The sequence below is a fragment of the Cryptomeria japonica genome, chromosome 1 (assembly GCF_030272615.1).
Source record: "Cryptomeria japonica chromosome 1, Sugi_1.0, whole genome shotgun sequence".
Lineage (NCBI taxonomy): Eukaryota > Viridiplantae > Streptophyta > Pinopsida > Cupressales > Cupressaceae > Cryptomeria > Cryptomeria japonica.
The window spans coordinates 80,844,559-80,916,647 of record NC_081405.1 but is presented as its reverse complement, the minus strand read 5'-3'; the positions used below and the strand labels follow the sequence as shown (position 1 = coordinate 80,916,647).

The following is a 72,089-nucleotide window of genomic DNA, read 5'->3' as shown; positions in this document are numbered from 1 at the left end:
GCAAAATGTCTACCGAGTGAAGTTTAGTATTTACTGAGTTGCAACCGAGTAATAACAAAATACATTAAATGATTACATGCATTATTTAATAAAGGAAGTTGATGAGCTGGCTATGATTAAATGATTGGTATGCCGTGAATGAAGTTTGTTAAAGAATCTATGGCATAGGAAAATCGGCAGGAAGATCTATAGCTTAGATTGAACCGCAATACCCTAGCACAAGTTCCAAGAAATGTATGCAAGTTCCAAGGCAGGGTAAAACATTTTCAGATCTAAGGATACATTGAACCTGGTCAAAGTTTGAAGATCTGATGGCTATGATTGATCATGGGAAATGTGATCAAGGAGATTTAGCGGTTGGCGAATTGTTTATAAATAGGGAACTGTTGATAAACAACGTATGCGGGCAAGTGTATGCATAGGGATGCTACATAGTGATTACCGAGCATAGAAGCTTGAAGACCTATTTTGAATAACAGAGTATAGAGGCCAGCAGATGGACAAGATTAGTTCTATGTATATATTGTATTGAGCAAATAAGAATCTGCTTTAGCATTTTAGATGTGAAGTTACAGATAGATTTTTATTACTGTTATTTTGTGAAGTGACAGAAAATCTCTTAACCAAGTGGACTTAACAGTCTTATTTGTAAAACCCTCTAGCAAGGTGACATTCTAATTGAGTGTTTGAAATCCTTTAACAAGGTCACTTCTAACAAGGTGAAGATCCTAACAGATCTGAGGGAAATCCCTTAACCGGGTCACATCTAGCAATGTGTTTGTAATCTTTAACAGGATTTGCTTTTAACTGAGCATACTCTAGAAGAGTATATTTCTTAGTGGGTCTGAAATCCCACAGTGGTTTTTCCCTATTTGGGTTTCCACGTTAAATTTGGTGTTATGAGTGTTATGATGTTTATATGCTTTTGAGTTTGCATGTTTAGCAATTTTGGTTATATTACTAAAGTATATGTTACTGAGGCTGAATCTGATGTTTTTATGGAAGATTAAGTTTGTATGATTCACCCCCCCCCCCACTCTCATCTTATTAGCTTGGCATCTGTACTTATCTTTAAGTATCAGAACTATCAATTGGTATCAGAGCTTTGGACTCCGAAAGGAAAAGTTTAAAGGTACTTGAGGAAAAGATCCAAAGATGTATAAGAGGGATGGACCAAAGCTGAACAAGTCAAGTTTCTCTACATGGTAGAAAAGGATGAAGCTGCACCTATCAGGAGTTGGAGTATATGTTGTATATTATCTGGAGAATGATTTCATCACACCGAGCACCTATCCATTGACAATGGAAGAGATAAAGACAAAGCAAGAACATATCCAAGCAATGATTGAAATAACATCTGCATTGACCGATTCAAAGTTTAATGATCTAGAAGGCTGCAATGATGCAAAGGCAATGTGGGACAAGCTCATATCTGTGTATGGAGGAGATGAACATGTTCAAAGAGCAAAAGTGGATAGTCTAAGAGGACAACTTGAATCTATGAGGATGAATGAAGGTGAGAACATAACCCAGTACAGTACAAGACTAAAGGAGATTGTCAATCAAATCAAAGGACCAGGTGGAACTATTGAAGAAAAGGATATAACAAGTAAGTTGTTAAGAACCCTTCTGTCGGCCTATGCAATCCGAGTCTTTGCAATCAATGAATTGAGGTCTGTACCTAATATGCCAGTTTATTTATATGCTACTATTGGTAAGCTACATGCATTTGAGTTAAGTAACTTTGATAATAGTGGGTCATCGGTAAATAAAGTTGAATTTGCATTTAGTTCTTTTCATATTGGTGAATCTGATGATTACAATGATAGAATGAGTAAGTACACTAAAGGGGATCACAGTGGAGCAAGTGAAAGATTTCACAATAACATGGAGAAAGTACACAAACTGTATGAGGAAATCAGAAAGCAAGAAGAGTTTGAAGCACTATTAGCCAGAAGGTTACCGAGAGGCAAAGGTAAGTATAAAGGAAAACTACCTTTGAAATGTTTCAATTGTGATAAGATAGGACATATGGCTTCTAACTGTCCTGACAAAGATTCTACTAAAAAGAGAGATTACCGAGATGATAGACAGAAAGATAATCATTACAGAGGACACCGAGACTTTAGAAGAAGAGATAGAAAGTCATGCTTAATAGCCGATGAGGAATCCAATGATGATAAATCAGATGAAACTGATACAGAGGAAGTAGTTTATGTGGCCATCAAAGATGGATCAAATGAAGAAAGGTATGAAGAAAAAGCCCTTATATCTCACATAAATACTAATGATTCTTGGATCATAGATAGTGGATGCTCACATCACATGACAGGTGATAAACATAAGTTTGTTATGTTAGAAGACTATGATGGAGGCTATGTAAGATTTGGTAATAATGCACCATGTTCGGTAAGAGGTAAAGGATCCATAGCACTTCTTGACAATGCAAGATGCAATGATGTTTATTGGGTTGAAGGTTTAAAATACAATTTGTTGAGTGCAACACAGCTAAACAATACAAGATACCGAATAGAATTTCAGAAAGGAATTGTCAAAGTTCATGACAAGCATGGAAAGTTAGCTACTACCGGGACACAAACAAAAGGTAACACATTTCACCTTGACTCAACTCGGAATAAATGTCTGTATGCAAAGATAGATGATACCTAGTTATGGCATAAAAGGTTTTGTCATGTAAATTTTGATAATCTGATCAAAATAAGCAAGAAGCACCGAGTAAAAAGGTCTACCGAGCCTTGAAAAACCTGAGAATGCTATGTGTTGAGGATGCCAGATGGGTAAAGTGACAAGATCAAGCTTTACAAGTAAGTCCTACACTTCTAAGGGAATTTTAGATCTTGTGCACACTGATCTTTGTGGTCCTATGAAAGTTCAAAGTTATTATGGTGATAAATATTTCATATTATTTGTGGATGATTACTCAAGGATGATGTCAGTAATGTTTTTAAAAGAAAAATCAAAAGCTTTTCAAATATTTAAATGGTACAAGGCAAGAGTTGAAAATGAAATAGGAAGACAACTGAAATGTCTTAGATCAGATAGAGGAGGAGAGTTCACATCTGATGAGTTCAACTTATTCTGCAATGATCATGGTATAAAAAGATAAGTCTCTGCACCGAGAACTCCACAACAAAATGGAATTGTTGAGAGAAGAAATAGATCTATTGTGGATTGTGCCAGAAGCCCGATGATTGAAAAGAAAGTGCCACAAACATTTTGGAGAGAAGCAATAAGCACTGCAGTTTACATCCTGAACCGAGTACAACTGAAGAAAGGTACTTTGAAGACACCTTATGAAATTTGGTATGACAAGAAACCTAATGTAAGTTATTTTAAAATCTTTGGAAGTAGATGTTATGTACACAAGGATGATAGAAATGGCAAGTTTGATCAGAAAAGTGAAGAAGGAACATTTCTTGGTTATTCTTCTAGAAGTAAAGCATTTAAATGTCTGATCAAATCATCTAACAAAATAGTAGAAAGTGCAAATGTGAAAATTGATGAATTTGCAGAAAGAAATGATGAAGGAAATTCCAAGGAACCAGAAGATTATGATGAATTTGTCTATGTTCAATCGACAAGTCCTACCGAGAAAACTGCAGAAGGAAATGAAGAGAATATCCAGTTACCGAGTGATGAAGAAGAACATACAGAGCCTACCGAGCCTGTATTAGCCAAATATGTCAGAAGACATCATGCACCAAGTCAAATTATAGGAGATAAGGATGATCCAGTGATGACAAGGAACAAACTGAGACATAACACATGTCTGATATCTGAATTTGAATCGAGAATAGTGAAAGAGGCATTTAACAGTGAAGATTGGATAAATGCTATGACAGAAGAGATTGATCAAATCAAGAAGAATGACACATGGACACTGGTCCCAAGACCGAAGGACAAAAATGTAATTGGTACAAAATGGATTTTCAGAAACAAGCTGAATGAAAAAGGAGAGGTCATTAGAAATAAAGCAAGACTAATTTGCAAAGGTTATGCCCAAGAAGAAGGAATTGATTATGGTGAGACTTTTGCACCTGTAGCAAGACTTGAAGGAGTAAGAACATTGTTGGCATATGCTGCTTACAAGAATTTCAAGGTATATCAAATGGATGTCAAATCTACATTTCTGAATGGTATATTAGAAGAAGAAGTTTTTATTGAACAACCTGAAGGATTTGCTGAAGACAATAATAAAGATTAGGTATGTAAATTGAACAAAGCTTTATATGGTCTGAAACAAGCACCTAGAGCATGGTATGAAATATTGCACTCTTATTTAATCAAGATTGGTTTTATAAGAACAAGTGAAAACATCAATATTTACATGAAGAATGATGAAAATGGAATACTGATCTCAGCCATATTTGTTGATGATATTATATTTTGTGGAAATGACTCTCTATGTAAGAACTTTGGAAATGAAATGAGCAAAGAATTTGAGATGTCATTAATCGGTGAGATAAAGTATTTTATAGGTTTACAGATACTGCAAATGAAAGATGAGATTTGCATTACTCAATCCAAGTACATAAAGGAAATCTTAAAGAAATTTGGAATGGAGGATTCAAAACCAGTAAGTACTCCTATGACTACCAACTGTAAATTATCAAAGAATGATGAATCTGCATCTGTTGATGAGACACTTTACCGATCCATGATTGGAAAGTTGCAATATGTTGTTCACAGCAGGCCAGACATAGCACACGCAGTAGGTATAGTTGCAAGATTCTCTGCAGATCCTAAGGAAACACACATGACAGCAATCAAGAGAATTTTCAGATACTTAAAAGGCACTGAAGATTATGGCTTAGTATATCAGAAAAGAAATGACTTTGATTTAAAAGTTTATACTGATGCTGATTGGGTAGGCAACATTGATGACAGAAAAAGCACAAGTGGAGGAGCTTTCTTTTTAGAAGAAAGACTAGTGAGTTGGCTTAGCAAGAAACAAGGATGTGTTTCACAGTCAACAACAGAAGCTGAATACATTGCTACAACATTGAACTGTACCAACATAGCATGGATCAAACAACTGTTGGAAGGTATAAATGAGAAAGTTACCGAGCCAATAACTATATTCTGTGACAATACTAGTGCCATTAACATTTCAAATAATCTTGTTATGCACATCTCTATCAAATATCATTATCTTAGAGAAGAAGCTCAAGAGAAGAAAGTGGTGTTGGAGTATGTTAGCACAAAGGAACAAATAGCAGATATCTTCACCAAGCCACTGCCAAGGGACACTTTTGAGTATCTCAGAAGTAAGTTAGGGGTCCTACCCCTATCTTCTACTCACTGACCGAGTTCGGTGAAAGCATCAATTCGATGACTCTACAAAATATCTTTCTAGGAGTTGATGCTGATTTACACACTTTAGGATGTTTTCTAAAGGTGTGCAGGAAACAATACAGGAAATAATACAGGGAACAAGAATTGAAGACATAAATGCTCTGACCAAGACTAAGTTGACACATAACAATAGGAAATCACTTCATACAGGAAGAAATTATGTTTTAGTTCTTTACTTTTTGGCATTGTTGTCAAAGGGGGAGAAGACTGAAGAAGAGGAGAAGACTAATGTACGGGGGAGAATTCTAATGACAGGGGAAGAGCATTTCAGCATTTCAGAATCTCATAGCAATTCGAATCAATTAGGTCAAATCAATTGGTTTTGTCATCAATGCCAAAGGGGGAGATTGTTGGCATTTGGCATTATAACAGACAAGGGGAGATTGTTGGCATTTCAATAAGGATATTGAGAAGGTTGTTGATGATTATGGATAAAACTGATTAAGGATGTTTACTGTCTTAATATTATCATTTTGTCATTGATGTCAAGAAATTGATTTTCTAATTCAGTATGATGTTGCCATATCTTGAGAAGTATGATTTGATGAGTATAAAGATGTCGGTAAAAGACACAGATAGAATATGATGGATAAGGGGAGAAATAAGTTATTCAATGGGCAACTATTACCAAGTTAGACAATGATGAGATCATGATGATTAGATTGTTTTGATATCCTACATATGTTATTGATTGAAAGGTTAATACTATACTATGTTACCGAGCAAAGAACCTAGTCGGTAAACCCTAAGGTTATCGCTATCGGTTAATGAAGGCAGAATGTCTACCGAGTGAAGTTTAGTATTTACTGAGTTGCAACCGAGTAATAACATAATACATTAAATGATTACATGCATTATTTAATGAAGGAAGCTAATGAGCTGGCTATGATTAAATGATTGGTATGCCGTGAATGAAGTTTGTTAAAGAATCTATGGCAAAGGAAAATTGGCAGGAAGATCTATAGCTTAGATTGAACCGCGATACCCTAGCACAAGTTCCAAGAAATGTATGCAAGTTCCAAGGCGGGGTAAAACGTTTTCAGATCTAAGGATACATTGAACCTAGTCAAAGTTTGAAGATCTGATGGCTATGATTGATCATGGGAAATGTGATCAAGGAGATTAAGCGGTTGGCGAATTGTTTATAAATAGGGAACTGTTGATAAACAATGTATGCGAGCAAGTGTATGCACAAAGATGCTACATAGTGATTACCGAGCACAGAAGCTTGAAGACCTGTTTTGAATAACAGAGTATAGAGCCCAGCAGATGGACAAGATTAGTTCTATGTATATATTGTATTGAGCAAATAAGAATCTGCTTTAGCATTTTAGATGTGAAGTTGCAGATAGATTTTTATTACTATTATTTTGTGAAGTGACAGAAAATCTCTTAACCGAGTGGACTTAACAGTCTTATTTGTAAAACCCTCTAGCAAGGTGACATTCTGATTGAGTGTTTGAAATCCTTTAACAATGTCACTTCTAACAAGGTGAAGATCCTAACAGATCTGAGAGAAATCCCTTAACCGGGTCACATCTAGCAATGTGTTTGTAATCTTTAACAGGATTTGCTTTTAACTGAGCATACTCTAGAAGAGTATATTTCTTAGTGGGTCCGAAATCCCACAGTGGTTTTTCCCTATTTGGGTTTCCACGTTAAATCTGGTGTTATGAGTGTTATGATGTTTATATGCTTTTGAGTTTGCATGTTTAGCAATTTTAGTTATATTACTTAAGTATATGTTACCGAGGTTGAACTGATGTTTTTTATGGAAGATTAAGTTTGTACGTTTCACCCCCCCCCCCCCCCCCCCCTCTCATCTTATTAGCTTGGCATCTGTACTTATCTTTAAGTATCAAAACTATCAACAATAATGATCAATCAACATGTATATGGGAGGAAGGGATTGCTCTGACAAACTTGAATGCTCACTCCTCCATCACAGTTCTATGGTTTTATGAGGAGTGGATTCCTATAGGGATTACGCATTTAGGGAACCACACCTTTGACCAGGAGCCATCCGACATGAGATTGGATAATCAATATGAATATATACAAGATTGACCAATTTGCATCTAAAACTTGGGCAATTAACCACCACATGTCTCATTTCCTAACATCTTTTGCATAAAAAAATAATCTCTCATACTCTAAGAGTTGCTTCCACAATCGGTCAATATCCCACAAGAATGCAGGCAAAGCTAGCATGTATAAAAGCAAAAGTTGTAGAATCTCTTGAAAGGAATCTCTTGAATGGTGTAATTTTTTGCAACATGAAATTAAGGTGAAGAATCTACCTCCTGTGTGGGATTGCAATGCACAAATGCCTTCGACGTGGGTTTGATCTTGTTGGGGGTTGAAGTCGACATGGACGCCTGCGCAGGATTGCAATGCACAAATGACTTTCCCTCTTTTGTTTTTTTAAGTAATGCCCATTGTCGTCGAAATTCAGATGAACGCGAGCACCTTTTTGAAAAAAAATAAAATTCATTGCTAATGCCTTCTTCATCGAAACCAAATGTCAAATTACCATCGGAATTTCAACGAATTTGGACATTTTTTCAAAAAAAAATCAAATTTGGTCACAATATACCTTCTCTGTCGGAAACCTCTGTCGGAAATCTAGACCAAATATATTAGTGTGGTTTGAAGTTTCAAAAAGTAAAAATAGAATTATACTGATTTGCACCCCCTCTCAGTATAAGTGTATGTGTTTCTTCAATTAGTATCAGAGCAGGTTCCTTCAAAAATAGCCTAACTAGTTGAAGGAAGATCTCAAGAAGACACATGACATTCCAAGAAGGTTTCTCTACAAATAGATTTCCATTTTTCAATAGAACTAACTATGTCTTTGGAAGCATAAATATGTACACTTGTTCAATGACTCTAGGATTTTGCATATGACAATCAGTTGTGGACGGCTATGTAGCACCATCTCCTACATCAATGGATCAAGTTAGGAAGAGGGCAAGTAAAAACAATGCTAAAGTAATGAATTATGCAATTCTAAGTGGTCTATTCAAATTAGAATTTGTCAAAGTTATGCATTGCACAATGGAAAAATAAATGTGGGAAATAGCTTTGAAAGACTTATGAAGGTGATGACAAAGTGAAGAAGGCTAAGATCTAAACCCACGAGAGACAATTTGAGAGTTTGAAATTGAAGGATGAATAAAATATTACTGCCTACTTCACATGGATGAAATTGCCAACATTATTCACAGTCTTGGAGAAAAGACAAGGGATGAAATAGTTGTACAAAGGGTATTAAGATCTTTCTGCATGAGATTTGATGTGAAGGTTTCTGCCATTGAAGAAATGAAGGATCTAGACACATTGAAGATGGATGATTTGCATGGGATCCTCATGTTATACAAAATGAGGACTAAGAAGGATAAGACAACAAAGTGAGAAGTTTCTATCAAAGCATCCACAAAGATGAAGAACAAAGAAACCAAATCTAGTGAAAGTTCAAGCAATGAAGAAGAATCCCATTTCATGAGGAAGCTCAAGAAAGGATCTGGCAAACACAAAGGTAAGTATACTAGTAAATTCTTTAATTGTTGTAATATAGGTCATTTTGATGCTAAGTGTCCATAAGAAGAAAGTTCAAGATTAGTGAAGAGCAAGATAACTATAGAAAAAGAAAAGGAAGAAAACATCAATACACCAAGAAAAAGTATACAAGAGAGAAGCATAAAAAGAATAACTTCCAAAAGCATAAGAAGAGCCTCTACATCTAAGAAGATAATAGCTTATCCAAAGAAAGTGATGGAAGCTTCTTCGGTAGTAGTAGATAAGAGATTATATTCATGCCAATTGAAGTAAGAGATGATGCTTCAAAATGTGAAGACAAAGAAAAATGTTAAGAGTTAGAAGGAGAAGAGGATACCATAGTAGATATAGAGGAAGAACTCATTTGTGCCTTGAACAAAATAAGGGAGCTTAAGAGAAAAAATTCAAAACTAAAGCTACAGATTCAAGAGCATGTTGAATCTAAGGAAAAAATATATCAAAATCTTGAAGAATCTAAAATAATGATTGTGTGTGGGAAAAGCGGGTCTATGAAAATCAAAATGTGAAAAAGTGGTCTCAAAGAGGCTTGCTTACACACCCACGAGACTTCTTGGTGCAAGTTATGGACTCATGAAGAATGACTCAACTTCCCAAGGTTGGTTCCATGGTTCTCTATCTCACAAGGTCCCTCAAGCCAATGCCTTTGCTCTCAGAACACTGAGCAAAGTGGTTTAGGGATGACAAATGCAAGAACGAGGGATGCTTTAGATTAAATTTGCCATGAAATGCATCCTAGCTATAAAAACTTCTATAAATGAAGTAAACTAGATTATAAGATGACAAGATTAGTAGAAATACTATCCTAATATGATATACTAGTTGATGTTCTAAGCTATTGATAATAGAAATACTCTAAAATGCTATTCTAGATTAAGTCTTAATATAAAAAGAGGCTAGATGTATTGATGAAATATGAGCATAAATGAGATACTAAAAGCTTGCATGGATCCTTAAAATGGAGGAGGGAGAGCTCTATTTATAGTGAAAATAGGGCAATGGATGGCCAGGATTGAAAGAGTTAATCAAAGGTCAAGATTGAAAGTTTATCAATCCATGTTTGCAATTTGCACCAATGAAATGGTGACAATTGTCAACATAAGACTGGTTGAGAGGGGAAGGTGGAAATATTAAATGCCTGAGAAGACCTCATGGTTACCCTAGGTGGTAAGGGTTAAGGTTAGGTTAGGATTATCCAATGGATAAAGCTTTTACCCAAAAGATAAACTCTTGTGCAAGGTTTAAAGGGATAACCATGGTCAAAGAAATGAATGCTTGATGAGACCCTTGGGTTAGATGAGGGTTAAGTTAGTCAAAAAGTCTCTAACCATGCAAGAGGGTTGAGTTAACCATCAATGGTTTGGAAGACTTTTAAGGTTTAAGTTGTTGAAGACTTGAAGCCTTTAATGGTTTTCAAAGACTTTGAAGGTTTGAGAAGTGACTTCCCTTTGATTAGGGATGTGACAATATTTAGGAAACGGGTTAGGTTAATTTAGAAGTGATTAGAAGAGTCTAGAAGGGGGTTAGGAAGAGGGTTAGGATGCAAGTGGGAGATGTAGGATTTTGCAAGTGGATGAGGAATAAAAGGATTTAATTAAAATAAAATATTTTATTTCAATTTGGTTGCAATTTGGGAAATTGAATAAATTAGATTTATTCAATTTGGGGTAAACTATTAATTAAATTTAAATTTGATTAAAAGTAGAGAGAAGGGGTTTAATTGAATAAATGATTTATTCAATTAAAAGACATAAGTGAATTTAACTAAGTAAATTGAATAATTTACTTAATAAAATAGAAGAATGTAGGTAATTAAATTAAATTAGATTTAACTAAATAGAGGAATGAACATAAAATATTCATTTTAGGAATATGGTCATTTTTATACGTCTACATTTTGCTCCTCTTTGAAGTGACATGTGTGCACATGTTAATTCAAAGAAAATGATGTGTCGTCGAAATTTGATTATGATCAGTGTGATGTCGTTTTTAAGATTTTCATGTCATGCCCTAGATTTGATAAATGATGTTTGATAATGCCCCCTCGGGAGATGAATCAAAATTTGGAAAATTTGATTTAATTTGATAATTTTGTTTCCATTTTAAAAGTTTGTCAATGTGGAATGTGAAAAGTTGATTAGTCTCTCGATAAATAATGTTTGTTAGGGTTAGATGGAGACCGCGAGCAAGATACATGCCCCATCTCCAAACCCTAATTTCAATTCACCCTATAAAAGGGGAAAAGTGCATTGTTTTGTCTCATTTGTGCTTGTTGACCTTAGAGAGAGAGACTTTTGGAGAGAAAGACAAAATGCCGGTTCCCTTCTCTTCTCATCGATTCGAGCGCGTACGAAGGTATCGGAGGCCTGCCGCATATGGACCACCGGTAAGTCAACCTTTTTGACCCCTTTTTGATTTTTGATTTTGTCATTTTTTATCACGTTTTTAATTTTGTCATGCGGATTTTACGTTTTAGTGTGTCGAGGTCGTTTCGTAGCAAATACGATAAATTTTGTAGCGCATAGGGTTTGTTAAGTTAGGTAGCATCCGAAAGATATAGGGTAGCACATAGGTCAACAAGATTAGCGCATAGTAGTAGTTTAGCGCATTAGGTGCATATAATAGTGCATTGAATAAAACGGGTAGTGCATCAGATAGACCTAGCGCATAGGGGGATGAGGAGGTCGCATGGGTAGAGCCAGATAGCGTGTAGGTGTACCCTAGCGCATAGGGTTAGATAGGTAGCGCAAAAGCGGGATAGGGTAGCGCATAGGGTTGGTCTAGTGCATAGGGTTAGATAGGTAGTGCATTTGGAAGAAAAGGGGAGCATGCAGGGTTTGTCTAGCGCATAGGGTAGGTTCAGTAGCGCATGAAGAGCACATGTTAGCGCATGAGGATATTTTAGCGCATAGACAAATTTGTTTAGCACATAGGGAAATTTTTTGTGGTAAAGTGTGGTTGTTTTTTGGATGAATAAAATTGGTAGGTTGAGGTTAGTTCTACCAAGATAGGTGCAAATTGTCTGCCCATGTGTCTATTGTCATAAGTTGTCCAATATGAATTCCGATATAACTTGATTGGATTTGTGATGTTTCAAGTTATTATAGATTTGATGTGGATTTAGAAATTTTGTGGAACTTGATTTAGATTTGTTCAAAGTTTTCAAGTTTTTGGATATGAATGTGTTGGATATGAATTGTGTTACAAGCTGATATGGAACTTGAGTTGTGTTACAAGTTGATATGATTTGAAAACTTGAGTTGTATTTGTAGCGTCCTAAAATTGCGACACTTGCAATTTCGACTGCATTTCGGTCTTCACGATGGCGACGCAACACGCAACCTGAATGGAGACCCCGAAACTTGCTCACGACACCAAAAACTGCATTTTTCAAGTACCCTGGCCTGAACCTCCTTGCACCCTGATGTCCCGGGAGGTGGGACCAGAGCGCCCAGCGCCCTGGTCCCTGGGTCCTATTTTGGGCCCGGTCTCCTAAGGGGTCTCGGGTCTTTTTGTTTGCAATTTGGAAATTAACTTTCCTGGTCGGCCTAAGGTCGGGAAAATCAATCTATCAGCCCTAATTGACAAGTATATAAACTACATTTTTCTCTCTCATGGAGATAACAGATACATGATGAAAAAGGCGTGGAAACTATACTCAAGCATTCAAGCATTCAAGCATTCCTTCTAAGTCTCCATTCAAGGCTAAGTGTTGCATTCAAGACAAGGATTCAACCATTGAAGAGGAGATCACATACTACTACAACATACAACATACAACATCTAAACCTTCGCACATAAGGATACAAACATCCTTAGAACAAGGTATTAGTACTTGTTTTACAGTCATTTACATTTACAGCTCTTGCTCATTTCTTGGTTAATTCCAAAACCGGGGTTTAACCTAAAGGCAAACCCCTAATCTCTAACCCCCCAATCGTCTTCGCTTTTCTGTGTGTAGGTTGCAGGTACGCGGCTGAGATTGAAGATCTGGAATCCTTGTGCAGAGACGAACAGATCCCCCTTCGTTTTGCGGATTTTTCGGAGGACCGTGGCGCCGGGCGCCATCGTCCCGACAACTTTTGCTCAAATTTGCAGGACAGCGCCGTATCGACATTTTACTGCTAATTCCAGGTCCGCAGCTTCATACTGTATCCCTATCTTAGTTTATAAAGCGAATCTTTGTCACTTTCTATGCATTCCTAGCTCAATTCTTCTATGCACATTCTTTACAAAAGAGGGTAGCCTTGCTGTCTTAACCCTTGAAACTCATTTAGCATCCAATCTTGCATTGCGTGGGATTGGATCTTGTGGGTTTCAACCCCTCTTTTGAATGTAAAGTCTCCCCCCTAAGTGAAAACCATCGAATCCTAGCGAACCTCCCTTCTCTCTCCTTGGAGTTGGAAGAGGGGAGAGCGACTAGGGTTCGATCGCGATTTTTCCGCTTTACATTTTGGTGAACCCGACGTGAACATCCTTTCTGATTTTTCATGCTTAGATCTGAAAAAAAAATTGATTACATTTCCATGTTTGATCTTTTGCAAAATTTTAGAGGTGATTGCATAAAAACCCTAAAATTTCTTTTTAGTAATTAAACTTGTGAAATATTTAATTGTTAATGCTTGTTTCAGATTTATCCTTCTATTACAAATTATCAATTCATATCTATGCTTTAATTTTGAAAATTAAGTGGTTAAGTGTCAAAACCCTAATTTTTGAAACCCTCTTGATCCAACCTTTGTCTGACAATTTCACTGATCAAAACATCTCCAAATCAGCTGTAACTTTGGATTCGGCAATAAAATCACAATATCTTTCATCCCTGAAAATTTGGAAAAAAGTTGCGAGGACCGTGGTGCCGAGCGCCATCGTCCCCGACATTTTTTCCGAAATTTCGGGAGCGAGATCTTACTGTATTTTTCTGCTAAAATCCAGAATTTTGGCTGATTTTATCAATTTTAACACCTTCAAAATTACAGTCAAAGTTGGTCTTGTGATTGCTTGGATTAAGGCTTTTAAACATTCAAAAATCATTGAAACTGAAATTTTGTGTCAAAATTGTGTTCTTACTGTCCTAAATCTGAAAAGTGCATTAACATTCATTAAAAATTTCAGTGCTTTATTCAAATTCTTGCATTTTGTGACTTTTGAAATTAAGTGCTTAATTACAACAACTTTGATTTTTGCTTTCAAAATTGAATTTTGCATGAAATTGAGTCAATTTTTAAATTTCAAAATTTGCATTGCTCTTGACATTCCCTCTAAAATCATAAAATTCAAAATTTCAGTTTCCCTCTCTTTTTCAAAATTCAAATTTTGCATTTTTCGACAATCTGGGTAGGGTTCAATTTTGAGATTGCAACTTTAATTTGGCCTATCTACAGATCGTAAAATCACTCAATTTTTTCAGATTGGCTTTAAAATCATCATACCTTTCATCCCTGCAAATTTTGAAAAAAGTTGCAAGGACCGTGTTGCACTCCGAGCGCCACGGTCCCGGACATTTTTTCCGAAATTTCGGGAGACTGTCGTGATTGCATTTAACAGCTTAAATCCAGAAGATTGGCTGATTTTACTGAAAATTGCTACCTCTAAAATCAAAATTTTCTCTCCTTCTCTAGTGCATGAGTTTTACAACAATAAGCCCTACTTACACTATTCCCGTTAGACGAAGCCGTAGAATTAAGTCTTTCCGAGGTTTAACTACTGAGGAGATGGAACCTAATTTGAATAGCCTTTTTTAATGAGGACATGGGTAATTCCTCTAATCCTCCTAATGATGAAGAAGCTCTCCATGAGGTTTCTGTAGAACAAATTTCGAAATTGGATAACCAATTTGATGATTTTCACCAATGGATGTCTCATGAGTACCCTGATAGTCAAGCTCTTCCTTTAATTGAGGGTCTAAAACGTATGCTTCAAAGTGATAAGAATGGAATTGATATTTTGCGTGGTATTTCACACATTGTGGATTCGAACGTGATGCCTATGAAGAGTTGTGCCGAAACTTTAGGTTATACACAACCTCCTACACAAGTCAATCATTCTATTCCTTTGATGACTTCTATTGCTAGCATACCTACCTTTACATCAAACATAATGGCTACTTCTACACAAGACATTCCTCCTGTGATCACTAGTCATGGGGGCAATCCTTCCTTTTCAATTAACCCTCTTCCTTCATTCAATCCGACTTCTTCATTCACTCCTTCAATGAGTGTTCCTATTACATCTCCGCAAATGAACATGACGCAAGGGGGCAATTCATTTAATCATTCCATTCCTCCTTGTAGTGTTCCTCCTGTCCAATCATCTCCTATGACTAATTATCATAGGGTCCCACCACCTTACTCTTTACCTTCTTTCAATAACATAACACCTCCATCTCAATCTAACACATCTAATATGAACTCTTCGACTGAAGCGACCATTAACAATCTTGCACAAATTGTCTCTTCTTTACAGCAACAAATTGCCTCTATGAATCAATCTAAGTTTAGTGTGCCCACATTTGATGTTGCGAGCCCACTTTATCTTGACATTGTCCAAGCTATCCCTCCTAAACATGTTGAAATCCCGCATTTGGAGCTTTATAATGGTAAAGGAGATCCTCTAACACATGTTAAGACTTTTCAAACAATATGTACTGATTTTGCTTATGACCCAAGGTTGCTTGCAAAATTATTCACGAGAACATTAAGAGACAAAGCCCTACAATGGTATTGCTCGTTGCCTTCCTATTCTATTACTTCTTTCGAACAACTTGCAAATGCTTTCATTCAACAATTTCAAAACAATATAAGTCCTAAAGTTACTTTGATTGATTTAATGCATTGTAAACAAGGTGTTAAAGAAAAAGTGATTGATTTCATTGGTAGATATAAGCATTTGTATGCTCAAATTTCTTTTCCAGTGCCTGACAATGATATTCAAAGAATCTTTATTTCTAATTTACAAAAAGATATTCGAGACAAACTTCTGTTTTCTGAGTTTACTTCTTTCCAACAGTTGTGTGCCACTCTTCACAATTATCAACTGACTGTGAGTCAAATGGAACAATCACATCCTATGGCTCTGAGTGATAAGGGTGATAGCAGTCAACAACCATTTGGGAAGTTTAAACCGAACAGAGACTCCATCAAATTCAATGAAAACATCATCAACAACAATGTGAATGCAGCATCAGGTGTGCCTCCTATTTCTAAATTTTTCAAGAAAGAAAGAAAGTATACTCCTTTGAATGAATCATTGCATAGTATTATGAATAAATTATTGGAACAAAATGTGCTTACTCTTCCTCCTATAAGACAAATTGATCCTGCAAAGATTACTTCACCTTATTTTGATAACAAAGCCTTTTGTCAATTTCATCGTCAGCCTGGGCATGATACTGAAAAATGTTTTTCTTTAAAGGGTAAAATTCAAGATTTGATTGATAATAATACTATCTTTGTTTCTGGAGTGAATGATAAAGGCAATACATCTGTAGCTCCTCCTAATCAAAATCTTCAGATTTTCATTGATCCATTACCTTCTCATACCTCTAATGCGATTGAGACTAATGATTCCTCTCTTTCATCTGATGGTCTTGTGTCTATGACTCCAAATGTGATTAACTTTGTAGAGCAGCAAGAAAACCCTAAAGAACCTTCCATCACATTTGATTCCAGTGAAACCATTAGGGCACCTGATGGTCCTTTATATATAGTTGCAAAAGTCAAGAATACACCTTGCCGTGGAGTGCTTATTGATCCTTCGTGCATGGTTAATGTTATTACTGAAGAATTTCTTTTTACTTTGCAATTGAATCAAGTGATTTATGACAAAACAGATGTGATTGTGAAACTATTTGATGCATTTTCTTCTCCTGCAATTGGTTCTATTACATTGCCTATTGAGGTCTATAACAAATCCCTTGATGTGAACTTTGCTATTATTCCATCTTCCGAACAATTTTGTGTGAAGCTTGGCTATCCTTGGCTATCTTCCATGAAAGCTATTGCTTCTCCTATTCATAAGTGTTTGAAATTTCCCCATAATGGTGAAATTGTTACTGTCAATCATAGCCTCTTTAAACCAGCTGGAAGAACCTCTAGTGTTCCTCTTGATTACTTTTGGCCTAAACAATTCCAATCCCTTCCTCTGTGAAGTGATCATCTTTTCAAATCTTATCAAAAGTGGAAAACAGATATGATCCTATCTTTAAGTGAACCTAGAACACCTAAACTTGACATTCCTATCATTCTTGAGAAGGAAGTTCTTCCTTTGAAAGATAAAACTAATGTCTTTCCTCAAGAAGATTCCCAACCCATCCCTATGGATGTGACTATGTCTATATCTAATAAACTTCCTACAAGTAGACCTATACCTCCTCGTCATGATGGACTTGGTCTCCTTCCTAAACCAAAAATTCCTCCTTTATATGGAGCAGTTCCTCCTCCTTCCTTTTATAGAGAGAAGAGACTTTCTTCTTCTCCTATTATTCAGCCTAAGAGACCACAACCTAAACACCCAAGTGATAAGGATGAGAACATTCCTCCTCCTCAATCTTCTTCACTTCCTACTAAGACTAGACGAAATCGTTCTGCACGTGAACGCCGATGAAAGCGTCGTCTTAGAGCTCAAGCAGCTGCTTCTCAAACTTTGCCATCTCCAAAAACACCTTCAACGAGCATTATTCCATTTTCTCCTCAGCCGGACATTGAGCCTAAATCTTCTAAACATAAGATGCATGATGGTCTTGATCCTGTGCGAGTTAAAGATCCTATTTTTATAAATCTTGATGATGATATAGATGAAAATGTTATTCATGATGAAAATATTACTTCTCTTGCTTCTGATAGTGAATATGAACTTGTTGATATTGATAACCATTTATCTACTGAATTTTCTAAAGCACTTATCCTAGCTCCTAGACAAGAACAATGTGGCTCGGAACATGAACATAGCCCTTGTTTGGATCTTGTGATAGCTCCATCTGTTGTGTTGAATGTTCCTCCTCTAGCGTGTTCCCTGCCTTCCCGAAACATTGATCAGCAAGATCGGGGGGTAGATGATGTGCTAGACTAGTTACATTAGCATAGCAGATTCTCTCCCCCTCTCTTTTGTTACTTCTTCTATATGTTATTCTCATTCTTCTATTTGTTGTCCTTAGTGTTGTCTACTTGAGGACGATGCAAAGCATTGAGATCTCTCGATCTCTCTCATGTTGACTCAAAAGACACATGTTTTCCCTTCTTCTAGGTGACCTTCCTTGATTGGGGAATGAAGAACAATTATGCATACATACATATGATATATACATGACTTATCATACAGCATACTGACCCCAAGGAAAGCGAAGTCACCTCGTGCTTTGTGTTTTGTGTCTATTATCCTTGGGCTTATCTCACACTTGGGGGCTAAATCCTTGCGATAACGTGCTCCTTTTCTTTCTCATTCTTATGTATCACTACGTTAAAACAATCACCCTCGGTGAGGCGTATGCGATCGCTTTAACGTAGGGGGGCATACATCCCGTTCATATCTTTTCAAGATACTTGAGAATTTCTTGGCAAATTTAGCTTTGCCTTGAAAATTCTTGATATCTTTCTTGCATGACTCATAGTGAGGGAACCTTACTACTGACAGTCATGGTTCTGCCTCATGATCTTCCCTTTTACTTTGTCAATCGAAGTCGTAAGATCCTTAGTCCATTGGGGGCTTGGTGTGTCTTGCCTTCTTGACGTGGTGAAAGTTTTTCAATGTTGTTTCCTTGTACTTTACCGGAAGTGTGAGCATACATACTCCCGCTAAAGTGGGGGCTAAATGTAGCGTCCTAAAATTGCGACACTTGCAATTTCGACTGCATTTCGGTCTTCACGATGGCGACGCAACACGCAACCTGAATGGAGACCCCGAAACTTGCTCACGACACCAAAAACTGCATTTTTCAAGTACCCTGGCCTGAACCTCCTTGCACCCTGATGTCCCGGGAGGTGGGACCAGAGCGCCCAGCGCCCTGGTCCCTGGGTCCTATTTTGGGCCCGGTCTCCTAAGGGGTCTCGGGTCTTTTTGTTTGCAATTTGGAAATTAACTTTCCTGGTCGGCCTAAGGTCGGGAAAATAAGTCTATCAGCCCTAATTGACAAGTATATAAACTACATTTTTCTCTCTCATGGAGATAACAGATACATGATGAAAAAGGCGTGGAAACTATACTCAAGCATTCAAGCATTCAAGCATTCCTTCTAAGTCTCCATTCAAGGCTAAGTGTTGCATTCAAGACAAGGATTCAACCATTGAAGAGGAGATCACATACTACTACAACATACAACATACAACATCTAAACCTTCGCACATAAGGATACAAACATCCTTAGAACAAGGTATTAGTACTTGTTTTACAGTCATTTACATTTACAGCTCTTTCTCATTTCTTGGTTAATTCCAAAACTGGGGTTTGACCTAAAGGCAAACCCCTAATCTCTAACCCCCCAATCGTCTTCGCTTTTCTGTGTGTAGGTTGCAGGTACGCGGCTGAGATTGAAGATCTGGAATCCTTGTGCAGAGACGAACAGATCCCCCTTCGTTTCGCGGATTTTTCGGAGGACCGTGGCGTCGGGCGCCATCGTCCCGACAACTTTTGCTCAAATTTGCAGGACAGCGCCGTATCGACATTTTACTCTAATTCCAGGTCCGCGGCTTCATACTGTATCCCTATCTCAGTTTATAAAGCGAATCTTTGTCACTTTCTATGCATTCCTAGCTCAATTCTTCTATGCACATTCTTTACAAAAGAGGGTAGCCTTGCTGTCTTAACCCTTGAAACTCATTTAGCATCCAATCTTGCATTGCGTGGGATTGGATCTTGTGGGTTTCAACCCCTCTTTTGAATGTAAAGTCTCCCCCCTAAGTGAAAACCATCGAATCCTAGCGAACCTCCCTTCTCTCTCCTTGGAGTTGGAAGAGGGGAGAGCGACTAGGGTTCGATCGCGATTTTTCCACTTTACAGTATTACAAGTTGATATGATTTGAAACTTGAGTTGTATTACAAGTTGATATGATTTGATGGATTGATATGATGTGGAACTTGATTTAGATTTGTTCAAAGTTTTCAAGTTTTGGATATGAATGTGATTTTGATATCTATGTTTTGATGAGGAAACTGATATTGGACTTGTTTTGCTTTTTGACAGGAGCGTCTTGGAGTGGTGCAGTTGCGTGAGCGATTTCCTAGACCGTGGGCATTGATACCACGATTGACACAGGCTGACAGAGACATTATTGATATGTGTGGCCTGACCTCCTTATTAGATATGCCTCGGTTTATTGTGAACTGAGGGTTATTGACAGCGCTGGCTAAGAGGTGGCACAGTGACACGAACACCTTTCATTTGGCTACAGGCGAGATTACAGTGACGCCAGAGGATTGCTAGTGGATTCTTCGGATTCCTATGGTAGGTTCATTTCTACCTTATGAGCAGTCGGAGGAGGGTGAGATAGAGGCATTGTATCGGATTTTTAAGGATGAAACAGTGTGTGGATACGAGATCCCTTAGCAAGAGTTTTTGGATTTGAATTACGCTTCTCTTCCATCAGTACTAGCAGGTTTCATAGGTGGGTTCTTATGTCCCGACCGGAGGTCGAAGGGACTATCTGTAGGATGGGGATTGGTTCTGGAGGAGATGGTGACACAAGGTCGCCGATTTGCATGGGGGTCGGCTATGTTGGCCCACTTATACAGGGATTTGCATGAGGTGGTATATTTGGGGTATGGTAGTCTATCAGCAAGAGTGACACTATTACAAGTATGGTGTTGGGAGCATATTCCCACAGCCAGGCCACTGGTGGAAAGAGATAGGCCTGTCGAGTGCTTGTATGCCTACGGATACCGAGGGATAGTTGTCCAGCGTAAGCTGGGAAAGCTAGAGCATTGGAGGAGAGTTCTAGATGATATTGATACGGTCGTCTGGCGACCCTATACAAGTTGTGAGGTATGGGCAGAGGATGGGATGGAGATGCCTTATGTCTTCATGACCCGATATCTGATAGGGTGGACGCCCTTTATTATTGAGAGATTTCTAGCCACTTGAGTTTTGTGACAGTATGGACGACAGCAGGGGATACCACATGGGACCTGCTTATATGCTTGACGGAGGTAGGATATATCAGATTGGGGACCCACTCTTGATAGTGTGGCGGCGGTAGAGGAGTTCATTCAGCTAACTGGCCAGATATGGGACTACGCCCCTGAGATATTAGATACGAGCATGACGGAGGAGTTTGCCAGATTGTTTGCAGCTCGTGCAGTGGCCAGGATATCAGATCCAGCGGAGAAACGTCCCGCTTTTGATGATGATGAGGAGGAGGGAGGTGGTGATGGTGGTTTTGATGATGGGGGAGATGATGGAGGAGAGGGTCGAGTTTGACAAGGGAGAGGAGATCAGGGGAGGATAGGAGACAGAGGTAGAGGTGGAGGGGATAGAGGGATTCGAGTGGAGAGAGTGGTATGACAGGTTGCGATGGATAGAGGGAGAGGAGGCTTGGTGATTATGGAGGGAGGTGAGGAGAGAGTAGGAGAGGTGATCACACAGCTGACCACGGAGTGGGATACAGTTTTGGAGCGGTTAGGTTGAGCTGAGGAGCTTGCAGGGAGTTTGCAGAGAGCTACAGCAGGTGGCCCGATGGGAGACACTTTGAGAGAGCTGGCTTTGAGAGCCAAGGAGGCGGAGTACTATAGGAGGCACTATGAGGACACGGTGCCCAAGAAGTGCCAAGTTCAGAGTTTCACACAGTCGAGATCCAGTCGATCCCGAGAGCCTGGGTCGAGGACAGAGAGCAGAGTCATGACAGGGTCGTCTAGACATGATCCACTTGGAGATCCAGGTGCTGGGACATCTGTTGTGATATCATCACCTTCGGGAGATAGTCACACCTAGAGACGTTGTCTCTATTGTATTTTGATCATTTTGTTGTGTTGGGCACATACATGACATATTTTGTACATTTGATCATTTTGATATATATATATATGACACCATTTTATTTGATCCTCATGTGATGTGTTATGGATGATGCTTTTTATATGATGATGCAATGTTTATGCGATTTTATATGTGATGAATATGATGTGATAATGCAGGATGTATGAGATGTATCTTGAAAATGAGACGTAGGATATGATATGATGTGAGATGTATCTTGAAAATGAGATGCATGATATGATATGATGTGAGATGTATCTTGAAAATGAGATGCATGATATGATATGATGTGAGATGTATCTTGAAAATGAGATGCATGATATGCAACTAATTTATAATATGATATGCAACTAATTGTAAAATGATATGCAACTAATTTATAATATGATATGCAACTAATTGTAAAATGATATGCAACTAATTGCAAAATGATATGCAACTAATTGTTTTGAGCATCCTTATTCTGCATTGGTCATCCCTGTATAGCCACATGTTGTTTTGCTTTCTTTGTAGTGTCATCATTGAGCATTGATTTGCTTGGAATATGTTGAAAATTTATACAAGCATAATGGTATAATTGAACCATAATGACCTGAGAAAAATTTACATGATTTTTGATATTGCAAGATAGCATAAGCGTCAAGGTATAAGTGAACCAGGATGACCTGAATGTTGCTTGTGGATAAACAGACAAGATTAAACCATTTGTATGTGCAAAGTGGAATCATGTCTTCAGTGATGTGATTTGAATCACATCTCGAGACAAGTCTTTGTATAGTACAAGTGATCGCCTCACGGACAGAAGACTAAAAAGATATTGGAGTCTTCGTTACTTTCTCTAGCTAGATGCATCGTTGAGAAAATGTAGAGGATCCAATAGTTCAAAAAGAGTTCAAATGCAAAAATAGTCAAAACTTCATGCAAGATGCAAACATTTGTTACTTCAGAAAATCATCCATCATGTGTTGTGAATCCGTTAAATGTATTCGTGTTTGATTCTCCTCATGTTTTGTTGAATTTTGGTTTTGACATGATTTGCCTAGTTTGCTGCAATGCGTGATATGTTGATAGGACAAGATGCAGATCGATGTTGCCCCTAGCTAAATGTATTGCCCAATGTGGATATGTATAGTGATTACTAAGCCATGGTAGGATATGATGAAATGATTTGTGATAAACAAGGACAGTGACTACGCTAAGTATGTCTTGGATAATGCTTAGTTTGATAAAGGTGTTGGTTAATGGCCAATAGTATTTGGATGCATGGTTACAAAAGTTTGATAAGAATATATGGAGGAGTCGTCCTCTCACAATAGCGCCTGTTTGCCAGGTTTTCATCATTTGTTTTTATTGCATCTTTTTCTTTGCTTTTTCTAATTTTTTGATTTTTTTGTATTTTTACTTTTTCCATGCATTTAGACTGCTCAAGTGTAGTATTTCTTCAAATGGATGTTGTTGGTGGGTTCGTCGAGCACATCTCCTTCTGAGGTAGTTATTTGATAGGCGCCTGATCCATAGGCTGAGATGATGACATATGGACCCAACCAATTAGGTTCAAACTTCCCTTTCTTTTCCCGATCCTGTTGATTTCTAGGATTTTCTTTGAGTACTAGATCACCTATTTTGAAGTTTCTAGGGATGACCTTGTGGTTGTAGCTTCTGCACATGCGTTGCCGATATGCTTTGAGATGAGTGTAGGCACGTTGGCATCTTTCATCTAGAAGTTCAAGTTCTTGCAGTCGGTTAACTCGATATTCTTCATCTGGGATCAAGCCTTTCAAAGAGACTCTGAGAGATGGAATTTCTACCTCCAGGGGTAAAATTGCTTCTGATCCATACACCAATGAATATGGCGTAGCTCCTATCGATGTGCGGATGCTAGTTCTATATGCCCAAAGTGCTAGATTGAGTTGTACATGCCAATCTTTGCCTGCATCATTGACTGTCTTCTTTAAAATTTTCAATATCGTTTTGTTGGATGCTTCTGCCTGACCATTTCCCTATGGGTAGTATGGTGTAGAGAAACGAAGTTGGATTTTGAATCGTTCACATAGTTCTCTCACATCCTTATTTCTAAAAGGTCGTCCATTGTCTGTGATGATGGAACTTGGAATGCCATATCTGCAGATCAGATAATTAAGGATAAAAGAGGCAATTTGTTTCCCAGTCACTGTGGTCATGGGGACTGCTTCAATCCACTTGGTAAAGTACTCTATTGTAGTGATAATAAACTTGTGTCCATTTGACGATGAAGGATGAATTTTGCCAACTAAGTCTAGTCCCCACTGACAAAAGGGCCAAGATGTCGTGAATGGCTGCAGTTCCTGTGCTGGTGCATGTATAAGATTGCCATGGATTTGACATTTAGGACACTTTTTTTGCAAAGTGATAAGAATCCTTTTCCATTGTAGGCCAGTAATATCCCATTCTTAGAAGCTTTTTAGCAAGAGTAGTACCACTGGAATGTGTGCCACATATACCCTCGTGAAGCTCATGTAAAGTGGAGCCAGATTCATTATGATCAAGGCAACGAAGAAGAGTACCATCTAGACCTCGACGATACAAAGTATCAGTAGTAAGGGTATAACAGGCAGCTTGTCGGATAAAGTTACGTTTTTGGTTTCGAGACAAGTCAATGGGTAGGATATTGGTCTTAAGATACTCATATATCATCCCATATAAGGGAGAGTCAGAACCAGTTAAAGCGTAGATGACCTGGGATGCGGAATTGTCATAGGCTGGGGAAAATAGTTGCTCTACCAGGAATTCATAACGAGACTGTTGCTCTGGAATTTGCAGTAGTGAAGCGATAGTAGCCATTGCATCAGCTGCTCTATTGTCCAACCTTGGTATTTGTGCAAAGTTGATGTGTACAGAGTACTGTTTGAAGTCATCCACCATTCTTTTGTAGGGCAGCAACTTGTCATCTTTCGTCTGATAGTCATCATTGATTTGATTGATAACCAGTTGTGAATCTCCGTAGACCTTTAGTTCTGTGATTTTCTATTCTACAGCTATCTTGATTCCTATGACCAGCGCTTCATACTCAGCAACGTTATTTGTACATGGAAACATGAGTCTGTAGGATCTTGGTATGGTGTGTCCTTCTGGAGTGATGAATAAAATGCCGACACCTGAGCTATGTTGGGTAAATGATCCATCAAAGTATAGGGTCCATTGTTTTGTAGAGATAGCAAGAATGTCCCTGTTCGGAAATTTGATCTCCATTGGTTGTTTACCAGGTAGTGGTGCTTCTGCTAGTTGATCTGCTATTACTTGTCCCTTGATAGCTCTTCGCTCTGTGTAGTGGATATCAAATTCATTGAGAATCATGACCCATTTAGCCAATCAACCTGTAAGAGCTGCTTTGCTGAGTAAATATTTGAGAGGATCAATTTTTGCAACTAGCTTAATTGTGTGAGCTAGCATGTAGTGGCGGAATTTTTGAGAGGCAAAGACCACAGCTAAACAGGCTTTCTCAATAAATGTGTAATTTAGCTCATAGCCGTTCAATGTCCTACTGATGTAGTATATTGCTCGTTCCTTGCCTTGTTGATCTTCTTGTGCTAACAATGCCCCCAGAGATTTATCTGTTGTCGAAATGTAGAGAATAAGTGGCTTTCCTGCTATCGGTGGTACCAGAACTGGTGGGTTCATCAGATATTGCTTGATTTGATAGAAGGATTCGGCACACTTGGCTTCCCAACTGAACGATACATTTTTATGTAGCAGATGATTGAATGGTAGAATTTTATCTGCTAGCTGAGCGATGAATCGCCTGATTGATTAGAGTCGTCCTTGTAGAGATCTGGGTTGACTGATATTCTTTGGTAGTGGCATTTCCATGATGGCTTGTACCTTTGCTGGATCCACTTCAATGCCCTTTTCTGAGACTATGTAGCTTAACAATTTGCCTGATGTAACCCCGAAAACACACTTCTTAAGGTTGAGCTTGACTTGGAATTTTTCCAATTGTTTAAAAATCTTTTCTAAGATGCTTAGATGTTCTGGTCTCGTGAAGGATTCAGCTAGTAAATCATCCACATAGTCTTCCATGAAGGTATGCATCATGTTATGAAAGATTGTCGTCATTGCTCGTTGATAAGTTGCCCCAGCATTCTTTAAGCCAAAAGGCATGACATTCCAATAGTATGTTCCCCAAGGACAAGTGAATGTTGTTTTATCTTGATCCTCTGGAGCGATCTTGATTTGGTTATATCCTGAAAAACCGTCCATTAGTGATAACATTGTATGGCCTATTGTGAGGTCTACAATTATGTTAATACTTGGTAAAGGAAAGTCATCCTTTGGACAGGCGGTGTTGACATCTCTAAAATCTGTGCATATTTTGATACTGCCATCTGATTTTGAAACTGACACAATGTTTGAAATCCATTTAGCATAGTCAATAGGTCGGATAAATCCAACATCTAATAGTTTCTTTAGTTCAGCTTTGACCATGAGTGCCACATGTGGATTCATCTTTCGCAGTTTTTGCTTAACTGGCTTAGCTCCTAGAGCCATAGACAAGTGATGCATGATTAATTGTGGATCAATCTCGGGCATATCTGCATAGGACCAAGCAAAGTTGATTTGCTTTTCTTTAATTTTTTTTATAAATTCTGATCTTTCTTCTTTTGTTAGAGAATCTGCCAGGTGTATGTTTTTGGTTGCTTTTGTAGTACAAATGTTGGTTGATTGAGTGGGCTCAATCAATATGGGTGATCACTCATGATAATGTTCAGGAAGAGTGTCAAGTCTCCCATCTTTAGGTGCCTTAAAAAGGTTTTCACCCTCAGATGTGTCCTTTATTTTTACTTTTTTGTGATCTAGAGCTGCCATTGACTGGTTTTCAGCCTTAGATCCTTTATTTGGTTTATTTTTGCGACTGAGAGACTTGGCACCCTCCTGATTGCAGACATCACTATTTCGTTCACTGGTAGAGTTTGTTTCCGGGTTGACGGTACATAAGTAATGGATAATGGATTCCTCATTCTAGAAAATTGGTATATCATGAATTTCGGGTTCATCCCAGTCTATGAGGTCCGGAAAGACAAGTGGTAAGGAATTGTTTGGTGGATCAAGTTTTGCTACTGCAAGTGTCAGGATAGAGGTTTCATTGTGATTGGTTTGGGTGTTATAGAAGTCGAGGATTCCATTGAGGTCTTCGATGGTATCATCTTCCATATAGACTTGTTCATAATGTTGTTGCTCGTTCTCTTTAGCGTCATAGATATTCTGCGGTCCAAATTCAAGTAGTCTAATTTTTGTGCTATGTTCTTCTTGAGAAAGGGATATAGAACTAGTATTTTTAGTGGTATCTTTAGTAGCATTTGAGCAGCTACCCCATTCATATTCATTGGAATCAGTCTCAGAGGTATCATCCCAGATTCTATTAGCACTGTGAACTAGTATGTTATATGGTGAGAATAGGTTTTTGATGATTGAGACAAGTTTGATAGTTTTCTCCGATTCTGTATCAAATCCTGCTTTGACCTTTTGTATTTGTTCATATACTGTCCCTCCTTGGGGAGGAATGATGTTATTAGGAGTTGATACTACTTTGTTGGATATTTTCTCTTGAATATGATTGACTTCTGTAGATGTTGTCTTCGTGTGAATGATAGACTCCCCTTGATATTGCTTCCTTTCTTGATGTTCACGTTCCCTACGGATTGTCTCTGCTGACTCAAATAGTGCTTCTTGCCAGGATTCTTCTTTGTACTTCTTCTTTGCTTTCCACTAAGGTTTTTGATATTTGTGTGATACCTTCTTTGGTAGTAGAGTGAGTTCAAAGCCTAATCCCTTTTTGTCTTTACTAAATTGTGAAGGAGGATCCAATGGTTCTGTGACACCTTCCTGACGCTTACCAATAGGTCCTTTGCCATTGTATCCCATTTGCTGCATGATTAAGTAGCCTTTTCCATATAGGTGTATGGGTATAACTACTTCTACAGTAGTTGCTCTGTCTTCTTCCTCATCTTTGTATAGCCAACTGAGGATATCCTTTTCCTCGGATTCGTGTGCTAAAGTGCCGAGTTGAATGAATGTGCCATCGAACTTGGTGATGGGCTGAGTTGCTTGATGTGTCGATGCTGTAGGTAATCCATGAGATATAGGTGATGTGGGTAAGTTAGTCAAACACATGGGTTTCAAAGAGTATTCCCCCATGCCTTGTTCTTTGATTTTCATTTTCTGCCTGAAATCTCTAGGTAATGATTTAGACTTCTGATCTGATTTATGAAAACCAGATTACAATACCTAGTGTGATACTTGCGGTATTGTAGATTTCAACACAAAAAGAAATTGACAACAAGAAGATTGCAAACCAAAAATTGTCTCCATTCTATTCAAAATTGGAGTTTATACAAGTCGAATGTATCCCAAGGGTCACACAAATCCCTTGGAATTTGAAATGAAGAGTCATCATAATGTTTATTACAATTAAACTATTAAAACTATCAAAATTATCAAAAAACTAAATATAAAATTTCAGTCCACTTTGAGAAGGCATAACTTTCTCATCCTAGCTCCGAATTACAAACCGTTTGATGCGTTGGAAAGGTACTCAAATAATCTAGAACCAAATTTTGAAAACATCAATGATGTCTCATCATGTTTCCGAGCACCATATTTGTCCAAAAATGCACCGAAGACCCTCAAAATTGCAATTTACTAAAACATATAAAATTTTGGAAAAATTAGATTTCAATATTTTCCCAATTTAATCCTGATCAACTTCTCTTGTTGAAGATCTGGTGCCGAGGAATTATGTTTCTCTCTATTATGTGGAACCAAACTGTCCTAGGCTGCAAGGGTTAAATGAGGGTGCAAGGGTTAAAGGGATAACCATGGTCAAAGTAATGAATGCTTGATGAGACCCTTGGGTTAGATGAGGGTTAAGTTAGTCAAAAAGTCTCTAACCATGCAAGAGGGTTGAGTTAACCATTAATGGTTTGGAAGACTTTTAAGGTTTAAGTTGTTGAAGACTTGAAGCCTTTAATGGTTTTCAAAGACTTTGAAGGTTTGAGAAGTGACTTCCCTTTGATTAGGGATGTGACAATATTTAGGAAATGGGTTAGGTTAATTTAGAAGTGATTAGAAGAGTCTAGAAGGGGGTTAGGAAGAGGGTTAGGATGCAAGTGAGAGATGTAGGATTTTGCAAGTGGATGAGGAATAAAAGGATTTAATTAAAATAAAATGTTTTATTTCAATTTGGTTGCAATTTGGGAAAATGAATAAATTAGATTTATTCAATTTGGGGTAAACTATTAATTAAATTTAAATTTGATTAAAAGTAGAGAGAAGGGGTTTAATTGAATAAATGATTTATTCAATTAAAAGACATAAGTGAATTTAACTAAGTAAATTGAATAATTTACTTAATAAAATAGAAGAATGTAGGTAATTTAATTAAATTAGATTTAACTAAATAGAGGAATGAACATAAAATATTCATTTTAGGAATATGGTCATTTTTATATGTCTACAATGATCATGGATCTGAATATTCAAATTGAGGAAGCAAAATAAATTGAAGAAATTGTAAGAGATCAACTAAAGGAAAATGAATTGGATTGTGATAAATTAGAGCTTGAGATTCTTTCTTTGAGGAAGGAATTTGAAAAATCTAATGACCAATTGAATCAAAGCACAAAGTTTGAAAATAGCACCAGAATCATAGATGACATTATCAAATCCCAAAGATCACCGTTCATCATTACTGGTCTTGGTTTTGTTTTGAATTAGAAGATGATCAAAGGTAACACAAGTAAGGCTGCTAAACTACAAATGGAGATGAATAAAGAAAAGCTCAAGAGCTATGCTAATGCATTAAAAAATTCTCCCAATAGAAGCACCAAGAAGGAGGGAAGTAATACCTCATAAAATAACATCATCTCTCACAAATACAATAATGAGAGATCCAAATAATCATTCCCACCATGAAAATATCATAAGTCAAAATTCCATCATTCATTATTTGGAGCTATTACTTCTTTTGCAATAAGCATGGTCATAAAGTAAGGGTTTGTAGATTTCATACAAGGAATGAATATGGTTTCTCCAAGAGGAACTATGATTCATTTGCCCTTGTGTTAGCCCACAATAATGAGTCCCACTTTTTCGCCAAACCAGGACAATAAAGTCAACATTTTTACCATATCTTCAATTTCAAACACCTATAACAACTAAACCATTAAGAACTAGAAGATGATGCAAACTAGTGATTTGTGAGATTTTATGTGCAAATTTGAAATATATTTGTTTTAAAAAAATATAAATAAATTGTGAATCTTTTTATGTAACTTTTAATATTTTTTCATAGTAAATAACATTTTTAGAAAGTGACATTTATGTCATCATGCATAACTTTTTTTATAGAAAGGATAAAATTCTAATTTTTAAAATTTAGATTCATCATAAAATCGAGAGAGTGAGCATTCATAATAGAGGCATTGTGAATATGAGGGAAAGAAATTGGATAGCCAATGTCTAGTGCATGGATATTTTTTCATAATTTTTTGTTGCATATGTATTTCTAATTAAATTTTGAAGTTAAAGTAATTATAACTTATGCATAGGTGTATGTTATCATGCATAAATTTTTTGTATGCATTTGAATTAAATTCATTTTTGTTGAAATGAGGACAATAATACCCAAGAAAAAATACTTTTAGAAATTTTTTCTCTATTTTTCTTTTTTTCCACATGTGCGAAACAAAGACCTTAATGTTTAGTGAAAAATCTAGATTCACTAGAAATAAAAATAAAAATAATAATCAAATCGAATATATTTAAAATTATAATTTTTCGAAAGATTTTGATAAGGACTACATACTTAAAAACATAATTTCTAAATGAATTTATTTGATCCCCTAAAATGTAAAGTAAAAGTGGTTTTTTGTCATCATTTTGATAGGTGCAAAGGAGAGTCCATTGTAAGTATTATTCAAGAATAAAGGGGTTCTATCCAAGGGGGTTAAATCTAACCTTCTTCAATTAAAATTCTTTAAATGGACTCTCAAGGCTTAAATCATTATATTTTCTAAAGTATATGTGATTTCAAGCAAAAATTAGGATGTCTCTGAAGTGAGACACAATATTGTGTGATCACCCCTTCTAATGGACTGCAACATCATATACTACAAGTGCAATGATTTTGGACATACAATATGTTTTTGTAGAAGTGGTTTTGTGAAATCTCCGAGACAAATTATGAAAGAAGATGTTCTTGACAAGAAAAATAAGGAATATACAAAATTTTGGAAGAAGAAGCAAAAGCAAGAAATGAAGGAAAGACCCATGTTTGTACAAGTTTCCCTACATGCTCAAAATGAGAAAAGACTTTTTTAGGGAAGGTGATGGAGAAGTGACTACACTAAGTCTTCAAAACTTGATGTGAGACAATTTTATTTGTGATTCAATGGATTCTTGATGATGAAATCATTGTGTTTAATCATATATGCAAAGTTAACCTAGATATTTCATCTATATTTGTACTATTTTTTGTTTTTTTAGGCACAAGGGAACTAATTGTTATAGTGAAGAAATTGTATTATGCTTTGATAAAAAAATATTTATCTAGGTGTCTTACATGATGTTTTGGATGTTGCTTGATACAACATGGGCATTCCCAATCCAAAGGATTTCTATAAGCTCCATAATGGGGGAGACATTATGGCATGGTATTCATTCATATCCACCAATCAAACTCAAATGGAGGTGCAACATCAAAAGGCAACAAAAGGGGTTGATTTTATCAAGCAAGTTTTAGGGATTGTGGAGTCAAATTAGGTGAATTGGCTAAAGTCTTTCTCCTTTGATAGTTTAGATGATACCTTAGGGGTATGTTTCTTTGTTGCAATGTTTGGTATTTTAAATAGCATAGTTGGTTAATATCGAAATATACAGGTTATTGTTTTTGTTGTTGGTATAATCCAAGATTCGTTTATAACCTGGGTTTTATGGCTTTTTAAATTTGAATGAGATTCATATCCAAACTTTATATTTTTTTCTAGTTATATATACAAGAGGGAATAATCCCCATGATTACAATTTACTCATAAAAAATATTATTAAGTAAAAACCAAAAAACTTAAATAAAAAATTATTTGCATTTACCTTATTTATCGTGCTAAGAATTCTAAGTGAGGGGTACTTCAATTAATATGTAGGTTGATGGTTGAAATTAAAAGGACAACATAAAAAGTTCTCAAATTTTCATCTTAACAATATTACCATTTAACTAGTCATAAATGAAAGAAAAAATTTCTTGACCTTATATTTATTACATTTTAAAGATAATATTATTTAAGAAACCATAATTGATGCCTAAAAAAGTATCTTGATCTTATATTTGTTACATTTCTCAAAATAATATTTATTCAAATAATATCCAAATAAGATTTTGAGTTTGCATTTGCTACAATTCAAACTAGCATTGGGAAGGCTTGCCAACAATTTGTCAATTTCTTATTGCTTTACAAACCTTTGAAAGGCCTACAATTTTGTATCTAAAGACATATAGTGTGGGTATATGTGGTATTGCTATCTTAAAGTAAGTTCCTATGTATTTGCTCCGTTTATTTTGTTTAGCAACCATTATTTAAAAATTTTAGGAGCTTTTTATAGGAGCTATTTTTATAGGAGCTAGCATCTTAGGATTTTTTCATTTATATATTTTTTTGAATAATTGTTAAATTATTATTTTTTAATCATATAGATTATGTCAAGAAGAAAAGATTTTGTAAGGAAATGTTAAAAGGAAGGTGAAAAAATGTATCCAAACTTTATAACAAATTCCATTATATTGTGGTACATAATTTGAGCTCCCAATTTTTTAATAACTTATTTTTAATCTCTAAACTCTAATATCTCCACCCTTATAAAAAATAATTCTAAATTGTTCTTGCTCCCTAATTCAAAATCTACGTGAAGCCTACTATATTATTAAAATTTAAGAAAAAAAACCTAAATCTGAATGGAACCATTTTATTAAAACTCTTTATTACCGCCACTAGGTACATGATAATTATAGACATAGCCGAAGCTATTATTTGTCAATTTAATGCTTGTTTTTTATATGTAACTTAGCTTAGTAACGGATATGGCATCATCTTTGTTTTGGCGTGTAGTTGTTTTCAATGTATTTTATGGGACAATTCTATTAAGATGCATCTCTCCTACACATAGTTCAAGTGTTGTTTTCAATGTATTTAGCAATGTAAACTCCCTGTTAAATAATCTCATCGAATTCTTAATGCATGAATTCGCTTTCTTTACTGCCAATTATCCTCTCGCAGCAATACTCTCATTGGGTTGGAAGAAGACGGCAGCAGAGATTTTCATTGCATGTAAATGAAGGAAAGTTGTTCCAACCATTCTCAAGGAGATAGTAGAAGGCATCATGAAAGGTAATATCAAGAAAAGGCAACATACCCTTATAAGAATTTTAATACTTTGCATGTCACATAGTAGTAGCTTTTGAAAAGGTCATAGTAGTTTGTAGAGTTACAAACCAAAGATTGCAGAAATAGGTTGGTAGAATGTCAATGGAATTGTTGCCAAAGTCATTGTTTGGAAAAAGGAATTATAGTTAAGAAAAATAAGTATGTTTTTTTTGAAGAATTGTCTTTGTTTAAAAAAGTTGGTTTTGTAGGTTGTAGAAAGTTTGAGGAGTCTGAATGAGTTAGTGTCAGGATTGAGAGAGGGTGAAAGATTGTAAAAGAGCATATTTAAAGTTTGCAAAACAAATTCAAAAGAAGAGTTGATGAAGGAGATCAGAAGATGAGAGGAGGATGCTAGGTGTTTGAAGTGAAATGATTGGCGTTGTCAATAGATGAGGAAATAATATGGTTGAATGCCACAACATTCTATTTCTGTCTAAGCATGTTTAAGGCCAGTGGAGCTCTGTAGGATCCTCAAGCACCCATGTGTGACTCAATGGGAGGTGTTGAAAGAACAAGTGTTTCACACTTGAACCTACAATGTATTGGCAAACAAGTAGGCCAAAGCTTGTGGTCAGAGCATCCCAACATAATCACGAGATTTTGTAGGTTTGATCTCAAGAATTTCAAGATTTTGGGCATCGAAGATCAATGAAAGAAGTCAAGAAGGAAATTGGAATTGATAGTTGCAATTAAGGGGGAGTGTTGGAAATAATCACAACTACCCACCACCTCTGTATGCACAACATATCTGTAGACTTAACACCAACAAAGATTGAAGTAGATTTTATTTGAATTTGAATGGATTTTCATTTACTCCTCTAGCTTGTCCTTTTGTTACTCCTCTACCCTATCCTTTTGTCACATCAACAGTCTCACACATTTTGTGGGTAGTGTGAAATATAATATTTTCTTGTTGTCTCTCTCTCTATCATATGTTATAAGTTTTCTATATATTGCATAACACTTTATTTTGGTGTTCACTCTATTAGTAGAGCATTTGCATGCCTGTAGAGACTGTGAACATTTTATAGCAAAATAGGGGAACATATTTCTTGAGCAATTTATTAATCACAATCTTCATACACATATTTTCTTTGATGATAGGTTCCATGTCATATCCATGTGTTTTAATCATGTTGGTAGTCTCCTTTAGTTGTATTATCATTGATATAAGATTGTTCTTTTGGTTCATTATATCTGTTTATGGTTAAAATTGGTCTTCCACATGTTTAAAAAATCAATATTATATTTAAAGAAATAGAACCATAAATTTATATTTATTAGGAGGGGGTTTTTAGTAGATGAGTCTACTTTAATAGTTGTTACAGTGTTACATAGCAATGAACCTTTTTTATTTATATTATCAATTGTAAAATCAAGTATTAGTACAATTATTGTGTTTTTTCAAACAATGGATAAAAAAATCGATTTTCACAACTTATATTGAAGATTCAACCAATCATATGATGAAACATAAGATGTTTGGTAATACACACTTTAATGTACATATTTCAATCTCACCCTTTTTGGGGTGCTTTTATACATCTTAATGAAGATGTAATTGATGTCTAAAAGAAAACATGTTAAAGTTTTCATAAAAATGAACTTACTATTTAAAAAAGCTCCAATGTTATGGAGTTAAGGCGTACCCCTAAAACATGATCATATGCATTAATTTGTTTGCTTCCTCTTTTTTGGCCAATGTTTTTTTGCATCCAAGAGTGGCCTTTTGACACGTGTAATATTTGATTGCACATTTATTAATTTTGAATGTTTCAATGTTCATAAAATATTTGAACCAATTTGTTTGACAAACCCTTGATGGTATACTTTCTATTATAAAATTGACGTATTTTTGACTTGTTTTAGTAGTTCATGCAACTTTTCTATTGAGAAAATTGTTTAATTAGACATTTTGATATTTTTCCATAGAGCACCTTATTAAATATTTCTTTTTGTAATACCTAAGATAATTGTTATAGTTTTATATGCAATATAATTTTTTGATATTTGTTTATTTTAATTTTTTCAACACACCTTTAAGGAATTAGACTATAAGGAGTCAAAAATCATTTAAACTATCAAAATAATGCTAAAATCTGCATGACATCAATATAATTACTTACAATGAAATATGATATTTTAGAATAATTTTTTTAATGGAAAACTATCTAATAGTTTAGTTTAAACATTTCATATCACATTTGATGATCTCCTTTCTTGATAATAGATCATGAAGTGTGATCCTAAACTTTGATCAATGACTCTTACACAATTTTATACCACAAATACTAAAATTCATTTACGTGGATTGTGAAAAATATTATGTCTATTAAGGATATTTTAGATGTTTTTTGGTTGGTCAATAAGGGTTTACTACCTCTTTAATCCGTAAGTCACAAATATGCGTCAATCTTTGGATACATGTGACATGCACTTTTTATTTGTCATTAGATGAGCTAAAGAGCCCTATAATGAATGGTTTATAATAGATAACACTTGTTGAAAGTTTTGCAAATAAATTAGCAAGTTAAGTTGGCTCAATCTTAGAGGGAACTCTTTTGTTGAGCACACTTGAATTAGAGTAGTATAGGGATGAGTGATCTCTTGGGAAGTCTTGATGCTACATCCTTATGAACATCACCTAAAAGCAATGAGTATTATGTGGATCATCAAAGCGAATGAGAAATGGGTTTGTGTCACGACTCGACTTAGACCCTAGTTAGATTTACTTTACTATGCTAGATACTTATACTATTGACATTTTACACGTAATTATTTGATTAGCTTTTTCATGATGTTAGATGGTATTTTGTGGTTTAATGACATTAACGATGGTCAGTTATTTTATAATATCGTTATTTAATGATGATGAATTATTATATTCAATTATGATCATTAATGATATTAATGCTTTAATTAGATTTTAAACCTGATAATATGAATAATGCATTTATTATCATGATCTGACGACCTTTTGTTGAGTTGGAGTAAGTTGTAGGTTAATCGTCGAAGGCAGACATATGACCGAGGAGGGGTTTTTCTAGCTCGCCAGTAGCGACCTAAGTATTGGAACCTTGTGCAAAGTACCCAATTAGATAAGCAATGAGTAAATTAAATTAGGGAGTTTAATATAAAATGATAAAATAAAATAATTAAAATAAAAATAAAATAATAATAAGGATAAACTATTAAATATACAAGTATTTAATATTACAATCAAGCTAGAAATTAATTATAATATAATTATTTAAAAGTGAGTAATAAAAAATATAAGTTATTTGATAATTAAATTATAAAATAAATAAAAGCTATTTAAAGAGATAACATCTTGTAAATAATTAGAGGAGTAATTTTTTTAAAAAGGGATTTATTTAAGGAATTTATTAAAATATTAATTAATAAAATAATTTAAATATATATGTATAATCAAGATTATAAATTATATTTTTGACATGCAAGATACAATGCATGAGTAAATAGTAAGATACTAAATTTAGGGAAAATAATGTGCTAAAAATATAGACGACATGCGAGGCATGATGAAAACTAAATAATTAAATTAATAGATTATTTTCTTTAAAACTAAATCTTTAAAATCATGCTAACAAATTTGTTATTTAATTTAAGAATTATTTTGTGAGTTCTAATCATGCATTTGATAATTAAAATTTAGTTTTATTTTTAGAACTTAATCATGCAATCAGTTAAATTTTATTTTTAGAGAATTTAATATTTATAAATATAGGGATAAATCTCTTATTTGATTCAGTCCAATTCTTTTTGAACTTCTTGGTTCGTGTGATTGTTATGAAGTTCACAACGTAGATTGAAGAGTTTGTTTGAAATTTGGGAAACGCTTGCAATTCTTCTTTCTCACAACCAGGTTCATTTATTTTACATATTTTATTTGAGTCTTAATTTGATCTTTTCCTTTAAAAATTGTTCTTCTTGTCATAATTTCTGATTAAAAATTTAAGTACGGGAAATAAATTTGTTCAAGGTAGGTTTTTAATCTCTTCTTTACCACAAGACTTCTATCTATGAAATCGATTGACTGGTATTGTTTTGTTGCTGAGAGTAATTGGATATTGTCAGGATTTAATGCTAGTTTGTTTGATGTGTCAGTTGTGTTGTCAACGCCTTCTTCTCCATCTATCTTAAAAAATAGAAACTGGGTTTTTAGGAAATTTACTGGGTTTTTGTGTTTCAAATATTTCTAATTACTGTGAAGTTTTTTGAGAAATTGGGATCTAGGTTTTTAAGAAATGACTGAAACATTACGACTGTATCATGACTGAAAATGATATGTGCTCATCACTTAGCCTATATGGCATTGAGTGGGAGGGTTTCTATAGTTCCAACCCCACACACGCAAATATAGTAACCGAGATCATAATTCAGTTTCTATGTTTCCACACTTGTCTAACTTAGAATTTTGGAAATCTCCGTAACACATTCCAAACATTGATTTGAGTTTATTTCCCACTAAGCGTTTTCTCTTTGATTTTTAGAGTATTTTCTTAGTCAACTTAAATGTCAAGCTAAGTATTCCCACCTGTATCCTCTTTAATCATTGCATTCCTCTGCAAATTTATTCCATTAGGTATGTGAAGCTTGATTTCCTTTTTATTATTTGCTATTATTTTTATCATAGAATATGCGTTATGTTAACTTCTTATGAGAGTACTAACAAATATGGAAAAAAATTGATAATTGAAAATAAAATAACTTTCAAAAAATATTGTTGTGATTGGAAAGTCTTGATAGTGGTAAATTCTAAATTCAAGATTGATTTAAGAAATTTTTAAGAAAAGAATAAAAGCAATATATATATATATATATATATATGACATTAATCCGCGGAGGGTTAATTATTTTTCTGTCTATGAGGGATATTTATGGAATGAGAGTGCTTGTTATGGGCTAACCAGGGAAGGGTGATTTTCTTCACCTCCCCAATAGGGTAATGATGGCCATCATATTTATTTATTTATTTTTCTCCCTGCCATAACACATGTAGTTAGTTCAACCAGGATGGGTTGTTAGTTCTACATGATTGCATAGGATTCCTTTACTACCAGTTGGTATCGACTTGCTAGGATACTCTGTCGTGAGGGATGAGAGCTTATCAAGAGCACCAGGAAGCTTATGCTTCATTTGGTTGGGCGGATAAAACGCCTGGGTCATATGTCTATCATTCGGTTTGCGAAAGGAGGTTATCCAAGTCAAACGAAGGCGACACATCCGGAGACAGAGAAAGTCAGAGATTCCAGATAAAATTTTATGTAATAATTAAAGATGTATATTTTATTTCATTGTAAAGACTAGAATGGTTGCATGCAGAAGTTATGAAAAAGGACCTATAAAGTAACCTGATGTAAAGCGACAAGAAGTCACCATGCAATGTAACTAACAAAAGAAAATAAGAAAAAAGGCTACTAACATACTAACCCACTAACATGCATGATTTACTTTCTTAGATTAGTTTTCATTTACGCATGCATGCATGGTCATATTTAATTATCTGGTAGATTATTTAATTATGAGTTTTTGCATGTTAATTTAATTTTTAATAATTTAATGCATACGATTTACGCTACACATGCGCACACATAACTCGACATCTTAACTAATTATGGTTTGCATTCTATTCGGTTCTCATGCGTAATTTTAGTTTGTTATTTTTCGCATGCATATTTAATTTCTACATGTTATTTATGAGTTGCATGGTTGTTTAGTTACTTATCTATTACTTGCATGTTGATAATCATTGCTTTTGCATGTGCAATAATGGTTAATTTAATTTTTAATTAAAACAGTGAGTTTAAGTTTGATTTAACTAGGGTTAGGACAAGCGGGTCCTTACAGTTTGTGTCACCCACTGCTCATGAAATATAAGTCAAAGAGTTTGCCTTAAAAACTACATAATTAAATCTTGTTAAAACATGACAATGACATGAACTTATACTTTTAATAGACATTCAAATTATTTTTATATGAAATTTAATTCTAATTTAATTTCGTTACTACTTAACATTTTATGCTTCCAACATCAACATCAACCATTACCCAAAATGGGAGTTAATTAGTGTCACTCAAAACAATTCAAATTCCACTAAAACATGATGGGAGAGATGATGCTTCAATCAATAAGAGAACAAATAAACCTGGTTCTGTTAAATTATTGTAAAGCTAAATGCCTAAAGAGGCGTGTGGGAATCTTATTCTAGCGACCACGAGTTTCAACATAACCTAAGCGAATAATTTTGATTCCCTAGAGTCAAAATCTTGAATATAACAGTGATTTTGTGTTAGAGAAGCTTTCAGTCAAATACCCAAAGAAATTTGAAGTGTTTGCATCAGTTAAAATCTTTTGAACGTTGCAGGGGAAGGATTTGCAGGGGTTTAATATTTTCCCTCTATCATGTTTGGCATACTCCACTAAAATTCCAGGTCTGCCATCGAGTGTGCTTGCATTGCACTGTATATTTTTCTTCGTCAAACATGCCGGCTTTGTTTTTGTCGTTTTCTTTGTCAGATGTTTTTTTCTCTGAAAGACGCTGTATTTCATGTTTTGGGAAGATTTTGAGTAGATCATATAAAATGCGGGGTAAGATTGAGCATTTCCTGTATTTAAACGCATGCAGTTTGCACAATTTTTTTTTTAAGGTGTTTTTGGGTTTTAGTGTGGTTTAAGAAGCATCACAGTTTAGGCTTTAAATGGCATTTGAAATTTGAGCCTGTCTTCTTCTTCTTCAGTTCGTTCGATGGAAATAAGTTATGTTTGTGGCTTTCGAGAAAAAATAGTGTTTATTTGAGTGTGAATTTTTAAAGCTGTTTGGTTTCTTATTTGAAGTTTAACGTATTGGTTTTCTTTAGGGTTTAGAAGTACACAGGGCTGATAGATCTCTTTGTCTCATCATTAAAGGAAAATATTTTGTTTCAGTTGTTTGCATTTATATTTAAAATTTAAAATATTGGTGATTATGTTGTAACAGAGTGATCAATGGTGTTTGTTTTCATTTTGAGCACCCTTGGTTGGTTCACAGAAGATGGATTTTTGAAGGAGGTGTGCAATTTTTAGAGATTATAAATATTTTTTTTGATTTGGTAAATTTTACTTTACGGGCAAATTTTCGGCTTAGTTGTTGCCACGGCTTTGTTGTCTCTTGAGGATTTGATCTCGTCCCGCTTGTTTTCCCACGTGAGTTAATCCCATTTGGGTTTAGAGAATATGAAATTTATGTTGGATGTCGTTATTTCTTACCCTTGAAAGATCTTTGTTTTTGTTTTTTCACGCTTATTCTCTGTTCATTACATGATATTGTTCTCCTGTGTTAGGATCTAACCATAATGCCTGAGAATTTCTTGGATATTGTTTATTTAATGGTTAATCATCAAACTTGGATAATTTATTTTTGTGTTGTGTTTTATAGGAAAAAGTGCTTCTGAAGCAGAATATTGAGTTTCAGTGGTATCTGGGCGTTGATTTCACAAGGCAGAAGTATAAATTTTTTAATCATATTTGCCGACATTTCATGAGACCTTCCTCAGTGCGATTACATTAAGCCCTTTGCAAATAGTCTCATATACATTGAAACTTCAAATTGTAGAATTTGTAACAAGAATATTAGCACAAACTCTAGAATTACAACTATTGAGGCGACTGGAACGACATATTGGAAAAATCTCCACTAAAAATAGAATGGCTGGTATCTCGGCTGGTATTCGTCAGCAATCTTCTGTCATTTCAACTTCTGAACCTTCAAATCTGCCTAGTTGTCTTTTCAATGCTGGTCGAAGTACTCATGTTAAAGTAAGGGGATTTCCTGTTTCCAAAAGGCAAGGTAATTTTCAAGATTTTTCCAAGAAAGGGGTAACGTTTGCTCTTATTTTGGAAAATGAAAAGCCTTTATGGGTTCATAGCAACAGATTTGAAAGCTTTAGAAGTAAAGCAAATTCCATTGAGTCTGGTATACATCCTAAAATTGTTTCATTCGAAAGAGGTAGGCACCATTGGGTTAAAAGAGGACGGTGTCACATAGCTAGATGTGAGATGGATTTTGATTCAAAATTTGTTGATAATCCTGAAGTTGTAACTACTACTGAAATGGCTGGAGGAGGGCCTGGCCTACCTAAGTTAAGTATAGTAACTGATGGAGACATTAAGAATGTTCTAAACACTGATGGCGGAGCAGGTGGAAACAATTTTGGAGGTGATGACAATGGGAACTTCAGAGGAGGAAGGGGTGAAGGAGGGGACAACGAGGGCAATCAGGATGGGAATGATGATGAAAGTGAATTTGGACCTATGTTAAGTGCTGCAGAAGTGTTCAAAGAGGCCAAGTCTAGAGGTGTTGTTCTGCCATCTGACATGGCTGAAGCTGCTAGGTCTTCAGGTTTACGCAAATTGCTTCTTTCTCGTTACCTGAATTTGCAAGTATGTATGAATGCCAAATTCATCCTTTGTGCTTTGCTTCTTTTGGCTTATATTTATTTTTATCCTATTACTACATGCATATGATGCTTTGTGTCCTTTTTCAGTTTTGTTTTGATTCCATTGTTTAGGAAGCTGTATGGCCCCTAGGAGCAGCCATCCGTGCAAGCTCTATGTTACGGAACCGCATGCTCGCAGACCCAAGTTTTCTATTTAAAGTTTCCATAGAGGTCTAGCTCTGCTCCTCAACAGGTTCTTTTATTTTATGCTGATGAACATTATAAATGAGCAATATTAATAATTTTTGCTTATAAACACTATATGCATCTGATCATCTTTGCTCTGCTGGTCTATTTGGTATGCAGATAGTGATTGATTCTTGCTGCGCAACATTTGCAGAAGTTCAGAAGAGAGGAAAAGACTTTTGGTCAGAATTTGAGCTTTATCTTGCTGATCTTATTGTTGGCGTTGTTGTTGATGTCGTTCTAGTTTGTATGTTGGCACCATTTGTTCGCTTTGGGCAGCCCACTAGAGTAGCTGGGCTGAGTGGAATGGTAAACCATGCTATTGGAGCATTACCTAGCAGGTAAGTTCTTCATGATACGGTGCCCTCAATGTTAGTATGTTATTATAGTCAATTTTTTCATCTAGTTTTGGATTGCATGAATTCAACAAGGACGAAAATAAATAAAATGTCCTGGGATATTGTTAGTGGATTTAGGTAAGATGTCATTCACTCAATTTTGTGAGGGCATGCATTTCTTTTTCATATGGGTGCCATTGTGAGATTGCTAATGATTGCATTTGACCTTGCCTATACTGTCCCACTTTTAAATTTTTTATTTACAACAACCAATATGTAAAAGATCCCTTTCTTGAGATAGATTGCTACCCATGTGAAGAGCAAACTTAGCTTCTAGAGGATCCAGATAATTCTGACAATAAGCTTACCAAATATAGCATAATGTAGATAGAAGTTGTCTTGTCTTGCATGAAAATGATTCATCATATTAGAGACTAATAATGATGAACCTTAGGGTAAATAACTAATAAGTAAATGTTGAAGGATTGAAGAAAACCATTACCACTGAGATGTGAATCATACAAGGTTTGTGTTTGATGAGAAAAAAATTAGAACAAGTTTGTCTGATCCATAAACTAAGTGCTAGACTTCCAAACAGCTCATCAACGATGGATGCCTAAAGTGTTGCTTGTCATAAACATGTTTAAGGCCACGTTGTTAGTGTTCTCAATAGCATATTCACTTAACAAACATGTAATTGCATTCAACATCAACAAATAATGTGATATCCCCAAATAAGACTCTGTCCAATATTGTTAACTTTAAGAAAGCTCCTTGTATTATCTTTATAAATGATGTGAATAAGGGATAGTGGATAACCTGGATATATAGTCTGATCAATAAGACTAAAGTCAAAGATTTGCAAGCATCCAAGCTCACATGCTGTCATTTTCGCTCTACCATTAATGACATTGATAATCACCTTTCCAAAAGTGGTAAGGATCAACATAGGGAGCAAGAAGAGCATTAAGTCAATTAGTCTGACCTGGAGAAGAAGCAAAGCAATGACATGAAGGCCATCCATAGTATAATCACAAAGAGATTATGAGCTATCAGCACCTCAGTATGGATCAGAAGCTTAGTCTGCCAGTGTCAGGACATCATTGCATATCGATATCAATGGTGACTTGCTCATAAGCGACCTTTAATAATCATTGTCAAAAGAACGGATAGATTAAGGCCAGTATGAGATATGATCAGCAACAAATCGACCATGGGAGATTGGTACTAGATACGAAGGGGTCAACTGATCAGATGGTTACTTAAAGAACTTGAAGCATGAAGATCATCGATCTCTATCGAGGAATAAAGGATGAACGCAGTTGTCAGTATATCAACTAAGTATATATCAATCACAGTAACTAATTTTTGCCATCAGCCATTATTGGACATGATCATAATTGATCGAATAAACATCAATTAACATCGATGATAGTTTGACCGATCCAAATACCATTAACGGATGTCAACTATTGATTGCAATATCAATTAAGGAAGGAAGAATATCTATCCTCAAGAGAAGAATGATATTAACTAAGCATTAATTATATTAATCAGTGGAGAAGACATATTAATCAATCATGGCAGTAATTAGTAAGGAGACTAATGGAATGTTATAACCCACTGATTATATATGGATAAGTAGCGATTAGACAAATACAATCACTTAAGATAAGATGAAGAAAGGACACAGCTATGCATTGATGAATGAAGAGTCACTACTCTAATAGAAGGACATATGGAAGATATGTAAGACAGTTCTGAATCATTTGAAGAGGGGGAGTTAGGGGACAACGCATGGAAGTGCATGTCTGCAAAAGGAACTGTATTGTTTGCATTACACGATAGAAGGAAACTCAAGTTCCTAGACAACTGCTGATTCATTCTGACATAAATACTTATCAACTGATATCAGAACCTTCTGTGAATTCCCAGAAGAGCTGGATCTCTTAATTGCTTGGTACAAACAACCAACATCCCATGGTGATTGTGTGCTGTGTTAGGGGGAGCAATATTAAAAATCAATCCATTCATTATAGCACTCCATAGTATATCATATCGAGTGACTTGTCAAGTACGTGGAAGGTAACACAGCATTGAACTGCCTACACAGAAGGGACAGCGGTTCATATTTAGTGGCCAATTCTATATATTGTTTCCAATGTTATTTCATGGACGCTTTAAGGGTGAAGGAGTATATTGAACACTTTAGTCATTTATAGCCTTAAAGATCAAGTAGAGAGGAAGAACTATCGAAGTAGAGAGGAAGAACTATCGTTGTAAAGAATCTATTACTCTAATCCAAAGACTCAACTGAGCAGCAATGACTTATAACATCAAGGCATATATTTCAAGTATACAAATCTGAGAAAGTTACCAAGATAAGTTCTACTTTCTGAATTATTCTTAAAATTTTATAATAAAATGTATCCAATTTTGATAAAATTATATTTATTAATATATTACAACTCTAATTTAAAGTTAGAATTGTTGTCTCAAGCCTAAATGGAGATAAATCCCAAAAAGGGGACGTTACAAATAAGCGTGGAAAACGTAGTCAAAACACAAGAGTTGCAAGTCAATGACTTTGATAACATTGATTACCTTGGAGAACTCTATATGGAGAGAAAACTTCAGCAAGAGGGCGAAAAGCTCCTCACCTCAAGTATCAATCAGTCAAGTACAGTCTAGTGAGGTCTCAAAGGTGAATAATCAAGCTCAAGCATGTGTTTAAGAGCTTGTCAAGCTACAAAGTCTTTCATAGGTCCAAAAACCTTGCTCAACCATGACACCAACTTTCACTATCTTTGTTCTAAGAGGCATATTGACTAATATAGATTCTCATAGATTCCTCTTGCGTATTAAAGTATTATTGTAATATTTAACTTATAATGGTCATTTAAGTCGTTTGTTTAGTTAGTTTTTAGTAACTTTCTATTCTGTAAGTCAGTTAGTTAGTATTTATAATCTTTCTATTCTATCTTTAATTCTCGGTTGTTTCCATCATGGAAAGATCTTGTAATTTTGCTTATATAAGGAGTTTTCCTATCCATTGTTAATAACGATCAATTATTATTTCATGGTATTAGAGCATAGATTCTTTTTTGGCAATTTAAAAAAAAAAAATCGTGGTCTTTACCTAGAAATTTTGAGGAAATTTTTAGAATTTTTTTTCCTTGATTTTTTAAAAAACAAATTTGTGGGTTTTGTCTATAGAATCGAGTTTTTTGATTGATAGAGGTTTTTGATCGATTTTTAAAATAAAATTGAGGGTTTTTGTTTTTGTTGGACAATTTCCCTGGAAATTTTGTGACAATTTCTAGATTTTTTTTGATCGATTTTTTTAAAGACAAAAATTGTTGGATTTGTGTTATTTGTATTTTGCGGATTCTTCATTGTGTGAAATCAAGGGTTTTTTTTCATTGTGTGAAGATCGTGTTGATTGGAGGTTTTAGGGATTTTTGTTAAAATCGTGTTTTTTTATGCATGGGTTGTGGCTTTCTCCGCCTTCACGCCTCTGCTTGAAGGTTCTTTTCACTATAAATCACAATTGGTTGTCGAAGGATCTTGCTATGTTGAGAGTTTTTGTTGCGTCGAAGGTTTTGGGACGAAGAAAGTTTCTACGTTTCTCTTGCCGTGTGAAGGGTTTTAGGATTGAGTTTTTTGCATGCTTTTTTCATCAAAATCGTGGGTATCAATTTTTTTGGGTTGTGCCTAGGGTTTTGTTGATGTGTTTTTTATGCACATGCGAACACAGAATAAAATACCCGGAGGTATCTTATCCTCTCTTGAGCAAAGTTTCCCGACTGTTGAAGATCTCGCCGAAGGATCAGTCAGAGTAACTCCAAGGTTCTGTTATGTAGGATCTCTATGTGTGGATAAGCTCTTCGTGGTAGGATGTGATTTTGTTGGAATCACAAGGGGACTTACACTTGATGACTGAACGTCTGATTTGCTTTGAATATTGCTGGAACACAGGATTTCACTAGTCTAGATTTTGAAAAAAAAGGAAAAGGATGAGGGCGAGGAAAGGATCTAATTCTGACGCTAAGAATGTAGGAGCAATGAATAACCTTTGATGAAATTCTAACTAAGTCTTGTTTTGACATCCCAGGACCATCTCCACAAGGTAGTGCGATCTTCGGAGGAAAACTTTATGATGTTCAGATCATCGCTACAAGCATAGACACCATCAGGCTGATGCATATCAGTGAAGAAGTGACGATTGAAGTTAAGCTTAAACTGAATGATTCCAGTTGACTACACAAGGCAAGTCTGCAATCAACAAACTTCTAGTAGTATGGATATATGAATTTCACCATCAATCAAACACATTTCTTCCTCTCATCTAATAACATGAAATCAAATTTGAGAAGTATAGAGACCATGCAAATTGTTGAATCGACCCATAGATTTCACCATTTCTTCAATTAAGTTTTACAAGTCTTTTACAACAACATCTTGGCAACAATCTTTGCCTTCTCTTTCTATTCTACTCTAATTGCTATTCTATCAACTGACTATTCACTATTTCTAACTATTCACCTTCTAACTACTGACTAACTATTGTTAGCCTTTACAAAATGAGGAGCCAGGGCTTAAATAGCGCCCTTAATACAATTCGATGGCTCAGATCAACTTGAGATCAATGGCCGAGATTTTACAATGAAAACCCTAATTAGGGTTTGTTACAACAAACTCAATTCTGGCCAATGAAATAATTGCATTATTTGGACACGTCTTCTTTGAAATATTCGACCAATGGATAACTGGGGTAGGTACATCGAAGTTTGTGTCATCTTTGATGAGTCAGGTACATTGAATCTGGACACGCTGAGGTGGACCAATCCGACTGGAGGAGTGATGACTGGGACGCCACCTTGTCTGACACTTGCAACTTGGTTGATGTTCAATTTGATGATGTTGAGAAGCTAACTTTAATTAACTCTTCTGAAACTGTCTGCCTCTTCAACGAACCCTTGCTTTAACCTCCTTTGTCTTCAATGTGCAGGATGGATAGTGTACCTTTCCTTGGAATGCTAGACTGGAAGATGTCGTCCTTGATGATGCTAGACTGGAGAAGGTCGTCCCTGATGATGCTGGACTGGAGAAGGTCGTCCTTGTTGATGCTGGACTGGAGAAGGTCGTCCTTGTCTTGGCCTGGTCTTCTTTCAACTTTCCTTCAAATGCTGGACTGGAGGAGGTCGTCCCTGTTGATGTTGGACTGGAGGAGGCCGTCCTTGCCCTGGCCTGGTCTTCTTTCACCTGCAAGACACACCATAAAATGATTAAGGACACATAATATATTTATTGTAACATAGCATTTTATACCTTAAATCATCAACAAGAAGACATCAAAATGAAGTTTGCTCAAGATTCTTTCAGGGACAGGCTTCATAAGAATTTCGCCCTGGACCCTTTGGAAGGGTTAGGAGCGAAATTTGCATTCCTGGCTCAAATTGTTCTCACTTTGCAACCGTACTTGCTTAGATACATGCCCAAGGACACCCTCATTCTCAACCAACACCAATCTTGATTCAAATTTGGGGCAAAAGAGAGGTTTTTAAGAATTTCGCTCTGGACCCTTTGGAAGGGTCAGGAGCGAAATTCACCTTTCAGGACAAAATCTATCATGTTTCCTCTCCAAAATACCTTCCAAGGCAAGCACACACTAGTTTTCCTTCCTCCAGCGCCCAGGGACCCACGCCTTGACCTCTATCATGAGCAATTTGAGTGAAATTGGGAATTTCGCTCTGGACCCTTTGGAAGGGTCAGGAGCGAAATTCACCTTTTAGGTCACAACTCTTCATTTTCTTCACTTCAATCCATCTTGCAGGGCAAAGTAACATCATTTCAACCTCAACTACGCCTTAGGACTCCAAGTCTTGACTTGACACAAGGAGGAAATAGGTAGATGAAGAATTTCGCTCTGGACCCTTTGGAAGGGTCAGGAGCAAAATTCATTTTTTACTTGCTTATTCACACTCAATTTCACTTCCTTCACTTCACTTCATCTGGACTCCCTCATATTGAATCCACTCCTCAACTTGGCAACATTGGTTTGATCTTCCCAAGGCCCAAAAAGGAGAATTCGCTCAAAAACCTAGCCAAGGACAGGACCTATCCAGAATTTTGCTCTGGACCCTTTGGAAGGGTCAGAAGCGAAATTCTCATTTTAGCTCAAAATTCACACTTTTGAAGGTCAAACATCTTTCCAAGGCATTCCAAATAGCTTCTCTCACCCTAGTCTAGGCCTGACTTAGCACAAAATTTGGAGGATAAGATAGTTTTTAGGATTTTCGCTCTGGACCCTTTGGAAGGGTCAGGAGCGAAAATCTTATTTTAGGCTTATTTCCTCATTCTTTCAACTCCAATCCACCTCCAAGACCAAGGACACATCGCCTCACTCCTATCTAGGCCATAAAAACCAAAAACTTGACTTGATTTGCAAGGAAAAAAGGGTGATCCTAGGAATTTCGCTCTGGACCCTTTGGAAGGGTCAGGAGCGAAATTCTCATTTTGGTTTCAAAATTTGCATTCTTGGTGACTAAAATCCACTCTAAGGCAATCCAAATGACTTCTCTCACCCTTGTCCAGGTTTGACTTTGCTCAAATTTTGGAAGAAAAGATGGTTTTTAAGATTTTCGCTCCTGACCCTTCCAAAGGGTCAGGAGTGAAAATCGCTTTTTAGGCTCAATTCCTTCACATTTGATAATCATTGATAAGTCAAAGTCATTTCTAAGGACCTCTCCCATCAAAACTCAACTTAGTCAGCACTAGGCTTGGCACAAAATTGGGAAAAAAGGTGGTTTTGAGAAAATTCGCTCTGGACCCTTTGGAAGGGTCAGGAGCGATTTTCCTTTTCTAGCCCAAAATCATCATTCTTTGAGACAAAAATCCATTCAAGGGCAATCTCAAGGGCTTCTATCGTCCTTGTCTAGGCCTGACTTGGCACAAATGTGAAAGGAATAGGTGGATTTAGGATTTTCGCTTCGGACCCTTTGGAAGGGTCAGGAGCGAAAATCTCATTCTTGACTTGATCCTTCATCTTTTCACCTCCATTCTTCTCTAGAAGGTAACTAAACATCATTCTCATGCAAGGATCAAAGTCTTAAGCCCAAGCAAGGTCAAAAAGGTAGGCTTGTAAGGAATTTCGCTCTGGACCCTTTGGAAGGGTCAGGAGCGAAATTCACCTTCTTGGTTAGAATCCTTCATTTTTTCAAAGCTCTCACACATTTTTAAAGTCCAAACATGTCCACTCTTCCCCTCAAGATGCCTTGCAACTCAAAATTTGGTCAAACTAGGGAGGAAATGAGCCTTAGGAGGATTTTCGCTCTGGACCCTTTGGAAGGGTCAGGAGCAAAAATCACCATTTGGGCTTTATTGTTCATTTTTTAAACTTCAATTTTCTCCTGGAGGCAAATATAGATCGTTTTCCATCAAAGGAGCAAGGTTTCAAGCCCAAACAAGGTAGCAAATGAGGTTTATGATGAATTTCGCTCTAGACCCTTTGGAAGGGTCAGGAGCGAAATTCTCTTTTAGGCTAAAATCTTGCTCTTCAAAATCATCCAACTCCATCTCAAGGCAAGAACATACCAATTCATCCTCCAACATGCCCTAGAAACCAACACTTAGCCAAAATTGGGAAGGAAATGAGAGCTACAAAGATTTTCGCTCTGGACCCTTTGGAAGGGTCAGGAGCAAAAATCATGATTTGAGCTTGACTCTTGACCTTTTCAACTCCAATTCTCTTTGGGAGGCAAACATAGATCCTTCCTCATGCATCTCCATCAAGATCCTGACTTTAGCCAAGGGAAAAATGAGTGTTTTCAAGAATTTCGCTCTGGACCCTCTGGAAGGGTCAGGAGCGAAATTCATCTTCTTGACTAAAATCCTTCATCTTTCAATCTTTACAAGGCTAGAATATTCAAAAAACTCCAAACATGTCTTAGAAACCAAGAGCTTGGCCTGGGCAATGAAGAAATTGAGGTCTTCAAGGATTTTCGTTCTGGACCCTCCGGAAGGGTCAGGAGCGAAAATCACTTCCCAGGTTGATTTTCATCTTCCTTTCAACTCATTCTCACACAAACTTGGCCAAATCAACTTCCTCTTTACACAATCAAGACAATTCATCATCCAACTTGGTCTAGGCAAGGTCCAACTAGGTTTCAAGGTCAAAGGAAGGCAAAAAGGAAGATTTCGCTCTGGACCCTCTGGAAGGGTCAGGAGCGAAAATCATGTTTTGACCTCGATTCTTGATTTTTCAAACTCTAATCTTCCTTGGGAGGCAAACATAGATACTTCCTCATGCATCTCCATCTTGATCCTAACTTTGGCTAAGGGAGAAATTAGTGTTTTCAAGAATTTCGCTCTGGACCCTTTGGAAGGGTCAGGAGCGAAATTCGCTTTGGACCCTTTGGAAGGGTTAGGAGCGAAATTTGACATTTTGGACTCTCCGTCAGGATCATTTTATGGAATATAACATTTAAGTATAAGAATTATTAAGTTATATTCCATATATACTGTCCAGATGTTTGAGAGTAGTTTCGGACCTCCACGAGTTATATTGCAAAATCTAGTTTTTGGAGGATTCTCCAGTTTTCTAGACTTAGTCAAATTTCAGGATCAGGACATTCCAGACAGCGCCAAATTTCAGGATCAGGGCATTTTAGACTTAGCCAAATTTCAAGGCATTTGAAGATCAGGATGACATTCCAGACTTCATCACTCACCAACTTGACCTAGCTCGGACCTTCAAGAATGACACTCACTCACCAAGCAAGACACAATTAGCAACAAGAGCAAAACCAGGCCCTAAGGAAGACTCTCAAAGAAACCCTAATTCTGAGGCCCCAAAGATTCACCTCGGCTCAAGCAGAGCTTGCCATCCTAATGATCCCCCTGGCGACACTCGAAAAGCAAAGGCTAAAAGACAAAAACCCTAAAAGACCTAGAAAACACACCCCAGAAGGCAAAAAGCAGGGGTCCCCATTTGCAATGGGGCGATGTGTGAATACGTCACAACAGGTTTCTAGGGCAAATGAAGTTTTTGCAAAAGTAATGAGTTTTTTGTGCGATTTTTTTACAAAATTGTGTTTTGTGCTTTGAGGGTTTCTAGGGCATACCAGTATTTGCAATTTTTTTGTTTTTTTGTTTTTATTAGACTTGGGTTTGCTTCAACAAGTGTTTTTGCATGATTTAAAATAAAAATAAAAAAAATCGTGGGTTTTAGTTTTTCCTGATTTTTTATCAACAAAAATTGAAAGCATTTGAGAAGCTTTTGTGTCTTTGGATAGCGGGAGCGATGGGTTTGGTACCCAATATCATGTTGGAAGGCACTTAGAGATTCAATGACAAGAATTAGAATGCCTGGAAACAGAGGATGCTCACCATTTTTGAGTACCGATGCCTAGATCAAATTGTTTTGGGTAATTCTGCTCATCTCATAGTGGTAGGCAAAGACCAAGACAAGTTCGATGAGCATAATTGTGAAGCAGTTATGTTGCTCAACTTATCAGTCATCGATGAGATGGTTCAAGAAGTGCTTTTTGGCAAGATTGTTGCACAAATTTGGACTCACTTGAAGGATCTGCATGAGACTCGGATAAAGGCAAAGCTTTCTTCCTTAAAAATATGTTGTTTTGGATTGTGATGTATGACAAGATGTCTTTGTAGTATCATTTAATGAAGATCAAAGACATTCATGATCAATTGGAGGCCATTGATAGCAAGATGGAAGAAGAGGATATTGTGGTTAACATGCTGAAAAGCTTACCACGATCCTATGAGCACTTCATCGAAACTCTTAACATTACCTCCACCAACATTGACTTGAAGTTTGATGAATTATGCGACAAGCTCTTGCAGCGAGACAAGTGGAAGAAGCAATCTGGTAGCAACAATGAGACAACCGGTATGGAATAGGCTTTTATTGCCAAGGACAAAGGCAAAGGCTAAGTCTACTCAGCCAAAAGGACAAGGTGAACCTGATGATTCTTCAAAAAATCTGAAATCTATCACATGTTGCTATTGTGGTAAGCTTGGTCATATGAAGAAGTTCTGCAGAAACCAGTTGGCTGATAAAAAATCCAACCAGGGAGGGTCTCAACAATAGGCTCATGTCGCAGAGCATTCAGAGGAGTAGTCGGCCTTTTATGCGTTTATGGCCAAAAGACCAATAGATCATGACAAGTCTTCTGCATGGTAGTTAGTAGAATGACCATTAAGGGAGTGTATTAAAGTAATATTGTAACATTTAGCTTGTAATGGTCATTTAAGTCATTTAATTAGTTTTAGTAACTTTGTATTCTTTAAGTCAGTTAGTTAGTATTTAGAACCTTTCTATTCTGTCTTTAGTTCTTGATCCTTTCCGTTATGGAAAGATCTTTTCTAATTGCTTATAGAAGGAGTTTTCGTTTCCTTTGTTAATAACAATCAATTATTATTTCATTGTGCTCAAACATCCAAACCAGAGCCAAGATCAAAACCATTCACATTCTTGTGGTGAATTCCAATTCATTGGTTTTGCCATGGGTGATTTCATGTTTGCTGCTGTAGTGGAGTGTTTTATGCTGTATTTGATGAGCTGGCTGCCAATGTAAAGCAGTGAATTCATCAAAACTGGAAAAAACATCTTGTTTCAAATTTGTTAGGGCAATCTATGCTGTTTTTGTTGTTTCTTCTCTGTGTCTTTTCAGGCCTAACAAAAAGAGCTTTCAAACACATCCACCAAGGTGAAGAATGGAGTTCAAATAATGAAGAGTTTGTGAAAACTAGTGAAGGCATGAAAATAAGTTCTCTAATTGAGTAGAGCGCACCAATGTGAGGCCAAACAGGAAGTCTATAAATGAAAAATTACAAGTCTATAGATTGGCACACACCAGAGTGAAAAACAAAATCAAGTTTGAATAATTTGCATGCCCACATATGGGCACAAACTGTTGAGAAGAGAGACAACTAAGTGAAAATTTGCAGCCAGTTTATGTGCATTCACCTTTTTGAATGTGGATGTGTTGAGTTTCAAACTGAAAATTGCAGGCCATTATAGAGCATGCACCATTATATTGGAATAGAATTCGCAAACACTGAAAAAGTGACCCATGTAGAAGGGCGTTTACCTCTATGAGGACTGCACAAGTTTTTGTTAAGTTAAAAATTGCAGACATATAAATCAGCGTATGCTACTTAATGGAGATAAATATTATTTTCGAAGTGTAAGTTGTAACACTATACAAATACATGCTGTATAAAGTGAGGGTGAGTTTTAGAAAAATTGCAACATTATATTAGGGCATGCACTGTATAACAAGGAAGCAAGTTTTCAAAAATGCAAAAGTTGCAAGGCAATTGATTGGTGCATGCCCCCCTAAAATGTAAACTTTATTTTCGCAAGATCAAATTATGCTGATCAATGTAGGTGCACTCTATCATAGGGGAATGATAAGTCTTTGAAAATCCAAAATTCCATTTTCATTCAAAGGCATGCACCCTATAATGGAGGGACAATTCTCACAAAGATAATGTTGCAGGCTTTTGTAACAGATTGTAACATACTGAGGGAAATCAAAGTCTTCATTCCTTCAAATGTTTGTAGCTGAGTGTTTGATTGACAGCAGTAGTTTCAGCTCAGAATCTTCATCATTTCAGGGTTTTGTCATGAATTTTAGTTAGATTTTTTCATTTACCAGTGGTCTTTATTAGAATAATTATTTCTTTTAGTCAGTTACCTTTTTTAGTGGTTCTATTAATGGTCATTTAGTTAGTCATTTAGCTTTTAAGTTCGTCATCTTAGTTGTCGACTTATTTAGCTTTTTAGTTCGTTTAGTCTTTTAAGTGCAACTATTGCTTCTTTTATAAGAACACATATTTTTCTTTTTAGTGTTTAGCTTTTTAGCTTCATTTAGTGTTTTAAGCGTTTTAGCTTCATGTTGAAGCTTTAGTTTAACAGTTCGTTCTTTTTAGAATTTTCTTTATAAACAGTTGTATATTCGTAATTAATTCATCCGATTATTCAAGATCATTCAATTATTTTTTCAGTCTCCATCAATCTTCAGTGATGTTTATCAGTTTTCCAGCAGGAATGCATGTTTTGGCAGGGTTTTGGTGATCAATTTTCAATCATTTATGTTGACCACATGCTTGTTTCCTCTCTAAATTTGCCTAAAGCTCAGCTTCATTTCAAGTGGACTTCAACAACAATATAGAACATATTTGCATTTTTGGCAGCAATTTGTTTCACTTTAGTGACAAAATGATTTTGATAGCATTTGGGATGAATTCAATAGTAAAATGAAAGTGATAGCTAGTAATGATGACTCATGATCATGTCAACTTCCATAGACGCTTGGAGTTGACTTTTGTGGAGACTAACTTGTTTTGTGTCCAACTTATGACTATGTGTCTTGTGATTTTTCTTGGTTGCATGTATGTGTTTAGGGCAAAATGTTTGGGGGATTTCCTACTTTTAGCTATTGTTTGTCTTCATGAAGGGGTTCTGCATTTTGTTTTTTGTTCTAGTGGTGTTAGGGTATCGACCCATTATCTTTTGACAATCATTCATCTTCTTGGTCATGACTATTCAATTTTTACGACGTGGCAATTTTTATAATTGTGTGGGTAGGCATTTTGCTCTTGGTGTTGACTATTTTTGATTTTTCAGTATTTAGAGAAAGCAATTAGGTTGTTACCTAGGGCAAAATTGAAAGATATTAAGGCAAGGAAAAGGAAGTGGTTGGATAGTTGCTGTGCAATTCCAAGGAAAATAAAAACATTGATCTTTTTGTGCCGAGGCAACAAATGAGGAGAAGCAAATGAGAAGCAATGAATGGGAGAGAAGGGTAGTGACAGGTGGAGAAGTAGGATTGATAATAAGACCCTTAGGTCGTTCACTCAAGAGAGGGAATTTGAGGTAAGGCTGATTGTGTTGAAGAGAGGAGATAGGGGAAGACCTGGATTGAAGAGAGTTCATCCATTTAGGTTTATTTAAGCACTTATGCTGATTTTGGTGTGTAATTCGGTTAAGCTCCTTATGAGCTTGTTACAAGCCTTGAAGGCATATTTTTTAGATAATTTAATGAAGGTAGTGTTTTGCTTTTGCTTTGCATATGTTTAAGTTGTTGGTGTGTGTCGCTGCTAGGTTTAGGTAGTTGTTTAGTTAACTGCTTTACCTAGATCACATCAAGTTGTATTAGGTTGAGGTATGCTCATGGGTTATGTCTTAAGAGGCCTTATTGGATTTGTTGTAGGTGTTTGAAGTCCTATAACTGTAGATAGTTGTGAGGAGGTGAGATCAATTGTCGTAGAGGGGTTTTTTGTTGGGAATTAAGGTGTCTCAACCTTAGTCATTCCTAGCATTGTATTTATTTATTTAATGCCTAAATCGTAATTTCTTGCTTATCGTATTTTGTCAATATGGTACTTTGAGTTTTCTTCATGCTGGAAGGTGACATGGAAGATGCAAGGATGCGATTTTGCCCCTACATGGGAAAGTAAGCATCCCATTTTGGTGAGATATTTTGCCGTGTGTTGGCATCTTAGAAACTTATGCAAGTCATTATTGTATGACAGATTCTTATGACAAATTATGACAGATTCCTATGACAGGTTGGACAAGTGTTAGAAGGCATCTTGCATGGAGAATATGGGTGTCCAAGTTAGGTTATGATGGGTTGTAAGAGAATCAACTATTGATAGTCTGTTATGATGGATTCTCCTACAACTATAAGTGCTATCAGTTATGACAGATTCTTTGACAGCTGGAAGATGTGTAAGAGCATTTGTCATACCTATTTTTAGCAAAAATGAAGTGCCCAAGTTTGGAGGCATGTAAGAGGGGTTAGAGAATCTTGGACAACTGTCTGTTGCATGCTTAGAGGTAATGGAAAAATGTGCCACATGGTTTTGGAATGTTAGAAGTTAGTGTTCACATGGATAGCATTGCTAATATGATTAATAATATATAATTGTTTACGTTAATATTAAATTGTTGAGAAACAACTTAATATTAAACTATAGTAAGTGTTTGTGAGTCAAAACAACTCACAAATTCAGGGGAGTGGCTATAGGAGGTAGAACAACCTTCCTATAATATAGGTTATGAAAAAATCTATATATATTTTGTAATTCATATTATGTGAAGTGAAAAAGAGAATAGAAGATTATTACTTGAATAATCTTTTTATCTTCTAGAAGTCTGCCCCAAATCTCTGACATGGTATGAGAGCAATTAGTAGATCTTATGCTGTGAGAAATATGAGAAAATTGATCATCATGGAAGACTTTGAGAGCAATAATGACACCAGGCCTGTGGTGTGAATGATTAAAATTTGTTGGAGTTTATGCGGCAAGGTGTGTTGAAATTTCATCAAACTTTCTATTGAAATGTGGAAGAGGCGTTTGGATATTTTTATGTCTGTTGTGCATCGAATTCTGCATACATATATCTGTTGATTAATATTGTTTGTTGCTAATAGTAGATGGTAATGTGGGATTCCATCTGAGTTGTCATTGTGAGGCGTCCAAATTGCAAGAAGAATAAAAGCGTCCAACATTATACAGTCTCACTAAAATCATGACATCTTTCTCATTTCTTAATGAAATGTAGAAATTCAACATGTTCTGGAAAGCTGATGAATAATATTTATAGAATAAAACCCAGAAATTGTTTGAAGATATTTTAAGTATGCGATGAGCAGTTTGTTACTGAAAAATGAGTAGTGTATAGTGACACAATGAACAGTTTTAAACAGTGCCTTTGTGATAAAAAGGGTGCAGATTTATTTCAACTGAATTGCCAACGAAATGCATGACTAGAGAGGTGAATGGAGGTATGTGCTTTTATAAGTTTGATTAATTTAAAATCCTCATAAAAATCAATAGCATATGGTCCATTTTCCAACGCATAAGGTGCAGTTTTTACGGGAAATGAGGTGTAAAAATTATGTGGGAGTGAATATCTTAATTTTTTAGAATAATTCAAGTTAGATTAGAAAGACCCTTGGGAGATAAAAATTCATTCTAGAATTGAGGAATAAGGGGGTTTAAGGGAATTATGTGAAATAAGTAGTGAAAATATTACAATTATTTTTGTGTTAAATGTTAAGTATCCAAATGGATTTGTTTAAGGTGATTATAATTGTGGAGAAATAAGCGTTCTCTTAAAATTTTGTAATCAGAGCAATAAGAAATTTTTTGGGGATTTGAAGTTGAAAATTAAACTATTATTTTTGGATAATTTTTTGAAAATGTTATCGCAAAGAATGCATTTTTTGGTTTATGGGAGGAAAATGGAGTTTTGGTTGTTGGAGTCCCATGAGTGGTTCACAAGGTTGAAAAGGTCATACTAATTTATATATTTACAAGCATGTTTTTTTTCTGTGTGGCACATAATCTGTATGACTATCCAAATTTTTTCAAACCATTCCATAGGTATCACTTAAGAATACCATGTCCTAAAATTAAGCAGTTTTTACATATTTTTTCATATTCTATTGTCTTTTAGGAAAAAAATGCCTTATGTTTCATGACTTAATATGTTTGTTGTAGATATATTCAAGTATTATAGATAGTAGCATTGTTGATAACATGGTTGAAAAACTCAACAATAACTTGTTTAGACTTTAGCAATAACTTAACCAACACAAATTTTTTAAAAACCTTAGGGGAAAAAACTTGGCGCTATGGTTAAAACTCGCAAGAACCTAGCAAATTTATTGGAAATTAAAAAATACATAATTTTTTAATATATTCTTTTTTTTTTGATAGATGGATTTGGCTTAAGAGAGCCATACCTCAAGTACATTTAGAGGATACTTTACCAACTAGTCTCATATTATAGAGACCTTGCAAAACAATTTCCATTCTAACCCTCACCCGACTAAAACACCACTGCCTGCGCCCATATTACCTTGTCTTAATGGCATATAAACTTGGGAGACTAAAAAGTCAAAATGCTCCAACCTTAGACCGCTTACACTTCTTCCTCCTCACCTTGTGGCTGTGTGTTTGCCATATTGTCAACATCTCTATTTCTACAACAACCTCCATTTGGGTAGTGCCCATCCACTGTAGTAGGAAGTCTATGCTTGTTACCGCTTGGCCACGTCATAGATTTGTGTTCATGGTTGAACCCCAAATAAGGAATGGTACCAGTGGGCAATTGAAAATGTAGTACAGTTGTGGCCAACATCCACCCTCTGGTCTAAGTTCTCCCCCAACCACTGCCATGTCTAAAATTTGAGACATTCCCACTTTCCATTTCACCATTGTGAACAACTCCATTACACTTTGCACCATTTCTTTCTCTTCCATCTCTAACAACCGTGCCATAAACATCGAAGCCACATTCGTATTTGTTCTGTACATTTGTGCTAGCTCAATGTATTCTTCGACCAGAACCAGGTTGATTTCTTGCAAAACCATTGTAGACTGGCACCAGAAAATGCTCCTTGAATGAACGTTTGCAATGTTACCTATGAAGGCACTTGCACTTGATGTCCTTAGGCTTTCAAACTAAAGGTGGCCTCCGTATCTTCGAATGCCCATCTCTACTTGGTTGCCCAATCAATAGAGCTTGACATTAATTCGCACGTCGGTAGACTGCCTTCACTACCAATGCTACATTAAAGTTGATCTCGATCATATGAAATCTTGCTCTTTTCGGCCCTCTCTGCATTTAAGATGACCCTCTCTCTATCCTTCTTTGCACGTCAGCTTGTGTCAAATGTCCTCCAACCTTATTCCCTTGCTTCCACATTCATTTCTATTGCCTAATTTGTCTCGTGGTCTGCTAAATTGTTCCCGTCTCTATACACATGCAAGATTTTGAAATCATCAAATTGCTCCAGAAGGCTTCATATCGGTTTTATGAATTTATTAGGTTCCCAACTGGGAATATTTTTTCGCTATAATGCATTTACAATAATTAGCGAGCCCCCTTCCAAATGGACTTTCTTGAGATTTGGATTTCGATGTGTCTTTAGAGCCAGCCATGCTGCTTGGAACTCAGCCTCATTATTTATCCTCTCCTCCAGCATCTTTGCTTCCATTGCCATGATATTACCTTTCTGATATCTCACTACACATCCTTCGCCTGACAAGCCTGGGTTCCTGAGTGCAGCCCCATCAAAATTTTCTTTAATCCAACCTTCATCTGGTGGGGTCCAACTCAACTATGCTCGTTTCTTTGGGGTCCAACTCAATTAGTTGTTTGATGTTATGTTTGAAATTAGACGGTATTGTAACAAATTGGATGCAACTATAATTTTGCAATGTAAGTGATCAGTGAGATCCTATATTTTGCATGAGATTTTCATGTGCATCAGAAAGATGAAATAACTGTGGAGAATATAATCTCTTAATACAATGTATACATAAGCATGGAAGTTTCACAAGTCCATCTTCAAAATTTTACTTGCGTGTTTGAGTCATCTGTCTGATACACTCATACTAGTTGGACATCTAAGCTAAATGGATTGTGCATGCTATACATCTCTAAACAACAGATGTAACATTATTAAGAACTATAGCACAAATTTGTATAGGAGTTTAAAGCTTTTTTTCTATAGTTTTTGTCTATAATTGTTCACAATGAGAATAATATGTTGTTGTTTCTGTTTAGTGTTTTTGAAGCTGAGATGCCTGGTCGGAGGTTTTCTGTTCAACAGCGAATTGGCACGTATTTTTACAAGGTGATTTGCTAGGAGCTTCAAGATTTCATTCTGTATTCAGTGTCATAGGTCTTGTTATAACCTTTTCTGATGAAGTGTTTAATATGGTTGTTAAACTGGCTGCCCTACTTTCTGCAAGAAATTTGACATGTTTTATTGAATTGATTTTAAAATCTCCTAGGTGTTCTGAAAATGGCTGAGGTTTTATGAATCAAATGCAACTGACTGACATATGAATGGTTATTGAACAGAAGATGTCTAATATGGTTTATGTCTGTGAAATTATCATGAAAGTTTGAAACTGACAGATGCAAATTTTTTTTTTTTTTTGTCATGATGTTATCATGTACATGTTATGCCTTGCTTAAGATGTTTGTAGCTGATCTAAGATTGAGTGAAAGTACAAGAAGGTATGCAAGTAGTAGCCTACTAAAATTTTAATAGAATATCAGAAACAGAAATGAGCTGATGAGTCATGCTGAAGAAGTTGTTATAATTTTATCAATGCTCTTGCCAATTTTTATGAGTGAAGTTGTTTAATCATGATTTCTGTTACTCAATACATTCTATGCATGTGACTAGGGTATTCAATATGGAGCAGTTGGTTTTGGATGCGGAATTATTGGTCAGGGAATTGCTAATTCAATCATGACACTCAAACGGTATAAATCTTTACTTCATTTGTTTATATGGGGCACCATTTACACTATTTCAGGTTTTATTCTCAGGTTGACTTCTGTTTTCTCCTAGTTGCTTTGCATCCTAAATGCTTGTTATTTGCTTATTTCTGATAGATTGTTTGCAGTAGATCTTATTGCAATGTTTGTTTTAATGTGTTTACATTGTATAGTAGATGCATATAGAGAATATAATATAATTTTAAAGATGCACAATAAGACTAGCATAAAATATTGTATAAAATCTGTTGGCTACCATCTTACTGTTAGAACTTAAACATTGAGTAATGTGAATACAGCTTTTACAGTATGACTTCTTGATTTTACAAGATATAATAATTTCCCAAGAAAGACTTATTTCTCCATTTATGTTATTCAATGTTGTTTCATGTATATTCTGCAGGAAATTAAAGAAATCAGAAGAGCACGATGTAGCTGTACCTCCTCTTATAAAAAGCGCAGCCCTCTGGGGTATGTTTTCCTTTAACACTAATCTGACATTCACATGGTAGTTTAGGAATTTTGTTGTCTGCTTGAACTTATGTAGTTTTACTTTTATTTCTAAGTTGCATTTGATTTACTTGTCTACTTATAGGCATTTAAGGGGAAGAATTACCCCAAAGGTTCTTCAGATATAGTGAGACACTTTCTGTGTCTAATGCTGTGAGAAATTGTACCTGGTGATAGATTGATGTTTAGAGCTATGTTACCCCAAGTTTCTCGGATGGGGGGATGGGGGGACAGGGAAATGGGTTTCTGGGACGGATATTTATTTTTGCCATTTTTGCGGATGAAGGGGACGGCTATATAAAAAATAGGGAAAATTTTAAAATATATAAGGAAATTTTAAATATATTGATATGATAACAATGTAACATTGATAAATCTAAAATTTAAATCATTCATCATATACATTATGCATAGCAATTAAGTTGAAATTCATATCATAAATATAATTCATTGAATCTGGAACCACTGTCAATATGAATGTAATTATATGAATATCAAAATGCCCAAAGGCTGCAAGTTTTAACAAAATGAAATATCTCCTATCTATATTTCTTTGGTAACTTCTTTGCTGGATATTTGTCATGAATTGTACCTCTTTTTGTGGCTTACTACTCTGTGCTCCTTTCCAGCTGGTCATTATCATTTCAGTCTTTCTCTAATAAATTATAATATATTATGAAAACAAAGAAAATAGTGCATATTAGTAGAGGGATATAATTGTTATTTATTATTTAGTTAGTGAAATTGTCTCTAAGACTGAGCTTTCATCCCTTTTAACTGCAGAAATTGCAGATCAAAATAAAAACATATGACTTACAGATTCAAAGTCAAACTGAACACTTATTTCTGATAAAAAATTAAGCCAAAACATGTTACTGTCAAGGTCTGTTTACTTTTAGTAGATTTGAAAAGCTTTTCTCACAGGGATAATGAAAGCTTTTCTTCAGTTATCCTAATCTGAGATGCATGTACTGTTACCTTTGATCAGTTTCAAATTTGGGTGAGTTTTTAATTTTTTAAATAAGTGCAAAACAGGGGGGACGGACAGCCATCGCCGGGATGATCGGGGGACGTCTGAGACGTCCCTGGCCGCTCCCCCAGGTTTCCTCTGCCATTCCCCCCAATAGGAAATGTTTCTGCAAATTCTTTGGTTTCGGAAACAGCAGGGAAATGTCCCCAGACATGTTTCCATTTCCGAAACAGCTAGAATTTTGGTGGAAACGTGTCCCTGGGGTTCACTGGTTTAGAGATATCTTAGGCTACAAAAATATACCCCTTCCAACACTATAATGAAACATATGAAACTGCCAGTCATTGTGTAAAATTTATAGTTTTATACACCTCACATGTCACATTTCCTGTTGTGGACCCAACATCCTCGCAAAATGCCTGTTTCCATCCCTGTTATTTAATTTAATTGATTTTGACATGGATACTTAATAAGAGATCTGAGGTTTCCAATGTCCATTTTACGTACAGATAAATTGGAAAAAAAAGCAGCTTACAATATATGGTGGCCCACTAGGACAGCATGCCAGCAAAGACCAACGTGTCAAAAAACATTATACCAAAGTGAAGACCCAAAACAGTAAAAGACCTCTCCACAGAGTAAAGACAGCACAATGTTTTTAACAACTTAACAACCATGTTCATAATAAGTCAACAAACTCAGTCAATGAACAGAAAGTCTAATTCTAGCAGCATTTTATGTTGTCACCACTTTTGGAGAAATCACAATCAAAGCTTCCATTTACTGTTTTAGCCTCATCAGCACTGTGTTATTGTTCTTTCCAGTATGTTTAGCAGTCCACTGAATTTTTATGCACAATTTCAAGATCCACCTGATCTTTATCCTTTGGAAACACATTTTCTTTATAGGACTCAGGGATATTATATGCTTGGATCTTGAAATATTCTTTTCGATTTTCCATGTAATCTCTAACAAACTATGCTCGTCTGCCACGCTTCTGTCATGAGGCCTGAAGTGAGCTGTTGTAATTTCCCTTTTGTTTACATTATTCAAACCATCTTCTAGCAACCTGGAAAAGTTGTCTTTAGGGATTTCCATTATCATAGTAACTTGCATCACAATCTGAAGAAATTTGAGTCCACTAAGGAACTCTTTTCTCTTGTTCTGGAATACTTCATCATTTTTACCTCTCCAAATATGCTGAAGAAATTTTGTCGACAAGACCAAAAACATTTACGAAGAACATCATCAAAATATTCACATGACAAAATAAGGTTTCATACCATGTAAAATCAGTCTTATTGCCCCAGCCCATACATTTGCCACAATGCATACCAAAGATTAAGAGCATATTTGTAATAAAATGAATATGTTCAAAATACACTACCTTGTTACACATATTGTAAACTTGGGGGTACAAATTAAGATCAGATAGAACTGAGTCAATAGCTAACCTTTTACGGAGAAGCCACTTGAAACAAGTCTTTTTTGGGTTGTAGAACACCATTTTTTTTTTTAATGTTAGACCAACAAAACATTAGATAAGTTTAGATTCCATTTATGATTAAGACCTTTGAGAACCTCTTTGGTGTCAACCAGCATAGCACAAGTTTTCTTGGAATTGACTTTAGAGAAAGAGGTACCATCAGCCAAATTTCTTTTGTCAATTTCAGAATTTGGTCTTAGAGATACTAGAAGGTTGACAACAAGCTTAGCCTTCTGGAGCACATAATAGGTTGTTTTTGTGAGTTTTAGTTATTGAGAAACGACATTGTACTTTTTCCCATTTCAAGAGCTGACTGACAAAGTATCTTTAAAATCTATAACCCCTTTAAATGCCCAAAACTTAGCAGGGCAGCCTTGTAGCATTGCAAGTGGTTTACTGTTCTATTCAATTTTCCACTAGATAGACTTGTAAATGGTGAAGTTCCCATCTAGTCTAGAGAAAGTCATATGTTCCACCATAAGATGTTTGATATCCTCGCATGCTTTCCAAATACTACAAAATAGCCAACGGGTTTGATAGAGATCTTACCAAACAAAAAATCATCAGGGTGCAGGCCTTTCCAATTTCTACTTTTCTTTGCAACTACCAAAAGCAGTATTGTTTCTTATCAAAACTTTCTGGGGTATTAAAAGTAGTATACTTAACTGCAAGAGCAGTGCCTTGCAGTTTGATGTCTTTAAGAACCAAATCCCCTATTGATTTGGGAAGTCAACACCAACTCCATCTAAAAATATATCTGTTTTTATTTCCTTAATTTTCTGATTAGAGTAAGTTTCTTAGTATTTTTTTTCAACTTGGTCAAACTAGCAAATAACCAAGCAGAAGAGTAACATATATTCTAAGAAGAAAGCACCTTTTGACATGAAATCTATTAGGAAGAGAAAGAAGTTGGCTCTACCATTTGATACTTTTATTTTCAATTTTCTTAAATATTTGGTCCCACAATTTTTTTAAAGAAGAGTCAACCACAAATGGTATGGCCAGGTAATTTACAATCTTGTTAGGCCCACCCCATTGGTAGTTTCTATTTTTTAACCACTCAGGAGGGAAATCCCTCCAACCAAATATAATTGATTTATTTTCAGAAATCTTAGCTTCAAATGTTTACAATATACATCGAGTCTATCCATAACATTAGGATAAATTCTCTCAAACAATTTAGAAAATAATGCAATCTCAAAAACAAACTGTATATTAATCAGATTAGCCTTTTCGGAAAACATACTCTCTTCACAAGAGGATCAATTAATCTAGATACTAGAATATACTGTAAGACATCTGAAGTAATAACAAATAGTATAGTTGCTAAAATCCCTGTCTTATAGATCTTTGTAGAGGGAGAGACTCAGTTAGTGATCCATTGATGTCAATCTAAGCTTGATCATCATTGGAGAGTGTCTTAACCATATTTAAAAATTTGGTAGGAAAGCCAAAAGATTTTAGCAGTAATAGGGTGAAAGACTATTACAATCTATTATAGGCCTTTTCAAAATCAAGAGCATCATACACACATCCTGATTATATATTTTTTTCAATTCAAGTCCTTGTTAACTGTTGATTAAGTTTTTTTTTTTAATAGGAATTGTTATCAAAAAAAGTTACAATATGATTAGCTGCAACTCCATCATTAATAGCTTAGAGATCAACCAGATTATAGACAATCCATACAACACAACATATAAACCCACAAGTATGAATGGTAAAAAAGGACGGGAATCAGCCAAAGCAGACAAAAGACTCCTCCCAGCGGCACCTCTGGATGCTGCTAGCCTTATGCTGGTGCATATCGTAATTTCATCTGAATCCACATCCTTCACAATTGGTTCAAATCTGGATCTAGCAGTCAGCACCCTCTTTTCAATTGTTTCGGGTTCTTCAATATTGTGACTCTCCATATACTTCTTCAGTGTATCTAGGTCCTCTTTGTTTAAATTGTCCTTCCCTGGTGGAAAAAATGTGCACTCTTAATCTCTTTTTTGTAAACAACTGTTAAGCCCTCTTGCAGCAGGATCATGAATCTCTCTTTAGGTAGTAAACAATGGATACCTGCAATAAGATATTTAAATTATAAAAAGGTGAGTTCACTGTGAAACTCAGTAAGGCACCTTCGTTTGCCTTGGAAGACCTCATTGTTTCTCTTTTTCCATATAAACCATAAAATCTTATTTGTAAGAACAAGCCAAAAATTGTTTAGATCAGCAGATAAAACTCGCATACCCCAAAAGAATTTTAAACCATGTGAAACCATCTTTATTATCCCACACCTGCTTGTTCTCAAGAAATAAGGTTCGAAGAGACGAAGCAAACTGACATTTAAAAACAAGAGCTCAAAAGATTCAATATTACCACACAAGGAGCATTTTCTAGCTGGAATACCAAGAGACTCAAGTTCAACATTCATAGCTAACATTTTAAGCAAAAGAAGCCACCTAAAACAGGCTTTCTTAGGTTCTGTAGAAGTAGACCAAATATGCTTTAATCTATAGGGGACCATCTATCCTATTCCTCATATCAGTCAGCAATAAGTAGATTTTTTTTGCAGAGATCTGATTAAAAGCAGAACTCTCCTTCCAAGTTACATCTTTAAAAGCCTCTGAACACTTCTTCAGAGAATTGGAGAATTTCACATTACACAATGCTCTATTTAAAATAGAGTATTTTCTTTATTGAGAATTAGGAATTGTATACTCCTTTTTCAAAGCTTCCTAGGTCTTCAAATACCCATTTTGAAGAATATATTGAAACATTGAGATTCCTTTAAAGTCCCAGATCTTAGCTGAATCCTATGTAAGGGCCAAGGGTTTATTATTCCATTCCACATTCTACTATCTGGGCTCAACAAATGAGCCATTTGTTTGAGTGAAGGCATCACAATTTCTGATTAAGTGCTTTACTTTCCTCCAGGCCTTCCAAATGTTGCTAAACAAAGTAAACCCAAAGATCTCAACCTCAAAGTAACCAAAAACTAAGTCTTATAATTGTAATGACTTCTAATTCTTACCCCTTCTGTGCTTTGAAAGAGAAATATTGTTCCCTATAAGGACCTTCTGTGGTTTAGAGTAATCAAAATCTTTAATAATCCACTGGATTGCGAGAGCTAAACCTTGAATCCTAAGAAATTTCAAACCAAGGCCTCCAAGAAAGAGCCTTTGGCAAACAACACCAAGACCTATTAATCGCATGTCTTCTTTTACTACCCTTATTGTACAACCACAAGAAATCTCCCATAATCTTTTGGATTTTATCAAATTGACTAGTTACGAACAACCAAGTTGAGGAGAAGTAGATAGAATGAGAAGTAACCACTTTATAGGTTACTTGCAATCTTCCAGCAAGCAAAAGCAAATGGGTTTGCCATTTCTGGTGTTCCTTCTCAATCTTCAAGAACAACCAATCCCACTAGTCTTTTAGAGATGGAGAAATGGCAAAAAGGATTCCCATATATTTAACAACTAAGCCTGGGCCTCCGCATTACAAATTCTTATTCTTTATCCAATGTGGTGGATTATTTTTCCAGCTCAAAGTAGTGGATTTGTTAGAAATTTTAGAACCTGAAGCTTCACAAAAAATGCTTAGCCTTTTCATCACATTTTCAAAATCGCTTTCATTCACTTAAACAAACAACACCTTATCATCAGCAAACTGGGCATTTATCAACTGTTCTGTATTAGGGCAGATTCCATTATTAGGAGTAATCAGACTAGTTCTCAGGACAAAATGAAGTGCATCTGTTACAATCACAAACAAGGTCAGTGCAATAGGACACCGCTGATGGATTGACCTCTGGAGACTTATGAGTTCAGTCAACTCCCATTTACATCCATTTGAGTAGAAGAATCCTTGAAGAGAATATTAATCCATCAACAAAATTTTGGAGGAAACCCAAAAGCTTTCAAGATATTTAGGATAAAATTCCATTCTATTCTGTTATAAGCTTTCTCAAAGTCTAACAGAATCATGCTCACATTTTATGTTTTGCTCAATGCATACCTTCCCAACTGGTTATCAAGTTCTCCAAATTTTATCTCCCCTTAATAGGTTTGAGTAACCAAAACCACTTTCTTCAAAATTTTGGAAAGTTTGAGAGCAAGAGTCTTTGCAAGAATTTTACAAGAGACGTTGAGGAGAGTAATAGGCCTCCGATTTATGATAAGGCACTTATCACCATCCTTAGGGATTGATTTAATAATTTCTGTATTAATATCTTTACCCAAGAACTCCTTTTGGAAAGCTTCTTGAAAAACATCTAATAATTCATCCACCTTAGGGATCAATATGCTTTTTAGTTTCTGAGAGATATTGCTCATAACCTTATCGTATGTAAGTTTTTGGTGCTTTCTTTTTTCAATTAACATTGATGCAGTGGGCTCACTGAGCCATCTTTTCCTTTTGTTACCTTCCTTGTTGAGTACACGTTTTGGTGATTTTTAGTATCCTTGTTATTTACTGCTCAAGTTATCACTTCTCTGTTTTTGCAGGTGTTTTCCTTGCCGTCTCATCAAATTCCCGGTATCAGATTGTTAATGGCTTGGAGCGTGTTGTTGAAAGCTCTATCTTGGCTAAAAGGGTCCCTCTAATTGCTCTTGCCTTTACTGTTGGTGTACGATTTGCAAACAATGTTTATGGTGGCATGCAATTTGTTGATTGGGCCAGATGGTCAGGAGTTCAATAGTTTCAATGTTAAGAAGCCTCTGGCTAAATTGTTTTATCAATCAAGCATCTGTGCATTGACATTGCCAGCATAAGGAGTACAAATAGTAGAGGCAATGTGAATCATCTATTCAGATGCAATGATGGTTTATTTTCCCGTGTTTGGGTAATTTGAAAATTTGATAAGAAGCCTATCAGATTTGGCTAAGTTAAGCTTTGGAGCAGCAAAGATCACGAGGCAGCCTCACAAAACTTTTCTTCTGTAGCATTCTACAACTATTTAAGCAAGAGCTGTAAATGCTACTAATTTGTCAAGTTTTTGTCTCCTATTTTTGGTGTTATTATTTTTTGTGCTTATCACCCCAATGATAATCAGTAGTTAATTATCAGCCCTAAATAATAAGTATAAGAATTGTTGTTTTGACTGAAATTCCTAGTTTGACTGTCAAGGTGGCCCAAGATTATTAATTCTGCATTTCCGTGGTGAAATGAGGAGTTAACAACTTTTTAGTGCTGGTGTCTTTGGTAAGTGCAGTTAAGAGGGTTTTTAAATTGCAGACATGCTTTATGGTTCCAGTTTTGTGCTTGCATGATTTCTACATTCAAGCTCACTTTTATAAATTCAGCGGCAACATCGAGCAGCAAAAATTGAATGCAATTTGGAACAATTGATGATTAGGAGTGCTCATGTCGTTGATAATGATAATTAATAATGCTGGAAATAAATTGTGGCAAACTTTGTGAGTGATTACTTGCAGATTGGAGGTTGAGGGCAATATGAGATATCAGATATGTCACGATAATTTCTAGGAAGGAGAAAGATGTTTGAATCATTGTATATCACAATGAGGCAGGCAATTCCAGCCAAATTAAATATGCTAGTTTATGTCTGTAATAAAGACAAATTGATTACAGGTTTGGTGTGGCCCGTGGCTGTACGCACTTATAAAGGTTCTATGCCACCAATAAACATCATGGATTCAGTTAATAGCGATTGAATCAGTAATGTATCTGAAGTATCAGTTGGACAAGGATTTCCCAGCTCAGTTAATATCACTAGTTCTTCAGTGTTAGACTGTTACTATCTTTGGTAGGTGCAGTGGAAATAGTGTTTGAAATGCAGATATGCATAAATAGTTCCAGTTTTGTGCTTGCATAATTTTCTACATATAAAGAGCACTTTCATTCAATCACCAGCAATGATAAACTTATGCAAGGATAAATATGTTTGAATCCTCATCTTTCAGAATGATCCATGCGACTCCAGCAATGTTAAACTACCTTGTTTTACTGTGTGACCAAATGAGACGACAAGGTTCGATAGTCAGGTCTTGACTTTATACGTGGATAGACTCAGTGTGTTGATGTGATTGCTGGTAATCCAAGGGGACTTATGTTATGAACTACAATTGGAACATGAACACATCAGAAGTATTAATTATGTGATGCTTCTTCTCCTAAACTAATTCAAACTTAGGTGAAAAAAAGGACAAAAGGTGAAAGGGTTTAAAGAATTTATGCTAACTCCTAATTCGTAAGGACATTGACAATAATGAATGATGCTTTGGTAGGCAAATTCTTCATGAAACTATTGTTTACTTAACTAGAGTTAGCTCACAACACCATAGGAAGAGTGATCTCTTAAGGTAGTGAAAGATCTTCATATCGTAAACAATCCATTCAAATGCCCAAATATTGGTGCAATCCAAATGAAGTATTAACAATCGATCTTAGCCACATAATAATTAGGTTCAGACTAATCATGCAAAACAATTTGCAATCAACAAGGTATAAATGGTATGAACCAAAAGATTCATGAAATATCATCACATTTCTCCATCATAATCAATGAACTTTATCTAATTTTGAGAAGTAACAAGGAACCAGCAATTCTTTCCTCCTACTCTACTCTACTTGCTATCTTATTGCTATTTGTTTTTGCTACTAACTATTAACCTTTACAATGAGAAGATTGAACCTTATATAGAGGACTCTTTACAATTCAATGGCTTAGATCAATTTGAGATCAATGGCCGAGATTACAAAATGAAACACTAACTAGGATTTGTTACAATAAATTTTCTTTTAGCCAATGAAATGATTACAATAAATGGACACATGCCCTTTGTTTCCTAACCAATGAAAGCTGAGGTTAGGTACATAAAATAATATTTAATAAAGTACCATGTGTCACTTGCTCCACCTTTGGATGAGTTAGGGTCATTGTATTTGGACATGTTGGTTTGGAAGAACTTGATTGGCTGGATTATGATTGGATTCTACCTTGTCACTCCTCATGTAGATCATCACAATGTGTTTGCGATTGAGGCATATCTCTTGATACTCAACATTACTTAGCTTTTTTGATCGATTGTGATGGTGATTGGGACATATCATATTTCCAAATGGCACCATCTTAGTGATCAGGCTCAAACTCTGATTAACTCTTTTGAAACTATCTTTTGCCTTGATCAGATTTACATTTTCATCTCCATACTTGGGAATATTCCTTTATTATGTTTGATGCAGATTTTGTGATGCTTATGCTTGATCATCTTGCTTAGACTTGAATCCCTAGCTTTAATGTATGACATCTCCTTGATATGGGGAAGTTGTTAGGCCCAATGTGGAAAACTAATGTACTGAGAGGGGAGGGGTGAATCAGTACTTCAAAACTTTTCTTCAACAACAACTTTACTGTTATGCATAAACCGAATAGTGCAGTAACATAATATAAAGATAAAACAAATAGATAACAATCATACATGATTCACTCCATAACACATTTTGGTTACGCAGAAACTCTTGGTTAGAGAGAAAAACTGCGGTGGGGATGGCACCTACAACTTCACTACTGCAATAATAAAGGTTGCTCGGTTAGAGCTACATGTTTAGCTATTTCTGATAGCTTACCCTGTTAGGAGTAACAAGATCTGTTAGATCTATCTTGCTAAAGGATTTTACAACACTTAAACTAAATGCTGCACTTGGTTAGAGGCTTTACAATTTATAGACTTAATTAGAGTCTTTTACCTTGTTAAAGGTTTCTCTTACAACTTCAAAATATTACAATAAAATCATTACAAATATCTGCAACTTTACATCTGGAATGTTATAGCAGATTTTATGTGCTCAGAATAAGATTACCTTGCTTATAGCATACCTCGGTAACCCATATAGTAACTCGGTAAACCCTTTTGTTTACTCTGTTCTTTGACCGTTTTTTGAAATCCTTCTCGGTGACCTCTGTGTCTCTGTAACAGTCATAACACTTAGTGCTTTCACATGTCTTGCTTCATTAATTTCTATATCTTCCTTTCTGTCATGCTACATGTCTGTTTCTAATCTTAATCCATGTTGTATGAATAGATCTCTTATGTCGGTGATCCATTCATTGCTTTGATCTTACAAACATGATTTCTCGAATGAATAACCATGCAAAATATTTCATTGGTTAGATGACCTCAAAATCATACACAATCTTTAAGTGCAATTTCCAATGTGATAACGGTTCTATGTACCTCGATTTTGTAACACGTTTTCATATGTATGTCCAGGTTCAATGAATCTGGTAACACGTTTCACTCGGTGTATAACAACTCGGTGTGTCATCTTTGCTGCTCGGTAGACATGGAATGATACTCGGTAGACGGCTCAGTGTATATTACGTTCTGAGACTACTTTCTTCTATAACCGACTGGACTGTTCATACCGACTAAA

General features: G+C 35.8%; 1 protein-coding gene across 3 annotated transcripts; it reads left to right on the top strand.

The window, feature by feature from the left end:
* Nucleotides 1-39,462: 39,462 nt before the first annotated feature.
* LOC131041881 (protein RETICULATA-RELATED 1, chloroplastic) lies at nucleotides 39,463-68,684 on the top strand. 3 transcript variants are annotated; one of them, XM_057975109.2, is made up of 9 exons: nucleotides 39,463-39,822; nucleotides 40,368-40,438; nucleotides 40,806-41,809; nucleotides 41,938-42,036; nucleotides 42,172-42,392; nucleotides 60,007-60,076; nucleotides 60,638-60,717; nucleotides 61,136-61,203; nucleotides 68,198-68,684. In XM_057975109.2, the coding sequence occupies exons 3-9, from the start codon at nucleotides 41,075-41,077 to the stop codon at nucleotides 68,389-68,391; spliced, it is 1,467 nt and encodes a 488-aa protein (XP_057831092.2). In that variant the 5' UTR covers nucleotides 39,463-39,822; nucleotides 40,368-40,438; nucleotides 40,806-41,074; the 3' UTR covers nucleotides 68,392-68,684. The 3 variants fall into 3 exon arrangements, with proteins under 3 accessions (XP_057831092.2, XP_057831091.2, XP_057831093.2); XM_057975108.2 differs by lacking the exon at nucleotides 40,368-40,438; XM_057975110.2 differs by lacking the exons at nucleotides 39,463-39,822; nucleotides 40,368-40,438 and adding an exon at nucleotides 39,871-39,979.
* The last annotated feature ends 3,405 nt before the right edge of the window (nucleotides 68,685-72,089 follow it).

Bases quoted from the DNA above. Each gene is read 5' to 3' on its own strand.
- LOC131041881 (XM_057975108.2), top strand. From the start codon at position 41,075: ATGGCTGGTATCTCGGCTGGTATTCGTCAGCAATCTTCTGTCATTTCA. The intron at 41,810-41,937 runs GTATGTATGAAT...TCCATTGTTTAG, and splicing joins CTCGTTACCTGAATTTGCAA to GAAGCTGTATGGCCCCTAGG. The intron at 61,204-68,197 runs GTATGTTTTCCT...CTGTTTTTGCAG, and splicing joins AAAAAGCGCAGCCCTCTGGG to GTGTTTTCCTTGCCGTCTCA.